We start from the raw sequence: 72,089 nt of genomic DNA, 5'->3' as shown, positions 1-72,089 counted from the left end.
GCCTGCTTTCCTCAGCCTCCTAGGATCTTGGTAGGCCCTGCTGTCTGACTCCCAATCTCTTTTCCAGCTTCCTGTAGCTGCTACAATGTCTCCAGCACTGACTTTTGGGACTTGGATGTTTCCTTCTGCTTTCTTTCCTCCTCCCCAGAGTCTCCACCACTGTTCCCTGTTGAGTCCTGCTCCTTCCACATGGAATCACCAGCTCCTTTCAAACCCACTGCCTCTCTCTACTGAAATCACCCCTATTCCCTGTATCTGTTGAGTTTGTCAGTTGCTCGGAGCTTTTCTGCTTCCAAATAACATGGTTTAGATCCTTTTCTCCCTGGTGAGCTGAGAACTCAGAAGGGGGACATCACACCTGCTATGAGAACGTGATCTTCTCCTAGATGTGGGCTGTGGGAGCATTTGGAAGATTGAGCAGAAGAGCACATGTGACCGACTGCAGTGACACCATGCAGGCATTAGTGAAGCACTAGAGCATGTTTCTCCTCAACTTCAAGTCACCCTGGGGCCCTCCAGCCCCTAAGAAGGAGTCTGAGGTTCCACCATCCTGAAGGAGATGCCCTGCCTCGTTCCTCACCATTCCTGAGCTCCAGCTTCTGCGCAGCAGGCTCTGCTCACACCTGGTTCTCCTTGCTAACATCAGAATCTCAACTTTCCCCCTCTTTCTGACTCCACGGAAATATTTCACTTCCGTGTCTATTGCCTAGTTTCTATGTAGCATTCCCATGAAGCCTTCTCTGGTTGCTTCACAGCAAATCAACCCCCCTCTCTTTTCCTCCCTCCCTCCTTCTTTCCCTCCAGGCCTCCCTTTCCCCATATGCATGTTTGTGTTTCCTTCCCATTGACTGCTTCCTACATTAACAGCAGACTCTCCAAGGACTGAGTCCCTGTAAGGTATCACTGCACTGGCTGGTATTAATGGTATTAATGACTAATCTCTCACTGTCTGCTAAGCCCTGTGTTCATATCCGTGTGTATGAGTCCACAGAACCTTCTGAGCCAGACGCCTAGTGTGGTGGTGTGCACATACTCTCTCATGCACAACAGGCAGCCTGCACAAAGCATGTCTTGGAAAGCAGTAGTGCATGAGGTGCCACCCTCGGGCTGTGTGGCCACATGGCCTGTGTTGACCTGTGCTGCATTACATAGCCTGTCTTTTGGCTCCTCTTCATACTACCTGCCACACATCTGTGCAGTGGACATCAGGGATGAAAAACCAACCACCTTTCCCTTGTCCTTGTTCTCAGAGCCTCACATCCCCTGACTCAAACTTCAGAACCAAGGGAAGAGCTGTTCCTACTCTCCGTGTAGAGATGGGGAAACTGGTGTTCAAGGGAAGGCTGATTACAGCAGCCACTGTCCCTCAGCAGTAAGTGTAAGTGAAAAGGGCAGATCCAAACTTTACCTTTCGGGCTTTAGATCTTAGATTTGCCTGGACCATCAGACAAATAGACTGTGGGGATATATGTGTCTGAGTAGATAAGTGTGTGTCTGCATGTGCGCAGGCATGTATCTCTGTGTGTATCATACATACACACACACAGAGAGAGAGAGAGAGAGAGAGAGAGAGGTAGAGAGAGAGAAAGAGAGAGGAAAAATACTGAATCCCTGAATACTCTGGAAGTTTTATGACTTGGCTTCAAAACAGGTTCCAGAGGCATCCCCAGTCCACCTACCAGCAGTGAGGCACCATGACCCCCCACTTGAGCACCCAACCCCATCATTAAGTAAGAGGGCTCTCTCCCAGTAGGAGAAGGTTTGTTCATCTGTGCCTATCCCTAAACAGAGATCAGGACCACTCTCTGCTTGGTGTCAACGGGAACCTTCAAGGTGAAGCTGTTTGGTTTCCTCTTGTTGTAGCAGTGCTAACAAGCCTGATTTTATAAAGGTGTGCAAACATCAGCCATGCCAGACGGGGAGAGATTTTGAATTGTCAAATTTGAAAATGTTCCATTTTTTTTTTCTGGTCAAAGTTTGTTTCAAGTTACAGAAGGACCATGTTCCCAAATATTCATCTCTCAGAAGTCATTGCCTCCCCCGCAGCAGTCTTCATGGGTTAAGACTGTTCTAGCATCAGAGACCAAGAGCTCCAAGTCTTTGGTGTGTGAAGATGACACCAAGCACTGGGAGACCAGGGCTAGTATGGGGAGGACACTTGCTAAAAGAACGACTGGGGCCGAGGAGGACAGGCATCTTCAACCCTGTGAGGACTAGAATATGACTGACCAACTCTGGAAGACATTGCAGGATTGGTCTCAGCAGCCACAGAACAAATCTGGAGTCAGTGGACTTCTCTGGGGCACTGGCGGAGGGAAGACAAACAGAGGGTTGGTGATCAGAGCTGTGGCTGGGACGGGGGCGGGGGCAAGATGGTGTCCAGCAGAAAAAAATTAGTGGTGAGGTGATGGAAGCCTTAGATCTTTACTTGTGTGTTGGAAGCAGGGCCAACTGTACTTCCTTTTCTTACACCCAGCCTAATTAACTCTCTCTGGAAAAGCAGAGCTTAAAGGATTATTACCTCCTCTAGTAAAGTAGAGGAGAGGCCTCTTGTCCCCAGCGGACTCATTTGAGGGCACCAATAACTTCATTATGTATTGTTAGATCTCAGACTCATGCTGTGGAGAGGGCATGGAGATCGAGTTTCTAATGTTCTCGTTTGCTCCTCAGACATGTAAAGCCAAGTTCTCGGGGAAGAGCAGAGACCAGTCTCATCAGGCATTCTTGCTGCTCCCAACTCCGTCTTTGAGGCTGTCGGAGGGAAACGGACACTGGGGCCCGTGCATACCACGAGACTGCGCTCTGATTACAATGTATGCATCAGTCACTCACCCAACACAGACAGCGCGTCCTACAGTAAACATACCAGGTCTGTAGCCTGTACGCTCACGGGCCTAGTGCCTCCCACATTGAGTGCTCCGGGGGAGCCCGTCATGTGATCGAACAATGGGATTCTGGATAGGGCTATGTAAACTCTGGTGTCATGGGAAGGGAAAGACAACACGTGGTAAGATGCAGAGGAGCACCTCTTCTCTCCAGTACCTGGCAATTCCTTCTAAACCTTGACCTAGCCACTGCTGGAAGAAACAAAACAAAGCAGGAATGAATGGCGTTGTGGGTGGTGGCGGTATAAAACGATTCTGGAAGATTTTATCTCACCCCTGGGTGGCAGGTTGAGGAACCCCATGGAGTGGATTGCAAGGATCCCAGCTTTGAGACCATAAGGGTGACCAAAGGAGTGCAAGAAAGAGGCGAGGAAGGAATGGGGAGGGGCAAGGCATGGGAACACAGAGCCGCCAAGAAAGCTACATCCACTGCAGAGTGCACTGCTCATGAGACAGGGGAAGAAAGGTAATTTGAGAGCTTCAGCCTCCATCTGCTCAGACTCACTCCCGGGGATAAAAGCAAGGAAGGATTAGGTGACCTGAGGGGCCGTGGCGGGGCCTCCTGCCCCCACAAGTGCACACAGAAAAAGAAGAATGTCGGTTATTAGCCAAACCCACGGTAATTATATTTAATACTGACCCCGACTCCTTTGTCCTAGGAAGTTATAAAAAGCCACTCTGTCTGAGTTTAGGGGCTTTTAGTGACCCGTGAGTGAAGCCTGCTCTGTCTATGCCTGGCTAGCGATCAAAAGGGGGCAATGGAGAGTTGTGGGATGAATTGCTACCCTCAGGGAGAAGGTTCTAGAATGGTATCATGGAGAAAACAAGTCTAGAGTAAGACCCAGACCCTGCCTGGCTAAGCCCTTCAATATCTGAGTTGTTCTGAACAAAATAATCTCAGATTTATAAGCCTTCATTTCTCTCTCACACGCTTCTATCCCAACACACTGTAGAAGCATGGAAAGGAAAACACATTCCTGGGACCTGGGAGTCCCTCTGCCTGGGCCGCTTACTCAAATGGCTGGATGTGTGTTCAGGGGTTCCTGGGCTTTAGGAAAGGGTAATGGTGTGGGTACAGTTGCGTAAGGTTCTAGAGGACCCTCATTCCTAGCATCCTTTTCACGTTCTCTTTCTCCTGGCTCTTTTGTAAATCACCCAATGGCATGGCTTCAAGCTTTTGTTGTTGATTTTCCTCCTACTTCCTTATGTTCATGAAAGGGACCCATGTACCATGATGTTCTGTTAGTTCACGCATCTGAATTAACTACCCTCACATCCTGAGGCACTGGGGAGCTGGAGATCAATCGGACTGACTGGATCTGTTAGCATCAATACCAGCTCATGTGCTCTGAGATCTAACCACAGGCCAGCGGGAAGCTAAGCACGTTTCATGGATAGCGCTTATTCTTACCCACCAACAGCCTTTTTCTGTGGCTGTGATGTCTGTCCCCCATCTTACAAAGCTGTAAAGAAGAAGCTTGCTCAAGGTGGTTCTGAAACCAGTGCAGCCTCTCCAAATCTTGGTCTCCTGCCTGCACCTGAGCTTCTCCAGAGTCCAACCAATACACAAAGAAGTTAAGTGAACAGATAAGGAAGATGCCCGACAGGAGGCAAATGGCTGGTGGTTCTTGTTGAACAAGAGACCAGAATACTCACCATTAACAGTAGACCAATGATCACATTGCCAGGCTCCACCAGGCCACCAAGCTAAAGGCAACTAAAATGGCTGAGTTAATCAGCCCAGATATTACAATAAAATTGGATGCCTCTCCCTGGGGTCTGACAATGGCTCAGCCTTCACAGCCAACGTTTTCCAATATCTGGCAACTGGAAACTGCATTGTACCTTAAGGTCACAAAACTCAAGATGGGTAAACTAAATATTCTTGAGACCAGTAAAAGTTGAGCCAACCTCCTACCTTTGTACTCCTACAGGCCAGGTACACCTCCATATGGAGATGTTTATAAGACAAAATGAGTGACCATTTCTACCCCAGGTCCATGTATTAGCTCTGCAACAGACACAGAGGACCATTCAAAGACAGTTCAAGAGGCTGCATCCTTGCCTGCATCTGAGTCTGCCCACTAGTTCTGGTCTAGTGACTTAAAACTTGCAAAGAAAATCCTGATCCGAAACCTGGAGCCAATGTGAAAAGACCCTCCACTGTGATGCTAACCACCACCGCAGTGCTGAAGGTTTCCAATGCTCCCCCGTGGACACTCCCCACCCCCAGCTGAAGGAGGCTACAGAAGACAATAGCAGATAAGTTGTCACCAGGTCCTCTGGACCCCGAAAGATGAGACTGACATGAACCCTATGATTACAGTTTTTCTATTTTGTCTGCTTTTGCCTCCCCATGGGAAAGGGCTCAAGCTCTCATAGCCAGGACTTTGGATATAGAAATTTTAAACCAAAACTGGGGAGCTCATAGCCATAGAGACTAAACCTTCATTCCAGGTAGATTTCTGCAAATCAGAGGCTAGTGGAGGATAACTGACTTGCTCGTAGGAAGAAGCATACCCCCGGGACTGTGAGCCCACTAGTGAAGAGAAGGGGCTCTGTCTACATGGTACTATGCATGACCAGCTGATGCCCCCGAGCTGCCAGAAGCCAAGGGAATGCCATTGTGCTTGGTGAGGTCACAACCTGAGTCCTGGGGGTAGGCTGTTCTCTTCACATTACTAGAAAGGATACCATCATCTCTCATCTGTGATGATGAGCAATGTGACCTCATATCCACAAAGGCTGGGACCTGGCAGAAAGCTAAAGAAAATCATCATTCTATGGAAAAGATAAAACCAGAGGTTGAAGTTAAAAGAATCAATGCGTTGACACATAGGACTAGTGCTTCTATCTTTTTCTCTCATTTGAACATTGTTTTGAACTCAGATGACACCATGTTGTAGATAAATGTGAAGCCTACTTCTGTCACCCAAACCAAAATATTTTATATTTTAAGATGTTTTTATATCTTACTCTTCTTTATTTGTATCTATTGGCATAATCCAAGATAGGAATGAGCGTTGCAACCTCTTCAAAATGAAAATTTCTCTTAATTTTGGAAAATTTATTGAGGGCATATAGGCAACTTTATCACTGCCAGATACAAAAGGAAGAAAATTATTTCGAGGTTTCTGATAATACTCGAAAAGCTTTAAAAAGTCGCTGTGTGGCCGCCTTCATCACAGTGAGAATGTATCCATACTACCTCATTTAATCTCTCTTCGGGGTGGGCAGTATCCTTGTGTTCCTGTTAAATGCAAAGACACTAAGACTTAGGGTAGTCGTGGAACCACCAGTAACACAGCCCTCAACTTGTCAGAGCTGGAACCTGGAGCCTGCTGGATCCCTCAAGTCAGACACTCCTACCACTTTCCCACACAGGACTGCATGGGAATTACCAGGGCTACTTAAGAGCCTTTCCCATTGGTTCCCTTAGAAGTTTTAGGGTTAGAAACTTCTATATGATAACATATTTTTATCAGCCTTTCTTCATGTCTGGTCAAAAGAAAATTCTAGGCATATTCCTAAATGCAATCCTGAGGTCAATGTACTTTCCTATTGGTTTCTAAGTAAGAAGATTTTTATGCAAAACCTCTAATTCTATCTGCCAGTTTTGTAGGCGGAATGACCAGCTTCATTTTTCAGACTTGCCTTTGACTGTTCAAGCAGGGCTTGACCCACGTTACCTACTTTAATTCCTTCCAACCAGGCACAAGCAAAGATAGTTAGGAGGGCTAAGCCGATGGCTCAGTCAGTAAGGTGCTTGCCTTGTAAACATGAGGAACCAAGTTGAATTCCCAGAACCCACACCAAAAAGTCAAGCAGAGCAAAATGTATTTATAGTCCCGGCCCTGAAGAGGTGGAGATGGCTGAGTCTCGGGGGCTCTCTAGCAAGGCAACTTAGTTATATTTCAAGCTTCTGGCCAATAATAGCTCAGAAAACAAGGTGGACAGCGCCTGAGGAATGATACCCAAGGCTGACCTCTGGCCTATAGCACACACACATGAATACCTCCACATGCAGAGATGTACATATATGTACCTCTTCACACACATACAAACACGCAGTAGAAGTCACTAGAATTGAAAAACCTGTGTCCCCACAAACCCCGAACAGGAACATTCGCAGCACCTTTATAATTGCCCCAAGTTTGAAGCGATCCAGATCAACCCAGATCACCTTTCCACGGGTGGATGGTGAAGCAAACTCTAACACATCCACAGTGTGAAATATTTCTCTCGTGTGGAAGGGAAACAAACTACCACACACAGTGGGGGAGTCTCAAGGGAACTGATTAAAGGAACTTAAAAACAGAAACATCGGTACTGTATTTACATAGCATTCTGGAAACAGCACAAGTAGTGAGTCTCAAGCTGGATGATGGGGCCACGAGGCAGAAGGGAAGATGCTGGTTCTGAAGGTCTGTGAGAGGCTCCATAGGATAACAGGACGCTATATTGTCCTGACTGTAGTAGCCACCATGAATTCGCACAGGTGATAGCACTGTATAGAATCTGGGGCGTACAGGAGTGTGAACGAGGGCAGGAGAAAAGGGTTAGAGGGTAAGGAGGTAATGAGGTTGAGCAGGCAGCTTAGCCCCACGGCCGTTCATTGAACTGTGCTCATTCTGTGTTCTCCAGGACTGTGAGTTACAAGAGGAAGGCAAGGATCTGGTTTCAGGTCCTAAGAACTACCTAGAACTTGGCAGGACCCTAGTATCTGCAGTGTCCACCTTCAGCGGTGAGTCACATCTAATCAGAGCCACAGAGAACTCCTAACTATAGCTCTCAGTGCCATGGGTTAAATGTTATAAAGATGCTAGGCCCCCCGAAAGGGAAAGAAGAGGAAGGGCAGGTAAGGAGAAGCCTGGTGAAGAGGAGGAGAGGGAGACAAGAGGGGAGGAGACTGGAAAGGGAGGGGAGAGAAGAGGAAATAGGGAGGGGGGACAAGAGGGGATGGGTAGGCTGGCCCTTCTGCCTTGTAGGCAAGCCTTTGTTCTCTCAGCCAATCCTGAGAGCCCTCTCTATTCCGGGGCGAAAGTCCTACAGAGAGCGGGGTCCAGTACCAGATGCTCCTCCACTTCAAGGAGTTCGAGTGCCTTCCGAGTCCAGTGTGAAGTCTCAGGACAGCACTTGAGAGCAGGCAGTGTCTGCTTCCCTGTGGTAACAAATGAGGTGAATAATCCAGAAGGCCTCGGGGTATCAAACAGCAGACCTAGAATGGAGTCCATTCTGTCTACTGTGCAAAATGCCTTCAGACACAGAGGTCATTGAAAATCAAGTCCTCGGGCAGAGTTGAGAGCCTGGGGAGAGCCCGGTAGTGGTGGCAACAGGAGATGGCTGGAAATGCAAAACCCCAAGTAGCATTTACCCAGGACTTACTTGTGCTTTGCTGTGCCATCCATCCACATCCTCCCTGGACAGCTCAGAGACACCAGGAGTAGCATCCTCATTTAGAGGTGACCGGATCCGCAGCTGGTAGGAACCCCACGTCTTGACTCAGAACCACCAATACAAAAACCCACGACCCACCCACTTCGGTTACGTCACAACGGACACTGGAGACTCATTGAACTCTCCCAATCCTGCGTCCATGAACACATTTGCTCATTCAGTTTTCTTCTCTCAAACAGATGGGTACCAGCTGAGGACTTGAGACACTGACAGCCAGGAGGTAATGCCAGGTAGAGTGCCTCCCGGCACGTGGACACTAAGGTGGCACTATCCAGTTTCAAGTCTCTAAGTCTGTGGAACAGGCTGGATGAGACTCTCAGCCTTGCAGATGGAGTCAGGCACCTGCTGAGCTGCCTCTGGAGCTAGTGTGATGTCCGGTCTCCGTAGGAATCACACGGGGCACAGGTGCCATCTCTGCTGTGCCATCCGTTAACCTCTGCTCAGCACAAAGGCCTGCCAGCCCTGTGGACATCAAGCAGACCCAGCTTCCTTCTGATTTCTCATCTTCTGCACCCATCCCTACCCACCAGCTGCACGGCAGGAGATCCAGCTGGCCTTTCCTCCTACGCCCCAGTCCCACACATCTGCCCACACATCTGACCCATCGCAGCAGCTGAGAAGTTTGTATAGGTCAAGATGTCGCTGTGGCCATGAGAGACTGCCAGGGATACCCTGCCCCCCAAGCTGGTGTCTCTGTTTCTCTCACAGCCCACATTGCTCTCTCTTCTCCTATTCAGGGCATGCCACTTTTGTTTTCTCTGCCCACCATCCATTATTCTTCACCCCACTCCTCCCTGGCTTCCCTCTGCCACCCCCCTTGAACTATGTTTTTTTTCCCTCTGTCTCTAGCTTTTCATGGCTGCCCCCTCCTTAGATTCTCAGCCCTGTCTCACAGTGGCTCTATCCTGGACATACACCCTCCTCCCCAGCAGCTCTTTCTCACAGCACAAGGCAGGGCCTTTCATGGGCAGAAGCCTGACCTTGCACAATGTTTGCTTTGTCCTGGGGGTTCAGAGCCAAACAGAAACAGGGGCAGGAGTGTTCCTCGTGGCCTTGGCTTGCCTTCACCAAGCCTCACATTGTTCTGTGCGTCTGAGGGTACAACCCTGCCACAGCAGGCTAAACCCACCAGCAGCAAACCCTGCGGACTTCCAGACAGAACCAGAAACCACAAAGCAGGAGTCCCATGGACGGTCTTCAAAGGGATGCCATCTTCTTTGAGAGGAATCTCAGAGTGGAGGAAAAGCTAGGCTGCCCACTTACCCAGTCCTCAGGCAGCAAGCATCGTGGTAACCAGTCGTCAGCTGCTGATGGGCTCGACTCTATCAAAGGGGAGAGCTACAGCCCTAGACCAAGGATTCACAGACAACTGCACTCAAGCCATTCACCAGGAGGAAGTAACAGGTTCTGCCCTAGGGCCTGGCAATAGGAGTGAGAAAACCATGAAGCTGAGGATGCAGAAGCCAGCATCCAGTTCTGTGTCTGCAAGATCTGCTGCCATGCCTTTCATGGCCAATTCTCTTGCTTTTAACAGGTCTGTCTGTGTGTTTAATTCAAAACAAAGATGGATTGGAGACTTGACAGTCCAGAGTCCATTAGCTCTGTGCCCTGTGCTGCCTGCATCCTATACACCCTTTCCGTTTCAGCCTCAAAGTGCGGTCAAATTCCTGCTCTAGCAAGTGTGTTCCAGAGTGAGGTCAGGTGACATGATGCTAGCCAACTCCTTCCTACCGTGCAAGCACAGCAGGGCTCCCAAGCCGTCGGCTGGGGACCTCATGGTAGCTATCCACCTAGCCAGGTGCCCCCACATAGATGAGGCTGTTTTGGCTCCGGCTCACATCCCACCACTGAGGGGCCTGGCGTTCCTGTCCCGAGGGACATTCCCTTTCCCCTTCTCAAGTTGAGTTTTTTTCCTCTTCAGTTATCAAAACATCAAACCTTTGATCCTCTGCCCCATCAGACAAATCCAGCTTAATTGCCTCAGTGGGCCCAGGCATGGAAATCAAAGACCTGTTTAGGGAGGGTGGCTGCCACCTGGCAGACTCTCCTCCCCAGACCTGGAACACACAAAATCCTTCAGCCATAGGATTAGGGAGAGCCTTGCACCACAGAGAGCAAAACCTGGCGCCCTGCCTGGTGGAAGGAGGGGCCAGAGGGGCAGGAGGGATGCAATTTGGGGAACAGTCTGTCATGTCTTTGAGAGGCAACTCGATAAAGGCGAAAGGGACCAATTCTGTCTCCTTCTGTCATTTTACTGAGGCAGCCCATCAGGAAAGTACAGAAAATTTTCTCGTGACCGTGGAGTTAAGTTGGAAATGAACAAGAGAAAACAATAATCTGGAGACCGTAGTGCCAAGAAGAATAAGCATAAACTACCAATAAATTTATAAAAGACAATGGCTTCTGATAGCAAGCACAGTGGAAATTTAAAAGTTGACGTACATGTTTCGCTCCTGAATAGGTGTCACTTTTTTTAATGTTTGCTGCTTCTTTTTGTTTGTTTTGTTTTGTTTCTCAAGACAGGGTTTCTGTGTGTAGCACGGGTTGTCCTGGAACCAGGTGCGTAGACCAGGCTGGCTTCAAACTCAGAAATCTGCCTGCCTCTGCTTCCCAAGTGCTGGGATTAAAGGTGAGAAGCCCCACCATCTGACTGACTAGTCACGTTTTTAAAATATGATCTGCAAACAGGTCAAAGAGATATTTTTGAAGTTTATTAGAATTAAAGGCCATTTGGATTTTGCATGAGTCTTAAAGGGTGAAGTTTTCCCCTGGAAATTGCATATTCTTTACATTGAGAAAATGTGTATAGAATAATACAAAGTTTGCTACGCAATGATGTGACGTGTGAGAGCCAGAGAGGTGGCTCAGTGGGTAGAGTGGTTGCTGCAAATGCATGAGACTGAATTTTTTGTCCCCCAAAGTCACAGATCCACTGGCAGTCACTGCTGAAGCGGAGGCTGTAGGATCCGGGGGTGCCCCGGCCTGACAGTCTACCATTTGGTGACTTCCAGGTGTACTGAAAGACCCTGCACCAAAGAACAAGGAAGGGGTTGTAGAGATGGCCCAGCAGAAAAGAAATCTTGTTATTCATGCAGAGGACCCAGGTTCGATTCTCAGCACTCACACGGCAGCAGCTCACATTCCTCTGTAACTTCAGGTCCGAGAGCTCCAGTGCCCTTTTCTTGTCTCTGAATGCACTAGGCATGCAGGCTGTGCACAGGCATGCACAAGCAAAATACTCATACACATAAGGTAATAATATGAATAAGGAGATCCATAGAGGAAAACATCCAATGCCAATCTCTGACTTCCATACACACACACACACACACACACACACACACGTATTCAGTCCTACAAACCTGCACACACACACACACACACACACACACACACACATGGATTCAGTCCTACAAACCTGCACACACACACACACACACACACACACACAGAGTGATGATTTTACTAACATTTGCCAAAAATTAGCAAGTAGGAGAACAGTTCTTTTTTTAAGTATTTAATTTTATTTGTGTGTGTAACATGTATATGTGAGCATACAGGCAAGGGTATGTGCACCTGTGTCTCGTCCCCGTGCAGGCCAGAAGTCGACGTCAGGACTTACTGGCCAACAACCCCTCAGAAGTCTGTTTCTGTCCTCCTAGGAACTGGGGCCGCAGGCCATGACATCACATTCAGCTCCAATCCAGGTGGTAGGATCTGAACTCAGGTCTTCAGGCTTGCACAGAAGACAGCTCACTGGCAGATCCACCTCCTCAGGCCCCAGAGAATAGTTAACCCTTAACACTTGATTATCAGTAAAGAATTCCACTTAGGGAACCTCTTGCCACCGTTATATGAATTGTGGTCGCCCACATGGAAAGACACCTGTGTTGTATTTTAAGTGGAAAAAAAGCAATGTAACAAAAAAAATAAGCACTTGTGAGAAAAATAATTTCAAGGCAAATAGAAAATATACATAACACTCTCTCATCAACATATATTGGCAAGGGCGCATCCATGCATGCATTGATAATTGCCACTCATGCATTCACTGTACATAACATTAAAATGCAGGCACATAGCTGTGCAATTGAAACAGATAAATAAATGCTAATTTATTTATAATAAATATATGACAGTTTGGATAGCAAAGTGTTTTACATTTTGGTTTCCGTAGAAGTGTACAGAATTACAGATGGGGGAAGTGCAAATGGGAAGGGAAAGGGTTTAAGGAGGTTTTATTCTGCGTGGATCTCCTCCTGTTTCATTTGTGTAGTAATAGTTAACTTCAGTGCTGCTTTTGAAGGTTAGCAGTTCGTGTGTCTCTGTGAAGAGGTCTTGCACACCCATCCCATTCCTGATACACACAGCAGGGCTCGTTCTGTTTTCTCAAAGGTCTTCAAGGGTGGATGACACCTCATCATAAGTCATCTTTCTGTCCATGCCCAACCTACCCAGTGTGCAAGAAAGCCTTTTCTTTCCTAGAGGTCCCAGGTCCCCTACCCAGAGTGTGACATGTCACATCAGTAGTCAACGGGGCAGGGAACCCAGGCCTTCCCTTGAGTAGGGCAGGGGAGTGCAGGGGAGTGAAGGTACAGGTGCAGACCCTTAACCCGGGACAGCCTTCTCTCAGTGAGTCAAACCATGGCCATCTAAGGAAATGCGCTTCTCAGGTGAACCCAAACTTTTCTGGGGAGGTAAGAGTCAAAAGCTAGTGCTTCCTGCTTCTAGAACACACCTTGAAAATTCCAAACTCACTCCAGACCCTGCCCTGGGAAGATCTCTGTGAAGCCCTTGGTTTGCTGTTCCCCTGATTGCAACCCTGACTATGTGAGCAAGCAAGTCTTTCCAGTGTGCATAGGGAGGGAGACTCAGGCATCAAGATTAACGTAGACCGAAAACAGTTGACAGAGGGAAACAGAAAGCCTTTCCACACCAGTCCAGGGTTCTACTAAAGAACGCAGCATGTGGTGGGGGGAACCCAAGATACACAAAAGGGGATGCCACATGATTGAATGTCATGTGACATTTCCTCATCTTTCCAGCTCACCCCCCTCTCTTGGGAGTCATTTCCTTTCTTAGCAAACTGTCTGTCTTTCTGGTCACGCTCATATGTTTAGTGCCATCTTTTTCCTGGGGTCTAAAAGCCTGTAGCTAGGTGCCCTCTGATCTAAGATCCGGAGCTCAGGATTCTATGGCAGGCTTCTCCTCACACCCCACAGACTCCATTCTTCCTGCTTCTTGTCTTCTAGATCTAAACCAAATGGTCTCACTTTTTCCTCTGTCTCCCCTCTTAGAGGCTGCTGGGATTTTCAGTTTGTCTGTGCTGTTCTTTTTCTTTGAAACACTAATAAAATGACCCTTGAATTCCCTTCTAGAAAAGATCAGTTTTAAATTCTTTTATTAAGGCGACTAAGAACCCAGACGGGGAGTCTCAGTTTGTCCACTAACACAAGAACCTGACCACTCCATGTCACCGCCACAAAAGCCCTTTCCCACGTATTCACCTAATAATTTCAAGGCAAATGTAAAATATTCAAAGGTACACCCATGCGTGCTTTGATAATTACCACTCAGGCATAAATTATATAATATTAAAATGTATTTTATTATTTTTAAATATAATTTTTATTATATTTATTAAAATTAAATAAAAATGCACCTTTACATAGCCATGCAATTAAAACACAGATAAATAAGTGCTGGTTTATTTATAATAAATAATGTCAGTTTGGCCCACAGAACAAAGTGCCTGCCCCTCTGTCCTGCTTTCCAGGTGCCCATCATGGCTCTTCTGCCTGTCTGTCCAACCCGCCTGCCACTACTGCAGACCCTGCTCCACACCAGGTGAGCCAGCGGCAGGCAGGCTCCTGGCCGCCTTCAGCCCATCTCTGCAGTTCTCCCACAATGCCCTCCTCTGAAGTCATCTCCATTTGGCTTCACCCTGCCTGATCTCAGGGATTCAGCTTAAATGTCGTCTCCTCTGGTCCTCCCCTCCCCAGGGTGGATTAGAGGTTCTCGTCTGTCCTCCGAACCCTCTGTCATACCATCTGTCACCCTGTCAGTTTCAAACACAGGACCAGGAGCTGTGTGAGGAGAAGGCCCCACCTGGCTCTTCCCAAGTCACCTAGGCAGCCTTCCTACCTTGTCTGACTCACCTTCATGGAAGATGTGAATAAATGGAAAAGCGAAAGGACAAGAAAGAAACATGGGGGGAGAGACATGTCCTCAAAGGTGAGCAGCAGACACCAAAGGACACCGTTGCATACCAGAAAAGGCAAACTTGTACAGGGTGGGGGCCCAGGAAGTCTCAGGGGGAAGCTGTCACGGGGAAGAAATGATCGAATTACTCTCCTCCCCTTGCACCCTGCCCCGCACCTGTCACCTTTACTCTTTCTTAGGTGTAGTATTTTAGTCTCCACTTGAGCCAAGTGTTGGCCCCAACATGTCGTAGCAGCCACATGAAGGTACGGGCCCTCGCCACTCACCCTCACTCTTGTCTCAATCAATCTTGAGTTCAGCTAGGTACCCTCCAGGCACAGTATTGACTGCCTGTAACCCTTATTTGTTCTTACCTTCAGCCCCAGGCCCTGAGGTCAACTGGGTCCATGTGCCTGGGTCTTCTCAACTGCAGGGGGTTCTTCCTGACAAGAGAAAACAACAGAGAGAGACAGGAAAGTATCTTTATGAAGTTCACAGTCTGTGGGCATCAGAGAGGAGTAAACAGAACTGGGGTAGAAACGAGATAATACGGACAAGAAGTCGGAGAAACTAGGACTCACAGCAACGGGGGAAGTCAGGACTCCTCGTGGAGGAAGTGACACTAGACTTCAGGGGAAAGGCGAAGGACTGCACAGTCAGAGCAGTGACAAAGACCTTGGAGCACAGAAAACGTGCAAGGCTCCCAGGTAGATTTAAAGCATGAATGCAGAGACAATAGGGAAATGTGGGCAGCATCTAGAACAAGTCTTAGAAGGGCCAGACGGAGAAGGGCAATTGGTGTCGCTGTCTGGAAATGGAGTTGATCCCCTGTTAGAACAAAATGGAAGAATTCAATGATTAGTCAGCCTAAAGCCAATATGAGAATATCCAGGAGCCCACAGTGTCTTGACAAGTCATCAGGAAGGCTTTCCCCCCTGACAAGTCATCGGAATTCTGGGAAGGCTTTCCATGGCCAAGAGCATCAAAGCTGGAAGCAGAGTGGGAGGGTGGCATTTGTCATGAACCAGGACCTGGCTCATATTTCCTGAAGGCTCAAGCCTTGCTAGAGAAATGTCTTTCAACATTGGGGCGGTGTGGATTGTAACTCTGGGTTTGTGATGTTTATAAACTGCCTGCATTATCCTGTAGCTTGGGTTATTTCCCATCCTTACCCCATGAATAAAACAGACACACAGTACAAAACTATCCTCATATCATGACTGACTCTGATAGTTTGAGTTCACGTAGCATGATGTAAAAAGACTTTACAACTTCAAGTTCTCCAACTCCAAATCTTCTGTTATACTTTTTTTTTTTTTCATTTTGCTACGGTGCCTCTGTAAGGGTTTTACAATCTAACTTAAAGAAGAGTCAGCAACATCATCTTTAGCAACTATCTAGTTACTGTCTTGTAACGATCTCTTTTCAATTCATGGATTCTTTTGTTTTCTCTCTCTTCTAAATTCATTCCCTGCTTCGGTGATGAGCCCAGGCCACTTTCCTCCCTGCTAGAATCAGACGTGATAGTAATACGATCAAGGGCAGCCACACTCAGTAGGAAACCCACAGATTACTCCTGTACCTTCCAGGGAAGGAATGATGACACTACTGTACAAGTCGAACAGATTTAACATAAATTATTCTGACAATCAAGATTCAACACGCACAAAAATGCATCTTGTTAAGCATTTTGAACTTCATGAACTTAAGCACACATTCCAGAACATTCAGCCCAATGCAGGATTTAACTGAACATAACATGATTTTGAAGAATTCCTTGAGCCTAAAGGATTCAAAAAAATAACTTTCCTGGAGGTCTGTTTGGCCAGCTGCAAACAGAGCACACCCAGAAAGAGAGAGCTTTACTTAGAAGATGTTAATTCCAACAGCGTCTGGGTGAGCCTTGTGTCTGTCTGCTCTCTGTCAAGCGTCTCTCAAGAGGAGGCCGTGGGATGTCCCTGGGGTCAAGAAAGCACTTCTGAGATGGCCTCAGAGGATGAAATACAGTTGATTATCAGTTTCCTCAAATGCTTGAGATCTGGAGTGGTTTATGTTTCAGAGCACTTGCTTATAGGCAAGTCTTGGAGATGGAACCCAAGTCCAGACAGGAAATACGTCTATATTTTTAAATATACCTCTGATGGCCATTTTACGTGCTTGTTTTCTGGATTTATTTCCTCTTATTTTATAATTTCAAAATGTACTCTTTTGCAATTTCACACGTATTTATAAATAAGTAATACCCAAGCCCCCAGTCTCTTCCATTACATCCTCCCAAGCCTGAACCCCACACTCCTTCCCAAAGTCATGTCCTTAAATATCTACCCTACCCATTGAATCCAACAAGTGCTGCCTGTAAGTTCATGGGTGTGAGTGTGGGGTCTTCCAGGACCTCTCCAGCCATGGATTCTTTGCTAGGTTTTTCAGTCTCAGGCATATATTTCCTCCTAAGAAGTGGCCCTTAAATCCAATTAGAAAGCTGTTGGTTACCCCGTAACATTTGTACCACTGTGGCGTCAATGGGCATATCGTACAAGGCCAGTCATTACTGTACAATGCAGGGTTCACAGCTAGGGAAGAGTTTTCTCCCCCAGTAGCCCACAGTATTGGAGTCCTTGGTATGATAGAAACTCACCTCAAGGAGGACACTGCCAGGACTATACCAGTTTGACTTTCAGTGTCCCACAAGGAAAGTGCTACACATTATTTTTAACAACCATGTGCTTACAAAGACAACAAAGTTTCATGGGGAGAGGACTCTTCCCCTTGTGACATCATGTCAATACTAGGGAAAAAATTTGATTTGAGTAATTTTTATTCTGTCCTTTGGGTATGGGGATGCTGAATCTGAATCTGATCGTTTGAGATGGGCAGTGCATTGAAGAACCTGTGTAGGAAAAATACAAAGAGGAACTTCACCATCAATACCCTAGAGGAAGCCAGATCTGGATGGGATGAAGACGCTGATGAGAGAGGATACCCTGACACCAGATGCCCAGAATCTGAGACAGCACAAGTGTCCTGCAGCAGATAACTTCTACCTGATTCTTTGCTTCTAAAATTAGGCCAAGGTCCCGCTCAGCTTTTGGAGTATCTCCATCTTCAACATTAAGGAGAAGAATTCAATGGCAAGCTTGCTGAAGGACCAAAAACAGGACACTCTGTAAAAAAGTCTTCTCTCCCACTCCCACTTGGTTTCCAGAATGCATGGTGGAGGGACAGACATGTCTGAAGGAGCTGGAATTACAGAATGACAAAGACCGGCCCCTTACCATAGAGAATACTAGATACCTGTGTGACCACGCACACAGCATTTTCCTGAGCTTCGGTTTCCTCCTCTGTCCACCAGGAATCATATGACTTCCAAGAGTTCTGATGAGAAGCTAATGAGAACAAATGTGGGCAAGGGTCCATCAATTATAAAACACCCACTGAGAGGGGAGGTATCAGGATGGTTTATTTATAAGGACCGAAGGGTTGTCCCAAGATGTATTTTTCTGCATCTCGATTCTTCCATCTTTTCTTTGGGACAGCTCATCTCCCCTTAATACCTCCCTTTGCTGGTACAGCCTCTCCTGCTGATCTCTAAATTAGCGCAACCCTCCTTCCGCTCCCCCCCTGGAGAATTCCAATTCCTTTAATCCAATGAAATGAGGAGTTCAGGCCATCATCTTCAAAGAATAAGAATAAAATTTGGGGACCAAAATTACACCCATCGGGATTGCCTCTGTAGAAACACTTTGGAATTCTTTTTCATGCCCTATTAAATAATTAAAATGTTTCTTTTCTGAATCTAATGTTAGTTATTTAAACCCTGGTCCTAAACTCCGTTAGCAACCTGATTAGCACAAAACTTTAGATGCCAGTTGGATTAGTTTTATAGATTTTTTTTCATTGAAAGGCAACACATGAGCAAAGATAAGTGCATGGTTATGGTTTAGATGCTATGCTCTCAGGAAGCAGGTTAAATTTAAGCTGACATGATTAATCTTGCTCTATTTACTAGCTTGTTAGTGTAATCAATGCCCTCCATTTGTGCTAGGGACTGCTAGTACATCAAAGTCGCTTCTGTGGACTCAATATATTGTCCTATTCTCCGATGGCATTCCTAATGGTTACTCAACACTAGTGATCTTATGTGTCATAAAGGAGATATTCTGTGTTTGGGCTGGGTAAAGTTGAGACAAAAAACAGAGAGAGAGAGAGAGAGAGAGAGAGAGAGAGAGAGAGAGAGAGAGAGATGAAATTACAATTTGGGCCGTTTCCATTTGCCTCTCTCTCCAGTCCTATTCACCTGGACCACACTGCCCAATGTTTATCCTTTTCAACATGAACTTGAAGATGGAAAAAGCTACTGGGGAAAGCCAGATGCCCAAAAAGGATCTGGAGGGAAGAGAAAGCAGGAGGGGTTCAGGAACACAGCCATGGCTAAGCCTGCCTGTCAGGCAGAGGCTTCAGAAAGGGGCTGAGTGAGGTGCCTGGAGAGGGGGTGCAGCCTAGTTGGCAAGAAGAGCAAGTCCAGGGGAGGCCCCTTTGAGTCCTAACTCCAAGGTTAATAAAACCCCAGGCCAAAGTCAGAGGCAAGAAAAACGCTATGCACTCTTAGACAAGTCCTGGAGAAAATGACCAAACAAAACCAGTGACCACTGAGATTTAACACAGTTTGTACAGCCGCTTAGCTCAGCTTACAACTTGTGCAGAAGCAAGTCCTGGCTGCCCGCGTCCCCAGAATCCTGGGTCCTGCTCCTTCCAGACTTTGTTTTCTACCCTAGGGGACCTGCCAAGGAAGCTCCCATCCCTATCTCCTGCTGGGTTCTATCCCTGTCACAGAAATGTCTCTCCCTTCAGGGCATCATTGTGGAAAAACCGCGCTATAAGCTTTTCATTTCAAGTAACATTAGCTTCTGTGTTTGCTAAGAGGATGCAGTGTTCTTTCAATGCCATGTACTTCTATAGAGGCCATCTGTGCGGGGCATTGAGGAGCGCAGTGCCTGGATTAGGATAAAAGATTGCAATTGGTGCACAAGCCACCCTAGGAGCTAGAAAGATCCTCTTCCAGGAATCGCTTGATCTGAAAAGGACAACTCCCCGGACCCTCCAAGTTGGGTCTGGGACTCCATGAAATCATGAAGACAAGGACCAAGCAAGGAAATGTGGTCATTCCATGGATAACCACACAACAGTAGGTTTGGGGAGTGCAGAGGTCAGACACATATAATCCATGGAGGAGCGAATAGCCATAAAGACGTCTTGAGAGGCCCAGGACACATGTATTTCTTCTGAAATCCATGGAAGCCTACATGGGGTTTTGGGGGTGGGGAGCTAGAGCTAAGCTGTGACTGAGGATACAAAAACAGGGTGGGATATAATAAAACTAAGATCAGAAAAAACCTAAGGCCACCCCGAGATGCAAGGGAGCAGGGACTGGTACCACGAGGTCAACTATGGAAGACACTATCTAGATGCTGTTCCTTCTTAAGTTTCCTTTGGCCTGTTTCTGAGAGTTCTGTGGATGCTTCCAGAACTTTCTCTGCTGCCTAGTATTGTCCGGCATCCAGTCTAAGGTTTTACAAAGCCATTCCTTGCCTCAACCACTGATCGGTCACCACATGAATATGAGCAAAACCACCTTGGACTGTCCTGGTACCAGAGCAAGACTGTGCCGTGTCCTATCACAGCTGGGCATTTTCTGAATCCAGCCCTACTTCAACCCTTCCTCCCTACAAGTGTTCCATGATCCCCACTAAATGTCCACACCCGCTAACTCTCTGGAGACCTACATTGGCAGGTAAAGAGAGGAGCCACACTTGGATGTCCTACGAAGAAAGTGCTACGTGCCTCTCCCAACAGCAGCAACTTTGTGGAGATACTTGGGAGCCCATGCGTGACCCCAGCGCTCAAACTCCCAGCAAGGGACAGAGCCAAAGGGCAGAGAAACCTATGCAGTAAGTCGGTCACCAATGACAACAGCGAGTAGTCTTGGATAATTTGTCTGTCCCTGTAGCTTTGTCAAGCATTTGGTTTGTTCTTGGTTCTTTTTTTTTTCATTCAGTTCTCCAGAATCTCTGGAAGTATATAGTCTTCTCACTTGAGAGAGAGGGACTAGACCTCACAGGGGTTGAGTGACAGTTCATGGCCCCAGACAGTCTCAGTACGTAATAATTTAGCCTCCTAAACCATCCACCCTACTTGGTCAAACCACAGTTACGAACTCGGTGTGGTGAGCACCAACTTGTAGCTTTACCCCTTTAATTTTAACCCAATTTAGCTCTTCCTTCCTTCCCTCTCTTCTTCTCCTCTTTTCCCCTTCCTTTCCTCCATCCCTCCCCCTCCCTAGTCCCTCTTCCTCCCTCTCTCTTTCCCTCCTCTCTCCTTTCCATCTCCACACTCTGTTTCATTAGAACAAGGAGCTACTACATTACAGGGAATGCATGAGGCCTCCGCTACCATGGGGGGGGCTGAACTGCTGTCTTTGTCTGTGCCGTGGGCTATAATAACCTAAATAGATTGCAGTTTAATATAAGTGCCCCAAAATTACAGTACAAAGCTGTTTGCTGAGGTTTATCATTAAACAAAGATCAGAAGTCTCCTCTGTGCTCCCGTGGGTGTTACGCAAAGGATGACTGATGACTTTAAGCCCACGAAGCATTCTGTAGCACTTAGGATCGTGGCCATGCCGTGATGATGGTGGTTTTCTTGGGGTTATGGAAGCCTGAGAGGTTTGTTTTCTCTCCAAATGTTTGGTTTTCAAATTTGATCTGAAACACATGCATTAATTCTGTAATGAAGACTAAAAAGAAGTCAAATGCAGGGCCCAGGTGGAGACTCGGGAAAGCGGGCCGTTTGTAGAGGAAATTGCTGGGAAATGGAGCCAAATGTGGTCAGATGAGGAGGACCCGTGGTCATTCAGGGGTGAACGCACAGAAGACTGACGTCAGCCACAGGGGACAGACACAGCCCCGGGGTGACTGGAGAGATGTGTGGTCAAAGAAGAAGCTGTGATAAGGTCAGTGGACTGAGGTGCCATCTGAAAACATCACGCCATGACGAAAATGTCCCTTCCGCAAATTCTGAGCGGTTCTCACTCATCGTATTGGGTCTTCCAGCATCATCCGGCAGCTGCATGCTCTCCTGGGTAAACATGGCAGGCCTTTGCAGACATTCTGGGACGTTTTATCCTGGATTTCAGAGTATAGCAACTAAAATTGTCTGTAGGTATTGGTGTGTGTGTGTGTGTGTGTGTGTGTGTGTATGCATGTGTGTGTATGTGCATGTGTGCACACATACCCATGCACACGTGACTGTATACATGCATGTGTGAAGGGCAGAGGTCAGCCTTGGGTGTTGATCCCCAGGAATCACTCCCCTTGCTTTTGAGACAGGGACTCTCGCCACCTTGGAGGGACTGAGTGACTAGTTTCGGCCGGCCAGTGAACCCTGGAGACCCACCTATCTCCGTCTTCACAGACACGGACTACAGATGTCTTCCACCATCTCCAACCTTTCCTGCAGCCTCTGGGGATTTAATTCAGATTCTCACGCTTGCCTGGCAAGCACTTTACCCACCATAGCAGTCTCCCAGCTACAAAGTAGGTAATTTCTGCAAAATGCCTCCCTGAACTAATGCTGTCATGCCTGGTTTCAAGAATGGGCCGCATCACATAACAGTAGTGACCTCCTGGGGCCTTTGAGGGAAGCAGGCAAGTGTGGGCAGCAGTTCTCTCCTAGGGTCCCCTGGTTACTCCCAGTGGCTCTTTGCAGGAGCCTTGCAAGGCTCTCCCATACCCTCTCCCTCTCTGGATTCGGCCATGTGTGCCTTTCTGTGCCCATTTCACCTTAAGGTACCCTTTCAAAGGGAAACATTTGGTGTCCTGTGTGTACTCACAATTGCTTCCTCTCTGCCTGTCACAGCCCTTGTCACACAGCACCACAGAGCTGACAGAGCTACTAAGTGGGCTCATAAGTCTCCTTCCCTCAAGCACCCAACAAACGCCTTGGCACGGTGTACGATGTACAAACACCATGAACAAAGGAGCGAGGAGTGAATAGGTCAGTTGGTGGGTGGATGGGTGAGTGAGTGGCTGGGTGGATGGGTAGGTGTGTAAGTGAGTAGGTGAGGGGGTAAGTGGGTGGGTGAGTGAGTGGGTGGGTGAGGGAGTAAGTGGGTGAGTGAGTGAGGGAGTTGGTGAATGAATGGGTGGGTGTGTAGGTGTGTGAGTGGGCAGGTGAGGGAGTAAATGGGTGGGTGAGGGAGTGGGTGGGTGAGTGAGTTAGTGGGTGGGTGGATGAGTGAGGGAGGGAGGGAAGGAGGGAGTGGGTGGTGGGTGATTGAGTGAGTGGGTGAGTGGGTGGGTGAGTGGGTGGGTGGGTGGATGAGTGAGGGAGTGAGGGAGGGAGGGAGTGGGTGGTGGGTGATTGAGTGAGTGGGTGAGTGAGTGGGTGAGTGGGTGGGTGGGTGAAGGCTTTCTGCATCTTTGGATTGAAACAGTATTATCAATTTTGGAATGGAATTTTGTTTGGGGATATTTGTGAAAGAAAGGACACCTCTTTGGTTGATGCTAGGGGGCTTCATTTTGCTCTGCTCCCTCTTACAAGCCTCGGCTCATGGGCCTGAGTTGGTTCTCCCCTTACAGTTGCCTCATCCCATGTCTAAGATCTCACTGCATTGCTTCTCCTGGGGCATGAATGCATGAACTGATGATTGTGTGAATCTCACTCTTCTCCAGTTCCCCCTGCAAAGGCTGGGGTTCTGAGGATCTTAGAAATAGCACAAGATACTTTCAACGAGCTGCAAACAACTTGAAACAAATCACTACATGTGGACCCAGAAATCCCTCCTAGCGCCACAAGGCACCACTGAAATCTGTGTGTCTAAACCAATGTGCCAGGGTGAATCCAAAAGCTGCAGGACAGAACCAGACTGCACCCAAGCCCAGCACTGGAAGTTAACTCTGAAACCTCAAGGTCCTTAGCAAATACCTTTGTTTCTGAAGGGAAAGTATCTGTAATGTGAAAGCAATATTTGATCCAAACCTTCTTAAGGTTCAGCTTCATCTGACTCCCAAGGACAATGTTTAGCCTTGGACTGTTTTGGACTGTTTACTTAAAGCTCTGAGGCTCCTCTCCCACATCTGTAATGATCTTCAAAATAAAGATTAATATAGTCAACTTGATAAGATCTAGAATCACACAGGAGACAGAACTCTGGGTGTGACTATGAAGGAGTTTCTAGATAGGGAAGATCCACTCTAAATGTGAGCAGCATCTTTTTAGGGGTTTGGGTCCTGGACCAAAGGAAGCAGAGAGGGAGGAAGGAGAGAGGGAAGGAGGAAGGGATGGAGGGAGGGAGGGAAGAGGGAGGAAGGGAGGGAAGGAGGAAGAGAGGGAATCAGCAGCCTGCATGTTTCCCTGACAGCTGATGCAGGAGGCCAGCTGGTTCAAGCTCCTGCGGCATTCTCTTTCCCATCCTAATGGACTGTACCTTACAACTGTGAGCTCAAACAATCCCCCCCCCCCCGCCCCTGATTTCCTTAAGCTGCTATGCTCAGTTATTTGGTCGCAGCAATGAGAAGGGTTACTGATACATCGAGAATAACAGGGTCCATTCTTGTAGCAGTGTGTGTTAAGGAGTGAACAATTCCAGAGCACACTCAAGGCTGGGTATTAAGAATAAGTCATATTCAAACGGTTTGTGGTTTTCACAGCAAAGCAATTCTGAGGGTTAGTGTCATGTCTCAGTTTTGCACTCACAGGGTCTTGAGTTCTATTTTCAGTACCACACACGCACACAAAGTAAAAATAAAACAGCAGTACATGCCACACTTTCACTAGCCGCTTCACTTAGTGTAAAAGCTTGCACGGATCCACAGAGTAGCATCATTCCTACTTTCAGGGAAGGGAAACCGGAGATAGGTTTGGCCATCCAGAATCCACACACTTGGGAGTTTACCTGGCAGCCAAGCTCCAGTTAAGCCACCACTTTATGTTCCCAGAGCTAGTGACAGAGCAGAGACATGAATGGGGGTTTAGCTGGAGCAAACACTCAGAGACCATACTGAACAGTTCAGATCTCATTGTTGCACTAGAAAAACATAGACAGTAATTGTCACAAAATGATCAGTAATTGTAGCTTGCAATGTACATATTCAACAGCAATCAATGAACTAGAACACAAATATAAATAAGTCTGTATGAAGCTCCCAGCTTAGCATGGAAGGCGGAGCATGGTAATAAATGGCTGTGTGAGAGAAGGTGAAAGGTCATGTTCAGAACCCAGTGGGGCAGGCAGTGAGTGATGAGCTCAGATGGGCTGTCCAGAGCAGACACGGGAGCTGCAGCTAGAGGAAAGCAGGGTGTCAGTGAGGACAGAGTGCAGGAAAAGACAATGGGAGGCTGGTGGGTGATTGGGTGGTGGGGGAGGAGATGCTAAAAGGGGAAGAGTCAGCTAGCAGAGGACTTTGAGCAGCCACACCTGAGCTCCACATTAAAGGTGTGGAGATGGGCCCAGAACTGGGAAGGCGCAGGGTATGTGTGTGGCAAGCTGGGACAGCAGATCTTATCACACCCTACAGAGGTGCACACATAGACTAAGCCTCCTGCTGAGGTAAAACCCAGGGAGGAAGGAAGCCAAGGGCCTGTTGAAAGTCAGGAGCTGTAAGAGAGACAACAGTTAGTGCTGAGATCTGTCTGCTGATTATAATGAGGCTCTGAAGAGCCCCTTGTCTACCTGGAGTGGACTCAGCCACCCGGTGTTTCTCCACGGCAGTGTGATCTCAGAGCTATTCTGGGAAATTGGATTTGCAGCAGCTGGAGCCTGTAAGCAGCCTACAGTGGAGTGGTACCAAGAGCAAGGCTGGAGGGGCCTGACAACCAGAGCTGCAGAGGCCACCCGGTAGGAAACACTCCCTGCAGGGATATCTACGCACGGACCAAGTCAAGTATCTGCCTACTGACTCATTCACCTGTGCATCCAAACATTCAGCATTTCTTTAGTAAGGGGTATTCATTTCATTTATCCATCCATCCATCCACTCATCCATCATCCATCCATCCATCCACTCATCCATGCATCTCTAAACATCCTTCCTCCACCCACTAGTCATCTATCTCTCTATCCCTCCACCCACTTACCCATCCACCCATCCACTCATCTACCCGTACATGTATAAATATATCCATCTAATCATTCATCCATTCACCCGCCCCAGAGGTCACAGGAGCAAGCCAGTCCTCATTCAGCACCTCAGCTGCTCACATGTAGCATGAATTTTCCCTTCATTTACTAGCTCTATTATGTGCCCATAGAGCTTAGTAGTTCCTGAGTCAACTGTTTGCCCTTCAACCCTCACTTACTACTCTCTATGGGTAACTTGGTTGCCAATACAATTCCACTGTCCTTGGGTTTTTGGTTTATCAAGAGAGACGGTTCTTATGCCTGACTCAGCTGTTGGCATCGAGCAATGTGCTTTACTAGATGTGAAGTCCATGGTGAGTTACAGCAAAAGCCAGGTCATTACCTAAAGGTCCATCCACATGTCCCTTCCTCCCCATCACGCATCAGGTGTAAATTTCTCCCTGATCTCAAGGGCCAGAGGCATGAGACTGAATTATCACAGTGAGCCTGGGTGGGGTTGGGGAAGGTGATGGCAGAGGCAGTGGTAAGGAGGGACAGAAGAGAAAACAGAGACCTGCTTGAACATCGAGGAAGCAGGACTGGCTGTAGGTAGCTCACGGGTTAGAAATTAGGTCAGCTGGCTGAAGCCAGTACCCGTGCCTAGAGAAAGGATCAGCTGGATGAAGTCAGAACCCATGCCAGGAGATGGGGTCAGATGGATAAAGTCAGAACCCATGCCCAGAGATGGAGTCAGCTGGATAAAGTCAGAACCCATGCCCAGAGATGGAGTCAGCTGAATAAAGTCAGAACCCATGCCCAGAGATGGAGTCAGCTGGATGAAGTCAGAACTCATGCCTAGAGATGGAGTCAGCTGCTGAAGTCAGAAACCATGCCTGAAGTCAGCACCCATGCCTGAAGATGGGATCAGATGGATGAAGTCAGAACCCATGCCTGGAGATGGGGTCAGCTGCTGAAGTCAGAACCCATGCCTGGAGATGAGGTCAGGAGTGCCAGTTCTGATGTCAGTGAGGTTCATCTGACTTCAAATTATGAGAATGGATATGGAGCCTGGGATCCATTGGCTATTGTTATGCAGCAAATACCCACCTTAAACTAGATTTGTCTTAAAACAACAATCCACTTCTTCTATTAATGCTGCAAGAACCTCTGCCAAACTGGTCCAGGCTCAGATACCCTCTCCAGGCTTGCCCATGTGGTAGTGGTCATATGACAGCCAGGACTGAGTGGAACTGGTACAGAATACTCGTCACATATACCTGAGGTAGTTTATCTGTGGAGGGCATCTACCACTCACTGTGCAAAGGGCTAGTTTGGGCTTTTTACAAAATAGAACTTGGAGACATGCAAGGCAAGCATCCAACGGGCATTTAGTCCCAGTAGAGTATGCACTGACATGGTCTCTGAAGTATTGCAAGTCCCAAGCAGGGAAAGGACAAATACTTTCCTGCTTGGTTTACTGGCTTAACACATACATAGCCCCACGCTGGGGAAAAGGTTTAAATGTCAAAGTACTTGCCTTAGAAGCGAAAGGACCCCTGAGTTCAGATCCTTAGCATGAATTAAAAACTGGACATGTTGCTGGGTGGTTGTTGTGCACACGACTTGAATCCCAGCACTTGGGAGACAGAGGCAGGCTAATCTCTATGAGATTGAGACCAGCCCGGTTTACAAGAGCTAGTGCCAGCACAGGCTCCAAAGCTACACTGAGAAACCCTGTCTCGAAAAACAAAACAACAACAACAACAACAAAAAAAAACTGGACATGGCATGGCATGCATCTGTAACCGCAGTGCTGAAGGCAGAGATGGGGATCCCTGGAGCAACTTATCAGCAACGTATCCAAGTGTTCCAGGAAAGGCACTGGCTTAAAAAATAGAGTGTAAAGTGTTTGATGAAGATACTTGACATTGACCACTTGCCTCCACATGTATGCACACACAAGTATATGCTCACGTGCAGGCACGCACACACACACCACATGCGCACACATACACACACATAATGTATAACCCCAAATAACCCTCCTCACCACTGCAGCGACAACTCAATGACATGAAGCGTTGATGCAGACTTTGCCACCTCTCTCCACCCCAGTTGCTTCTGTTGTTTTTTTCTCAGGCGGAACTGAGTTTGTGCAGAATCTATGCCGGGTATGTCGGAATCCTGATTGCCATAGAAGAACCATTGACTGAATGTGTGAAGAGGTGAAAGAGCAGGCTAGCTCGGGGCATGGGGTACCTTAATAGTTACCCACAGACACCCATCTTCCCAACACCCTGGGAGAGGGAGAGCCTTGGGGGTCAAAGCTCTATGCATGTATGAATTGGAAGCACTAAAATAATGAACTCCAAGTATCTCCTAGTGTACAGAAGCAATGTGGCACCAAGCTGCACATACAGTAAAGACCGAATAAACCAGAGCATGGTGCTCACACAGGCCCTATGGAAAGACAGGATTCACACAGTGCCGTGTGAAAGCAGCCTCAGAGGAATCACCATCACCATGGCCTGGATATCACAGAGGGAGGTACAACTTCCAACAGCAGACAGCAACCCCTCAAGGCCAAGGGGATTAAAGAAGCAGGTCACAGCACTGGGCCCAGCCATCAAAACAATACCCCACGCAGCCTCAGCTTCAGGAGCCATGGGAGCCTGCGTTCACACTCCACAACCACCCTCCTGCACACACTGGGTCTTACCTTGTAGGGCTCAGAGCTGGCTGCACTGTAAGACCTTGGGGTGTGCATGCAGGGCTGCAGGAACTATGTAAGCTGTTTAGGGGAGTTGGTGCCAATAGGAAGCCACAGCCAAGTGGTTTAGGAAGCCAGGAGGCTCAGAACCCCTCAGGAGGAAGTCCTCTAGCTTCTTGAGGTCAGGAGTGGAGGTCATGGCTGTGGAGAGCTCTGAGCTGTTCTGGAAATTCAATGAGATCCGAAGGCTGTGGTTCAGACACCACACACATTCCATAATATGGGCTGTTGGGGGCTAGCAGCAGACATCTTAGATGTTGGATTAGCTACGTTTCTCATTATTTTGACAAAATATCTAATAAGACGTCATTTAAGGGGGGAAGGACTGATTTGGGGCTACAGAGAGAGGGTACAATCCATCATTGGAGATGTGGGAGAAAGCAAGGAACAGAATCAGAAGGGTGGATAGTCACATTGCAACCACAGGAAACAGGTAAAAGGAAGTGAGGCGGGGCTACAAAATCCCCAAGGCCTGACCCAGAGGACCTACTTCCTTCAAGAAGACTCCACCTCCTTGAAGTGGAGCCCCACCAACTGGGGCTCAAGTGCTTCAACACATGAGGCTAAGAAACTCACTCCCCAGGCAAACCACAACAGCCCTGCATCTGTGAGGAGTGTTTCTGTGGAAGATTCGGCTCCTCAGCTGCTATTGCAGGCTGTGTCAGAGGTGAGCATTCTCCATAATACCGGCTTCCCTTGTCTGTAATTTATCTAAGTATTTTAATTTTAAGTGTAAAATAGGGAAAATATTGTTTAAATCACAGTGCTGTCCCAGGAATCAAGTGAAACAGCGCATTGGAAAATAACAATTATTGTTTGTATGGACTTATCACTGAACCCTTTTAGCGATTATTGCAATTATTAATATTACCATTATTAATTCATAATCTCTCATGCAGCAGTTGTCCTCTGAAAGATGTTTGTGATGGTTCCCATAATTGAGGACAGAATGATATTCCAGGAATTAGAAGGTGCTTTGAGATCCTCTGGTAAATGAAGCCCTTTAGTAATTGGAACTCAGTCAGGTTTACATGGCTGGGAATATTGGAGTGCATTAAATTCCATAATGTTTCTGGTGTTGTTGCTTAACATTCTCGTGCTTGATCATAAAGCATTAAAACTCCTGGCCATTAGACGCAGGCACACTCTCCCATTACATGCCTTGCGAAACCTTCCTCTTCCGAACAAAGTTCCCTTGGAAAGACACATACTATTTCATTCGGAGTTTGGAGTTTTCCATTATGTCCGTGCTCCTATTCTTCTGACAGCCCTGGGGGCGGAGCCTAGGATCTCACAGATTCTAGCAAGCCATCTAGCACGGAGCTGTAGCCCCTGCTTTACCTACCTGGATCCGTCCTTGACAAGTGCCTATTATAAACACAGCAGAGGTGGCGAAAATAAATCTGCATTAATCTGTGTTGCAACAGCCTGGAGTCAACAGTAGGGAAGAGCTGGGGTGGCCAGTGAGTGTTCCCACACAGGTGTACGTATTGAACAGTGAGGACTGTACTGTCATTTCTTACGTCTCCTTGGACTTCCTGAGTCATCTCTCTCCCCCTCTCTCTCTCTCTTGTTTCAAGTTTGCATACAGATGGCCTGCTTAAAGTCCAGGCAGCCTTCGTTGGGCATGGGCGGCCCCATGCTAGTCTCTGTGGGGAGTCAGGGGAAGAAAGTGTGGCAGAGAATGCACGTGCCTAGGAGCTGCCTGGCCTTTGAGGGAATTTCAGTGAACCACCTCAAATAAAGGAGCACAGCAACGAGAAACCCCTCTCTGCTTCTAACTATTGGTGATAGAGTAGGGAGCTCCCGGAGAGGGGCCTCGTGGTCAAGACGTATTATTCTGTGGCCCACAGCCCGCCCAATCCTGTCATTTGTGGGTGATTGTGAATGGCCTGCATGAGCCAGCTGGTGCGTCCTTCATTGCTGTGGTTTTATGATCTTCCTGAGGTCTGAACGGCTTCTGAGTCACACCCAACTCCTGAGTGACCCCGTCCTCCCTAGGGTCTTTTCTGGAATCACCACCTTCCTCTTGAGCTCCCGGCAGTGCTGTAACTCACTAGGTCGCTGGGCATAGAAAGCCGCCCACCACATGTCAAGGCTCCTGAGAGAATTGCCTTACAAAACTCATAGGATAACTGTCTGAGAAATCTGAGTTTGAGCTACAGTGGTCCATTCATGGCCAGCAGCATGAGGTGACCCTTATCATGTCTCAGCTTCTTCATTTGTCCACCAATGTTGTGGAGTAATCTTTTTTTGTGCACTGTGGAGATGCGTTGCTCTGATTGGTTTAATAGAAGGCTAAACAGCCAAGAGCTAGGCAAAATTTTCAGGGCAGAGAGAATGTTGAGAAGAAGGTGGAGTCACCAGCCAGAGATAGAGGAAGCAGAACATGCAGGAGGAGAGGTAACAGCCGTGAGCCATAAGGCAGGATATAGATAAATAGATATGGGTTAATTTAAGTAATAAGAACTAGTTTGAAACAAGTTTAAACTGTAGGCCAAGCTTTCATAATTAATAAGAAGTCTCTGTTTCATTATTTGGGAGCTGGCTGGTGGGACAGAGAAAGACTCACTACAAATGGCACCCAACAGACTCATTACACACTAATGGCAAAACCACCCAGGGGGCAGGACAACTGTGGGAGCCGGTGGGGTGAGACAAGCAGAGAGTCTGTCATACAGAAGGTTCTGGGAAATGTGAGTGGCTTCTTCTCATCCTCCTCATAGCAACGACCAGCTCAAGCCATGGAGAACTGCACGTGTCATTTCTTTCCGTGAGGTAGGAAAAATGTTGACTCCAATGTTCTTGGACCCTGAAGAGTCTTTTCCTCCATTACCTTCAGTATTCTTATTTGGACGTAAGATGTCTTTCTCAACCTCATATGCTTGAGTCCTTGGTCCCCAGCTGATGGTACTGTTTGGGGAGGTGGTTGGACCATTAGGAGGTGGGTTCCAGCTAGAGGAACCTCTTTGGAGGACAGTCCTTGAAGACTGTGGCCTAGCCTGCTTCTGACACAGTCACCCTCTTCCTGAGTGTAAGACAACGTGATCAGCTGCCTCTTGATCCGACGGCCATGGCAACAAACTGAATGTCCTCAGACTGGGAGCCAAAGCAGACCCTTTCTCCCTCAAGTTGTTTCTTGTCCAGTATTTGAGTGTGCAGAAGCAGTTAATACACCCACACAGTTTCTTACAGTTGAACATCTACAAGTTGCTGGGAATTGCCTGCTGCCTCTCTAGCCTGATTCCAGAATGTTCTCCCCATCATGCTCCACCCACATTCTACAGGCTCTTTCTGGTGAGCCCTTCTCAGTGTTCAAGGAAGGTACTGCACTTTGTCCACACACCCACACTGCAGGTCTCTGGACAGGCGAGAGGCCCCTCCTGGCTCCAAAGTTTATAAGACAGTTTGCTTTTGTGTTTGCCTCCCTTGGCAGTAGGTCCCTTGGGACTTTTTGCTGCATCCCACCCAGGTCTTTTATCTCCCCTGCATGTAGGATGCCTGTGACACATCACAGATAAACACCTTCATACGAAGGAGTTAGCAAAAATTGACTTTGCCTTTCTTAATAACAGTGTCTTGTGATTCCAATGACTACAATCTTTCTTTGTCTTTAATCTTATGAGCTATGACCTGGTGGGTCTATCAAATGACCATTCCTTGACTTTTCTTGTCCTTTTTTTTTATGAGAGTGTGTATGTTTGGGTGTGAATGGGTATATATTTAATTGTGTGTGAATGTATGTATGTATTAATAGGAGTATTATGTTTGTAAGGGTGTATGTTTGTGAGTGTGTACATGTGTGAGTGTGTGTATGTATGTGTGTTAGTGGGTATATATGCAATGTGTACATGTAATGTGTGTGAGTTTATATATATGTGTGTGTTGTGTGTGTGTTTGTAAATGCATATATGTATGTCAGTGTGTGTGTACATGTATTAGTTGTATGTATGTGTATGAGTATGTATATATGTGTGAGTGTGGATGTGTATGAATGTGAGTGTATGTGTGGATGTGTAAGTGTGTGTTATACTCACATAGGGGTGTGCATAAGCTCTATGTACATGTGTATAAATGACAGAGGAAGATGTTGGGTATCCTGCTCTACCCCTCTCCAATCCTCCCCTTGCCTTGAGCAGTAAGCTCTCTTACCCGTTACTATCTCTCCAGTCCTGCTCAGTCTTGTTCATTTCTTTACATTATAAACCCACGATTCCTCTATAAATGTGCACTATAATACCTGAGATAGAAGACTAAACCAATATGGGAACACTTAGAAAGCAAAAGAGAACAAGAGAGAGCAGAGGAAGAATCTGGAGCATTGATAAATGTGACAATACCAGTGATTACAATAAATGTGAATGGGTCAAATCCCTTAGGAAAGGGTGGCACTTTCCTGATTAGGTAATAGAAAGTAGAAATTTAATAGAAACCCAGCTATGCTGTTTTTGAGACCTGCCCCTAAAACAAAATGACAGAGCAAACTTGAAAACAGACAGATGGAAAGAGAGGAGCCAGCAAATGCTTAAATAAAAGAGGTGAAGAAAAATATATATCAGACAACAGAGAACCCAAGTCAAAAATATTAAATAGGACAAAATGGGATTTCAATATTATTAAATATTACAGCCCATCAAGAAGAATATTCACACATCTAGTAGCAAAATTCCCAAATACATAAAACAAAACCTGTTGGAGATGCAAAGAAAGACTAATAAATCTGCAATCATAATAGAAGATTTTTAACACATTCCTCCGAGATCAAATGTCACATCAAGTAAACAAAAAAACAAGTAAAAATGTAGGAAGAAAATGAATACACCGTTACAACACACTGTGCCTGTTAGAAAAGTAATGTATTTTCAAATTCTTTTGACACAGAGAATAAAACTGACCATGGTGGATGTGTCAAATGAAATATTAACATGTCCACCAAAGCAGGAAACAGAAAGAAAATATCTGTGTTTTCTCAAAAGTAGAACAACAGGAAATACAAGTTTTCATAAGGAATTCAAAAAATCATCCCTCTACATAGTTCATGAGTTAAAGTAAAATTTAAAATAGAAAATAGAATCATTTTATATATAAATAAAATGTAAAGAATATGAAACCAATAATTAGGGATATGTTCAAAGAGATAAATGAAAAAATATCAAGTTATAATAACATGCCTTAGAAACTATGGATGAGAAAAAGATGTAAATTTTAATTAAAAATCTTAAAAATAAGTAAATCTAATTAAATTGGAAGAAAATATAATCAATTTAAAGCAGAAATATCTTAGATAAGAAATAAAGAAATTAATATAATCAACAGACCCCAGAGCAGACCACATAAAAATATTAATAAAATAACCAAATGGTTTGTCAGAAAAAAAGGGACAAAAATAACATTGGGAATAGAGATGACATACAATCACAGAATCAAAGGACAGCTTAAAATGACATTATGTGCTTGTTGCCAAAATACTTGAAAAGCCGGCACTGTGACTTATTAATGAAAATATAAATTGCAAAGCTTATTAAAGAAGTGAGAGAAATTGTCAGTAAACTTAAAAGGAAGGAAAACTTTGCCTCTCAAAAAAAGTACTTGTCTTTCATTAAACTTGAGAAACCTTTCTGTCTTTGGAAGGCACAGACAAGGGAGTTAAAAAGGATGCCCAGCCACTGTGACAAGACATTCCTGCAGGAAAACCATTCTGTGTTTAAAACACCCATATGCAGAGAACTCTTACGGACAGACAGTAAGAAAACAGCCCAGGAAAGCAGGATGGCAGAAGAGAGGATGCAACGGTCATCAAAAGATGCTGAAGACTAAACCCATATGAAAACTCCATGCACCCATTCATCACTGTGGTTCTGCGACTTAACCCCGCATGGCTTCAGAGTGACACCAGAAACATCCATAGAAATCACTCATCAGCAAGAACATGGACACTTGAGACCTGTGCACATTCGATCATGATGTAAATGAAAAGCATGGAAATACTTTGGCGATTCAGTTTATAAGGAAAGGTAAGCATGTCTTTACCACGTGACCCTGCCATCTGACTCTTGGGTATTTGCCCAAAAGAAATGAAAACATATGTGCACATAAAAACTTGGTTGCAAATATTTATAGTAACTGACTTCTTAATAACGGGTAACTGGCAACAACCCAGATGCCCACGGACAGGTAAATAAATAAACTCTGATACATCCTTGCAGTGAAATAATATTCGGTAATGAAAACAAATGTCTCAGTGGGATAAACTGCGGTCTTGATGCATTTCAAAATAGACGGAGTGAGGAAAGGACAGACGCAAACAATATTAGCATTTATGATTTTATTTATATATGTTTGCAACATAAAACTCTACTCAATGAAACGAGAGTGGTAGGTGAGAATGACCATGTCTTATGAAATTCACTAACAGGGGCCTAGCAGAAAGACTACTTAGAGAGGTAAAGTTTTGCATTTATCTTGATTGTGAAGGTGTACTTAGAAGTGCATGCTGCTTTCCAATTCGTCAAATGAAACATCAGACATGGGTTCCTTGCATTGCCTGTAAATTTCATCTTACTTTTTTGTGGGAAGTAATTCTTGAGTTTGGATATCTACGCCAAAGCAGAGAGCAATACTGGAATTCAGCTCATTCACTGTGAGGCCGACAAAGAACGAATTGCCCTTAAGGACAGAAGATTCCCACACTGAGGATGGCAGGGTCAGACTGGTATCCATAACTAGGCCCAGTTGGGAATGCCTGGAACAGTGTATGCTGGAGGAAGAATTAATTCAAGCACTTCTGCAGAGACATGGGAGATGAACATGGAAGAATCCCTAGGAACTCACAGGCCAGCTGACCTGCTATACCTTCTCAAACATGAGATCCTGATAGGCAGAAAGTGAGAACCACAAGTCAAAATGTCCTAGGTACATGCCAGCAGTCAGTCTAAACACACACACACACACACACACACACACACACACACTAAAGTATAAAAAAACTCAAAGTTGGCACAGAATAAATCTCGTATAATACAGAACCCACTATGAGGGAGTGAAAGCCACAACAGACATAGAACAGAGAATGGGAAACCACAGCTCCGGGGAGCCTAGAGGGTGGACTGTGCCAGGCATCACAGTGAAGACTCTGGGATCCCTTCTAGAATGGTCGGGTCAGTCCACGTGGGAAAATGTTCTACCCGATAACTGCCTCACTCACATTTATAAGAAAGGGGTTCAGAGGAGAAACTTTACAGGGCCTTCCTTAGTAGACAGTCAGAGATGAGCAGAGCACCTCAAAAATACCTAGAGAAACTGTGACTAGTCTCCAGGAGCTTGTGGGAATAATCAGGAACATCTTCAAGTCAGGCGAGTCTCTCCTTAGAGCCCAAAAGCTAAAGTCACCACTGTCCATGCTACTTAATAACTCCTGTCTGCTAGGGTCTCACCAGAGTTCCTTAGTAGGACTCTTGACTCATCCAATGACCAAGGTCATTGCTGGCTGACTACGGTGGCAAAATGAGATGTGTTCAGACCCTGGTCCACTGATCAGAGTGCAAACCCTTTACATACTCCAGGATGGGACAGTAGGATTTGTACAAAATAAACATTAAAAAATTATTTAATTATTATTAAAAAAAATAAAGTTAAGCTTCCCACTAGCCGGTGAGTCTTTCCGTGGCTTGGCTCTGATGTTCTAGGAGAGGGGGCATCAGCAATGGCAGCTTTATGATCTACTTCCCCAAATTGGAAAACCTGCCAGAGGAACGCCTGGGTTAAGAACAGAAAGGAAAACGCATCAAAAGAGATTCAGTCAAGCCTCAGTGATTTGTGGTGAATGAAATAGTTTTAGTTGAGAATTTATTAGCAAAAATGCAAACTGCCTTTGAGACCCAATCCTATTCCTCCAACACGTGTTCACACATACGTCACTTACATGGAATCCCGTATTTATTTATTTTTTTTTTGTCTTCCCTCTGTCCTGCCCATCACAGTCACTGTGTTTCTCTTATGCACCCAGTTGCTCATCCACACAGTTCACATTCCTGGTGATTTCCAGGCACGCTAGGCAGCATCCAGGTGGGTCTTCCTACCTCACCACCGAGTCCCTGAGAAGGCAATATCTGATTCTACTCTGCGCCAACAAGTGTTCGCTAAGTTTAAAAATAACTTTCAATTTTCAATTTTCTTTTTATTTTAACTTGAAAAATGTTTACATCTGCAGGGTCCAGGACAATGTCTTAGGGTAACAAGCAAGTCAAGTTTACATACCCCACACCTGATGTGGTGGGGGGGCAGGCTGAGGGCTCAGCCAATAAAAGCACCAGCCTTACCAGTCTGATGGCCTCGGTTCTAGCCCCGGAACCCAGGTAAAAGGCCAAGTGCAGTGACGCACATCTGTGAGTCCGGCATTCATACAATGAGATGGGAGATGAAAATAGGTGAGCCATCCAGAAGCTGGTGGGCCAGCTAGCCTGCACAGTGACTTCTGAAACAGGAAAGACCTTACCTCAACAGGGTGAGAAGGAAGAGCCGGCCACCAAAACCCTACCCTCTGATCTGTACATACACACAAAAAAGTTTTAAAATTAAAAAAAAAACAATGTTAGAAAGAAAAACAGCACATCAACTGTGGGTCCTTCAACTGCTTCAGTAACAAACCCAAATCCGTAGAGACCACACTCTACCTCAAATACATAAGCTGATTCTGTCGACAGAACCTGGAAACTCAAACCAGATAAATCACACTGCAGCATGTCAGCTTAACCAACTGGTCACCAGACAGCTGTCAACACTGCGGCCACCTCTGAGTCCTGAGCGCTGAAGTCCAATGGGAAACATCTCTCTTTGCCGTTCTCCTTTGCAGCGTGATGAATGGGCCTCAAAGCAAAAGGAAGTCTAGTGTCTGCTTCTCGTCGCCTGTGTGATCTTCAACTAGCTGCATGCATTTGTAGCTCAGTTTTCTTACCACTTTTAAAAATAAAAGGAGTCAGACATTCAGTCTATCTGCTGTTTGAAGGAATGTTCACCAATGGTCTATGAGCAATTAGTATCTGTAACAAAACAAGTCAGAATAAATTTCAGCTACTCCATCACGTGTAAATCATGGACAAGAGGAATCCCATCTTACAATACATACAAGTAGTAACAATCGCACAGTTTGAAGGAGAGGAAAATAACGCTACGATTGTGGCATAGACGGTTGTAATACGAATAGGAGTAACTGGAAAACAACAAAGCTGGCCCATTGCACTGTCACTTCCTGTTCCCTCGTCTCCTATGCAGTATTAGAGAGGCTTGGTCAGTGTGACACACAGCCAAGAGGAAGACTGACTTCATCGCTGTGTGTCTGGGGGTGAGACAGGACATTATATCAGATGGGTGTGGTGAAATAGAGTAGGTCATTTCATAGCAACCAGGAAGTAGATCGGGGCCCGTGAAGGCTGGAGGAAGAGCATTCAGGACCAGGTACAGTCTTTAAGGAATGCTCTGGGGGCTCCCCTACACCAGCTCAGCCTATCACCTCTCAAAACAGCACCACCATTGGGAACCAAGCCTTCAGCACTTGACCCTCAAGGGGGGACTTCTCAGATTCAAACCATAGCATAGTAAGCAAGAAGTCTTCTTATGTTTCAAATATGGTTGAGATCCTGTTGTGTAGATATGTACAGTTATCATGTGTCAATAAAATAAAAAAAAAGAATAAAGAAACCTCAAAAGCATGGAAACTTAGACCTCAGCAAAATTTTTCCTCCTGCTTATCAAAAAATACCAGTAAGGAAATGAGGACCAAACTGTGCATGGCTCATCCAACTTCATTATCTGTATTTGAGAGCGATCTATTAACATCCTTAGGTACTAATTACACCAGCGTATAAAGAAATTCTACAGCCAACTATCTATAGGCAAGAGATTTAAATACACATTTCATCAATAAAAGAATGGGGGAACAGCCAATAGACACTTTAACATTCAGTATTAGGAGTCCTCAAAATACAACCCATAGCCATGGCCAGGAACCATGACATGCCCATTAGAATAATAGAGTTTTGGATAATCGACAATGTGCATTGGAGAGGATATTGAGCAAACAGATTGCTCATATACTGCTGGTGGGAGTGTAGAGCAATACATGGCTTTGGAAAGTTGTCTGTCAATTCTTATCAATGAGTCAAGTTGGGTAAGATGGGACACTAGTATGCCTTATCACAAACTGGGCGGGGTAAACAATGCTTCTTTCTGACAGTTATGGAGGTCGGGAAGTCTAAGACGAAGAGGCCAATACATTCTGCCTAGGGAGGGTCACTTTTTGGCTTACAGTTGGCTGATAAATTATTGCTGAATTCCCACATGGAGAAGGGAAAGCGACTATCCGTCTCATGTCTTTTCTCATTAAACCGTATCCCATTTTTCTTCTTAGCTGCCGTGATAAACACCACGGCCAAAGGCAAATTGGGGCAGAAAGGGTTTATTTCCGTTTACATCTTCTCATGGTGAAGGGAGGTCGGGGCAGGAGGTCAAGGGCTCCTTACAGGCTTGCTTCACATGGTTTGCAAGGTTTGCTTTCAGATACACCTAGGACCACATGCCCAGGGGTGGCACTGCCTGCAATGGGCCAGGCCCTCCCATATCCATCGACAATCAAGAAATTGCCCCACCGCCATGGCCACCGGCCAATCTGATTGAAGCGGTTCCCCGAGTTGAAACTCCCTGAGATGCCTCTGGACTGTGACATGTTGACAGCTGAAGCTAACTGTGACAGCTCCCTAATCCTACCCTTGAGGTTTCGGCTCTCTTAACCTGATGACCTTCACATACAGACGCCATCACGGTAGGGATTAGAGTGTTACTCCACAAATGTTGGGCAGACGCAGCATTCAATTGGGCACTACCCAGTAACCTAGCAGCGCTAGTCCAAGGCATTTACCCAGCAGAAGCTGACAGCATATCTTGTGCTTCTATTTGTTCACTATCGCCCAGAAGTAACCAGTGTGGGAAATACCTGTCAAAAGATGCTATAGACAAATCTATAGACCCTGGAGGAACAAACTGAGATTCAGCAATGAATAGATGAAGTATTGGCACACAGGATAATCAATCTTCAAATGATTGGGCAGAGTGAAGAAATCCTGGCATGAAGGAGCAGATGAATATCAGCCGCTCCATTCATTCAAGATTCACCACCCAGAAAGGTGACCAATGAATGGGGAGAGAAATCCAAGTGGCGGTCGATGGAGAGGAGGACGCTGTAGAATTTGACTGTGAAGGATTTCACGTACAAAGATGTTTTCGGAGCTTGAACACAGTGTGAGTGACAACGGGTGTGTCAGGACGTATGTCATTGTGGGAATTTACACTTAAGACTTGGACCTTTTTGCACATGTCATTAGGAAACTCCCCAGTCAACAGCAACAATAGCAAAAACACCTCTTTCACTCGCCACATCTCAGTATGATTGAGGAACTGACAAGAGACTGCCTGTCATCTCCTCACGGTCAGGGTGCAGAGTGAGTGTGTAACACGTTCTTAATGAATCAGGCCTTTTATACACCAAAATGCTAATTAATAAATAGACACACGCAACTGGCAGCTACGTGCCAAAAGCATCATTTTTAGCAAGGTTTATTCTACCTCCTTCGCTGGAGAAAGTCAGAACCCAACTGTTTCTAGATACATGCCCAGACTGGGGCTCACAAACTCCTTCCTGATGACCTCTGATTCCTAAGGTGGGGGGCGGGGATGAGCAGCCTGGAGGCCTGACTCAGACCCGCTGCCCCACCCGCTCCTCATTTGGTTATATGTACCTGGTTAGGAGTGTACACATAATATTTCCCCATTTCCCAGTATCCGAGGTCCAGGGATATTTTAATTACTCCTCTGCCTGCATGTCTGAAATCGAAAATACATTTCAATGAGAAGCCAAGAGCAAGAAAAAGGGAAAAGTCAATAATAAAATAAAAATAAATAAATAAGACCGGTGGGTCCCAGAAGCAGTCCCACAGATGGAAACATTCAGCTCAATGAAATAAAAGATGAATTTATTTGACGAACATAAATAGAGAGAAAATGAGACACTTCCTTGGAGCGCGGGCTGACTGTGGATAGATGGGCTGCGGCAGAGTGGCAGACCTGCGGTCGCAATCTCCCGGCGCCAACAACGGTCATGCCCGATTTAATGAAAAAACAAATGAAATGTTACATATTGCTGTTTGCTTCCCCCGTCAAATGAGGTGCCTGAATATTTTATTCAGTGAGGAGTGTTGTATATATAAAAGATAATTAAGTGGCTCATAGAGGAAGTGGGCTCCACAATGTTGTATTGGGGCCAGTGCTCGACAGGACCGGGGAGCGGCTCATCACCACAGGGCTTTCCACAGTGGGGCTCCAGATAGGAGTGGAGGCATAGAAGAGGTCTGGGGCTGGCCCGGTCAGTACAGAACTTGCTGCATGGGAATGTGGACCTGAGATCGATCCCCAGAACCCCCAGATAGACAGGCATGCGGCTTAAGCTTGTGATCCCAGCACGAAGGGAAATCCCTGACGATTGGAGTTACTGGCTACCCGACTTAGCCAAATCAGCAAGCCCCAGGCCGATAATAGCCCCTGTCTCCAAACAAACTGAAATAAAACAGAAGGTGGGTGACACCCGAAGAACAGCCCCGAGGCTGTCCTCTGGGCTCTGCAAGCACGGGCAGTGTACATGCACGCCCCCACACAGGCAGACATGTACACACAGACATAGCGCACACAAAGGGACCTTTGACCAATATACAAGAAAAAGAAAAGGCACCAGTGTTTGCTCCCAGCATTGCTCTGACTGAGCCCCCAGGGTGAAGCATGGGTGTGACTGTGAGGCAAGCACTGACAGACACAGGAAAAGGGTCAGATACAAGGACTGGGCACGTTACAGAATCGGTGGGAAAATAAACCAACGTGAGGACTCGTGCCGTACAGCTGCTTGAAGCACATGCTAGACATGCTGTCTACATGCTACACGAATGTATTATTGAACGTAACTAAGTCATGAATTAAATACCTCGCGTATAGGATGAGAATATCAAACCTCTCCATGCCACAGGATTATTGTGGGTATTTGGGTCAGAAAGCAAGCTAAGACAACCAGAACCCAAACTTGCTGAGACAACATTAAAGTAAAACATGCATGAGAGTCAACATCTGGCCAGGAGCTGGACCTCGGGAAGCTAAGAACTACCTGTCCCTTATTATATCCCATCTCCTGACTTGCTTCATGACATCAGCAAGCTGCTTTTGATAGTATGTATGGGCTGGACAACCCCTGGAAACAAATGAGCCCCCAGATCCTGCAGCCTTGAACAGAGTGTCACAGGTATTAAGGTGCTCCCTGGGGGAGGGGGACACCTAAGGAGTTTCAAAGAGTGAAAAGACATCTTGCCAACGAAATACATGTCATGTGCAAAGTCCCCTCCTGTCTCTGGCACCCACCAGAATGAAAGCAGTTCCCTTGGCACAACTCCACTTTCATACCATTAACGGCCTCACTCTGAGGGTCTTTGGGAGGAACTGTGTTTGTCACTGACGAGCCGCGAGGACGGCAGGGCAGAGTGCAATTGAGCTCTGGCCAGCTTCTGAAAGTCCCCATTGTGTCTGAAGCCACACACCCCACTGGACATTTCCATTCCAACAGTGCCAGCCCCTGTGCATGGCTCCAGGTCGGCGGGAACTGTCACTGGAATCTGCCAGAGTCGCTGTAATTTTTTTTTTTTTAAAAAAAATCTGGACTTGACAAAAGAATGCCAGCCTGACAGAGGCCGCAGGAACCAGGTTTGTAACTTAATGCTGCTTTTGCCCTGAAGTAATTATTTTGTTAGCTGGGCGCACACAAGCTCATTCTAGAGGAAGGAGGATGTGAGTCAGTGGTCCATGATAGTCCATCAAGACAGAGACGGAGCTGAAAATGGCTACTCAAGCCTCCTACCTAATGCTATTACTAAGCAGAGGGTGTGTGCTAGGTTAGGGGGTCCCTGAAAGTTAGCATTCTTCAATGACCCAGTGATATTGCTAGGGACAGGAGGGGAAGAGGGAGTAGGGAGACACCCTGTGGGGCTACTTGCAGACAGCTGACCACAACGTGCATTCTTTCTGAATCTAACAGAATGTCTATAGTAGTGATTTAAAGGTACTTTTTTATTTGGAAATACGTGCTCCGAGAGTGTTTGCTGGCTTGCCAGTCTCAGTAGATATGGAGACCTCCAGATCTGTAGGGGAGCTTTATGAGAAAACAGTCAATGCATACATAAATTTGTATGTATGTATGTACTTGTATATATTATGTATGTGATTATGTGCATGTGTGTATATAATTTTAATGAAAAGTGCTTAATGTGAATGCATAAGAATCTGAGTTGGGATCCCCAGAACTCATGTGAAAATCCGGGTGTGGTGGTACACACCCGATCCCAGTGCAGGGGAAGCAGCAACGGGAGGACCCCTGTGACACACGGCCAACCAGTCCAGCCAATCAGTGAGCTCCAGAGATCCTGTCTCACATAACGGAGTGGAGAGTGATAGACTCACACAACTAACATAGACCTCTGCCCTTCACACCCCCATGAACTGACTCACATAGCCAGATGCTAACACACATCCATACACCACACACGCACACACGCAAGCACATACACAAGATTTTGAATTTTGTTTATAGAGATCTATGGGATGCAGTATGGCCATTTTATTTACGCATATAGCAAATTCTGATCAAACCAGAATAGCTAACATTTCTGTCTTTTTAAGCTTCTTAAGCAGTTTTAATTGGAGTGTAGTATTGGTTTTCTGACTGGGGAGGCAGAGTGTCATTTTAATCCATGCATATGGTATGGGGAAATCAGGCGGACATAATCTATATCTCGCCTTCAGTCTCCTCTCTAGCAGCCACTCACAGAACACAGACTAGATTGCCGTGAACTCTTGTCTCCCCGTTGCCCCGTAGACTGCTGGAGCTCAGTGCCTCCTTCTGACTGGACACCCCTCACCCAAACATCAACTTGCAGTACCCCCTTCCCAACCTCCGAACCTCCATTCATCATTAATGGACCCAAATTCACTTCTCCCTGGTCCCTTCTCCTCAAATCTCAGAGCACATTTGGAAGCATTTCCTGGGCACTGCTGTATTGAGCTGCAGTTTGCAAAAGTTTGTTTACAGAGGATTAATTAACTTTGCTATTTGCGAGCGCTGAACTAGGAGGAAATTGGCTTTATCTCTGGGTAGGTGTGGTGGCATTCCAATGGTCGCCATCGCCACACTCAAAATGTCAAAATTCTTCCAGGCCAAACTCTGAGGGAAAAAAAAAAAAGACTTCATGTTATGATGAATAAAGAGAGTGGCTTGGTGGGCACGGAATGTAAGAAGGTTTCACAAGCCTTGAGCAAGACTCAGAGTTCTCGGTCTAAGACTAAAGCAAATAGGATTCCTACTGCCTGATCTGGTCCCGAGAATTTGGAAAGAGTTGAGGATGAGACCGAATTTGTTGCTCACACTGTAAGTCCCAGGGAGAAGAATTCGGTGTGGGAGATGATGGGTAAAGGCAAGAAGAGGTCATGAAAAAAGCCCATAGCCCTGGCCAATATACATACACTAGGCTCAGAGGAGATACCCTGAAGGAAGTAGGGGACAGACCTGTCCTTCAGAGAGATAAAGAGAATTTTGCTGGTTTCATTACAGGATGGCACAGAGGTGACAGGTGAGCTTAAGGGATGGGAGACCCCATCTACAATGGGACGGGGTCGTCTCTCAGTTCCCAGGAGTATGTAACAAATAGTATGGGTTAGCAGAGGGACAGAAAGACAGGGTTCCAGTGTCGATCACAGGCAAGAATACACTTGGCGGCATACAGCACAGACGGAGTAGGACACCATTCCTCCCTTCCCTCACGCACATATTCTCATCCATCCCTCTGTCCACCTGCCCACACCCTCATTCAACGCCTGACATACAGAGAAGTCTGTGTTGGGTTCTTCCTGTGCAATGGTAGGTGAGAAATAAGCAAGGCTCTGTCATCCTAGACAGCACAGCTTGATGGATGCAGCAATCTCCTTGGAGATCACCAGCCACAAGAGTGAAACCTGAAGGATCAGTGCTGCTGGTATCAGGCCCTTTAATCCCAAAGTGAATGGTGTTCTTGTGTTCGTGTGTGTGTACACAGAGGCCATAGGATAACCTCAGGCACCATTCCTATGGCACTGGTCACTCTTTGGTTGGGGACAGAGTCTCTCAATGCTCTGGACTTTATCAAGAAACCTAAGCTGGATGACCAGCAGCCCCAGGGATTGACCTGTCTTCACACACATATTCCTACACCTTGGATTCTTTTCTTCATGGGTTCTAGAGATGAACACGTGGCCTCGTGCTTATAAGGCAAGTATGGTGCTGACTCAGCATGTCCCTAGTCCCAAAGTCTGATCCCCTCAGCTCCTGGCTCAGGTACACTGAATAACCATGGGTTACAGAACTGAAACCCAAGGGCTTGACTTCACCTTTTCTTCAGTGAATATCTGTGAAAGCTCCTTGAACTTGGAATGTGAGTGGCAGACTTGCCTGGCCTCTGCACAGAGTATGAGAAAAAAAAATGATGAAAAGGTTGGTAGATGCTTGCAAACTGTTTGTCTGTGAACCGTTCTAAATCCCCAGTGTGCCTGCCCAGGGAAAAGTGCCTGGTAGAATCTCTAGGAGCTGTTGGACGCAACCGGATGCTCATTCCTGGTCAGGACCCCAGATTCCTGTTCCATTTGCCAGGTGTTGGCCAAGCAGCTGGAGACAGGTGCTGTGCAGGGAGACACCCAGGCTGAGCCTGCCTAGGGAAGCCCCTGTATCCATTTGGGAAGAGGAACAGGAGACATCAGATCTGCAGACATAAGAGAGGCCAGCTCCACTGTCTGGGCAGAGGGCCAGGAGCTGGCAGTCCTAGCAACAGGTGAGACAGCATGGTGCAATGTGGGGAAAGGTGACAAGGGGCCCCAGATTGCCGAGGACAGATTGGCTAGATGGTAGGAAGGCTCCTCTGTTGGGGAGTTGAAGCCATGGCTTCACAGATCCAGGTCTGGGCCAGGGAGCATGGGATCCTCTCATCAAACATGGATGGCGTGTGAACTGATTCTGGCTTGATGCATGTTAGTAGGTCAGCAACTGGGCAGTTGTAGCCAGTGAGATCTGCTTGTTTGGATTTTAGACGCTCAGTCCATGTGATGATCAGGGTTATACAGCCATGAGCAAGCGGGGTAACCTGTGATGGTTGCCTGGGAAGCTGCGTGTTCTGTAGACAAAACTCCGAATGGCATCCTGGGAAAGAGGACTTCCCACAGGGACAAGCCTTGCCCATGTTTTCCCAGGCTCTGTTTCGGCTGCCCTCCTGCTTGCTGGTCCATAGCTGATGTATGAGAGTGATTGTACAGCCCGAGACACAGGAATGAAGGAAGCGGTGTTGGCCATTCCTCCTCACACCCCATTACCTCCAAGGAGCCGGAGAAGAGTCCTGTCTTTACTTTCCAGCCATGGTCAGTGCAAAAGCAAAGAGGAGCCATCCTTTGGGATGGCGGGCTAAATTATTTACAAAACATGGCTGGAGCCTCAGGTTGAGAGTAGGGCTGGGCCAAGTGTGAGCGAGTCTTTTGTTCTCACAGCTGGCCTTCCGAATCGCATGGAGCCAGCACCGTAAATAATACTGCTATTGTCTGCCGGTGTCAGAGACAGACAGAAGGTACATTTGGCCCACGTCCAAACACCGCAAGGGCCACTCATAGTCACAGTGTCCAATTACTGCTGGCTTGACTATAAAATGCAACTCCTTTTTTTTTTCAGAGCTAATTTAAGAATGGGTGGCCTTAATGGCTCCTGCACAAAGAGAGGGTGTGCTGAAATGAGGGGTGGGGGGGATAAAGTTATGTTCAGACTAGACACCAAACTGGTGTGCAGAATAGACACTGTCCAAACAGCAAGCCATTGAGACAAGAAAAACCTGCACTCCCAAGTCCCTTAAAAAAGAAATGGAAGCTAGTATTTGCAGTATTTGCATTGTGTGTGTGTGTGTGTGTGTGTGTGTGTGTGTGTGTATGTGAGTGTGTGTTGTAAAAATTTATCTGCTCGATTGTGAATTTTCTTGGAAACTAGATTCAAGCTGTCAGAGAAGCCTTTCCCTTGACAGCTCTGCCTGCCTAGGGAGCCACAGGGACAGCGTGACCTCCATCTCTAGCCCCCAAATGCAGGAGGAGTGGGGCAGTGCTAGGAAGAGGTACAGCCTATGCATCATGTTCTGGGCACCAGGAAGAGCACTTTGTCTCTTTGAAAGCTGCCAATCAGCTCATGAGAGTTAACAACTCCTGGTTTACAGATGAAGGTAAACTGGGTTTTCCCTGAGTTCTAACGGCTTCCTCAGCATTACAAAGTCAGTGGCAGGTGAGCAGACCTGGAGAGTTGGTCCTTAGGGAACTTGGGGGTATCAGCACCAGTTGGAGCCCTCTAATGGTGACCTACTGATGGCCAGCCTATTGCAGGACCCTCTGTTTGGGTCAAGCTGTGGAAAGTCTAGGTGACATCTCCCAGAGGAGGTGAGATCTCCTAATGGGGAGATTCACCACAGCCTTTGTAGGCTCCACTCACTTGAACATCCTGCCTGTGCTTGGATTTTCTTCCTTTGTCCCTGGAAATCCTCAGGTTTAGCATAATCCATTTCCAGGGCCTCTAAGGTCAGTCATTTTCAATACCCACCCTTTGTCGACGGATTCCTGACAAGGACACATTAATTTGTGTTCCTGATACAGGGCAGATGGGAGAAATGCTGGAGCATTAAAAAGAAGAAAGGGAAAATAAGTTTCACATCCTCTTTTTCCAGTACCAACACGGTACCATATGTACCCTGAAAGGTCAGCAAATACCCCCCAGATTGACATTCAAGAACGCCAGAGGACGAACATCCTATGTCTCTTTTTGTGTCGCAGGAAAATCAGACGCACCTTTCAGATGTATCCGCTCCAAATTTCACAGGTTTTTCTAAGCACACATGCTCCTGACACAGCAGAGTGAGCAATCAAAATGTTAAACTCTTGATGGCTCTGTGACAGCGAGTTCCACCACTGTCCCTTTCATCTTGCAAAGTCTCACCGAGGGCTTCGTTGGGAGAAAGACCAAAAAGCCACGAAGAAAAGAAGAGGAAAAAAAAATCTGTTTCGATTTGCCGATCAGCAACCTGGAGAACACAGCACGCTGTCTGCCAAGGAAAATGAGGACATTTTTTTCCTGGCCTCTTTGAATCCTGAAAGATAACACCTTCTTTAGGAAGTGAAAAGTAATGTCTCATTTCTTAAGCAAACTTTTCAAAGAGCCGAAAGTTGGGTGATGCCAGCCCTGTTCCACGCACGCCACAGACCTGTGAGCTGGTTGAGATCTTAGAGAGCCTGGGGGAAGTGACATCTCAATGTTCCAGCCGATGACTGCAGGCTGCAAGGCTCTGCAGAGCAGAGATGCTGCATGGGTGATATGCTCGGCTGCACTGGAGCCTGACCTATTCCAAACTTGCCCCAAACACCGAAGTTATTTCCTTCCTCCCCTCCGGCTCCTTCTGAACTCAGGGGGATTGGCGTAAGTCTCCCCAAGGTGAACTCGAACTTGCGTTGTTTATTTCAGTTACTATGTCTAACCCACAGAGATGCCAGACAGGTTCTTAACTCTGCACAGATGAGTCAGCATTGATTCATGGTTGGCCACAAAATGACCCGCCCATTTGTTCACTTATTCATTCCTTCAACAAGAGGACTGGTCGTGAGGTAGGTACTTGGTCTTGCAGGCAGATTTGAGACAAAAAGGGTGGAGGAGACGTTGGGCATGGTGTGGAAAAAGAAGAGAAACCATATTTTAAGTGAACTATATGATAAGACCTCAGAAAAGCAAACAGAAGTCTTCTAGTACAAAGGTCATCAGAAGGGGTGGCTATTGTGTGGGTTGGGCTGCATGCATTAGATTGAGTTGGGCTGAGAGATTCACCCTGTATAATCCTTGCATATACATCTCTGCTCAGGTTATTGCCCATATGTTATTGCCTGTAATCTCACCATCTGGACTCCTCACGGGCCACTCTCCCTCTCAAGACCCTGCCCTGCTTCTTCAGCTCTCTACCCTCACTGCCAGGTACCTTCCTGTAGATGCTACAGCATGTTTTATTCATGCCAGGGGCTCCCAACATTTCCTATGCCCACTTTAACCTGTACTGTTAGTCACAGCTACCTCCTCTCCCTGCCCATATTTGTCCCAGCATCCATGAACTGGTCTTTCCTTTGAAATCTCCGCCAAGCTCTCACTGCAGATTGCATCCCTTGTGCATGTGGAGATGTAGCTGTAGACAGATTTACAGAGACTTCCAAAAGACAGCTCTGAGAGTTAGAGCCTTCACCCAATTCCTCCTCCAGCCAAGATCAGCCAGTGCCTATTGTCAGAGAGTGTGTGTCACAGCTAAGAAGCCCACACAGGCACAACACTGCCCACTAAACTCCACCCTACATGAAGATCATACGTTTCCCTACCCAGGCCCTTCTTCCATCCCAGAGTGCAGTGTTGCTTCTCAATGTCACCATGTTTCACCTTTTGCAACATCCCCTCCCATATGAGATATTCTATTTTATAAAGGTGAGTCACCACCTAGTACCCACCTATGGGAATGGAAGGCATTTAGTTCTCCAGGTGAGCAGAGTGACCCGTTTTGAGGAGTTACCTTTGAACTCACAACATCCTTGTGCGAAGATATAGGGTCCATGTCTCAAACGTTAACCAAGCATCTTCAATACTCCAGGAATTACAACAAAAACCTGTATACCAGGACTTGATGTGAACACTGTGCTGAGAGTGGATTATGAGAATTGGCTGGGACATTCGTTTTGTATTAAGATAACATAAACGTAAAATGATAAAAAAAATATTTGACACAGTGTGTTCTGAGTGACATCAGAGTTATAGCATCTAGAAATGGCAATTCATGAATATCTGGAGTTTGAACAGGCCCCAAGACCTTGGAAATTGTAGGTTAGCGACTGGCAGAGTCTGGATTACTCCGGTAGTAAATAGTCTCAGCTGTGTGGATCATATGGTCCTGTCACAGCTACTCCGTTCTGTCACTATAACCCAAGAGCAACCGTAGACGGCACCCAAGAGAGTGTGCATGTTCACAATAAAACTACATCATCCAATCTCACAGCCGTACTTCAGACCACTACCTTTCAACAGGTGTTCTAGTCTGTGAGCTACCTGTGACATTCAGGATTTGAACTCCTTGAGGGCAGGGCCAGGGTCTTATTTTGCCAAAGCGCCCCAACACCTGACAGAGCACATGCCTGAGCATCAGGGATCTGTGGTTAGTCACTGCCCAAATGAACAAATTAGTCTGGTACCTAAGATGCCGTGAGAAAGCAGAGTCCATATAGCAAACCAGCTTTGTTTGAAAGTTTTAAACTGCGCTTGATGTGTAAAATGCCTTTTGGACATCCAGGACATCCACAGCTCACTAACTCAGCTGCCAGAATCACCCTTACAACCCAAGGCTCTGCTAGGTACCACAGCCTGCTTCCAACAAAGACCTGTCGTGTCTAAATTATTGACACAATAGACCATTGTAACTCCTTTGGACTCATTAGGCTTAATTATGTCAAGGTCTCTTTGAGGACTCTTTAAATCTGAAGATTCGTGAGATAATAAAGTCTAATAGCTCCTTCGGAGCCATAAAGGTCTCTTTATGTCACGGGCTATTTGGAGCTTCAATATTCCCTAAGATTAATATCACAATATTGTAAAAATGACAACAATTACCACACCCTCAATGTCTACTGCATGTGAGCTAATAATCGGGATTTAGATAGCCCACTCTTGCTCACTCCTGGGATCTCTGTGAAGGGGGAAAGGTGAAGAATTAACCAAGTTCACTCTCAGCCTCGTTCATGCAATGCCTCCTTCTTGGAACGCCAGCCCTCCATTTCTAGCCTGGGGAAACTTGGGTCAGGGAAGTGGCCGCCTTCACCATCCCTGATTCTGTGGGGTTTGGTATGAGGAACAGTAGTAGATTGAAGAAGTGACAGTGTTAAAAGGCAAGTGGCAAGCTGTGATCGTGCTCCAAGATGCCTGCCTATGATGTGCCACAGAGAGGACCACTGATGTGCAAAGACATCGCAAGGAGGGATATCAAGTTCAAGAGCAAATGTTGGGACGCATGAGATCTCTGCAAAGTTGGGATATGCACACTAGTGAATCTGTGGGAGAGTAGATTACGATTGCATTTGAAAATTAAAATACTTTAATGGATAACAGGCACGACATCTTTGAAATAAATGTAAAACCTAGCCACTGGAAGCTCAGCTGTCATGCTCCCATTCTACAGAATTATGGCTATGGAGTGTGTTGAACAAGCATTACCTGGGCCCCCATGACTTCCATTTTCTGTCATGTGCACTGTATAATACCCTCCTATTGTTGGTGGTGGACAGGGCCTTTGCCTTGGGTGAAACCAGAGGGTGATGGGAGGGTACCAGCAGATCACTCTCATGAGTACATTGTGTGCCATAGCAAAGGTGGCCACGCAGCATCACCTCTAAGGCCTTGGTGTGGAGTCCACATATGCTATGGTCTTGCTCTCCTTGCAGGTTGTGGGACGAGAGCTCTTGTAATCCTGCAGCAGCTTCAGAACGAATTTTGCCAACACCCTGAGTGAGAACGGAAGCAGACACTGCCCCAGGTGAGAATCCAGACCCTCACACCTAGATTGTGTTCTTGTCAAGGACCAAGTGAAGCCACATCAGGACTCCTGAGACACAGAGACTCCAGAGTGTCACACCTCAGTAACACTTTAATCCATTAACCTGTGGTAATCCACTGGGGGTGGGGGAGGGGAACAATACATTTGGCTTTAGCTATTTTTGTATGAAAAGTAAATCAGAGCAGAGGACTCTTTATATATGCCTTTGTAGGTTAGGTTAGATCTCCTGACATCACATGGTTGTGTCAGAACATTAGCCCCAAGGGGACAAAGACTGCCTTACATCTCACAGCATCCATAATGTCTAACTCAACCACAGGTACTTACTGAGCTTTAGATTTGTTTCCTATCCTATGTTCACCTTCAAAAAACTAAAATCTCATAGAATTGAAATTAGAAAAAACAAATCTGTGATGATGATAATGAAATATTTAGCAAGTATGCATCAATAATACACAAAAGAGCTAGAAGTTGATAAATCGATAACGGGCATGAAAACCCTACAGTTTGTTGACTTCATGGAAAACCGTCAGCATTTCACTCCCCAACAGAGCACACACTCTGCCCAGTACTGTGAAATACTAATAGAAAGCAGATTATGGGGCACAAAATAGGTCTTCAAAGTTTTATAATTACTTTGCAATTAAAATTTTCAATGAAATTTAAAACGTTAATCACCAAAATGATTTAAAATTGAGCAGAAAGGCTCTAAGTATAACATGGGCTAAAAGGCAAGCCTAGCATTGATCCAAAAAGCATTTTTTTAATTTTAAGATAAATGAAAGTATCAATAGGATGCATTCATAATTTGAGGATGTAGCTAAAAGAAAGTTCTGGAAGGAAATGTTGAGCATTAACTGTTCAGATTTAAAAAGAAGGAATAGTTCAAGCCAGTGCTCTAAGACTCCACATTAAAAAGGTGCCTAAGTAGAAAAGTACCAAGAAAACAAGGAAGGTGGAGAGGAGGCATAAAGGGGACAGTGAAAAGAGGAAGCTACCAAAGCATGGAAAATCTCCACGACAAGGCGCCAATGTCAGAAAAAGGAAAGACCTGGACACAGACCCCCCAGACATTTTACTACAATGAAAGGATGACAGGGACAGAGATGTGCAGACAAATCTTTTTATCTAACAAGAAATTTAAATTTTAAATAGAACCTTCTTTGTGCTGGTTTGAATGAGAATGGCCCCGGGGACTCAAATGCCTGAGTCCTGGGTTCCCAGATGGTGGAACTGTTTGGAAAAGATTAGGAGGTGTGGCCTTGTTAGAGGAAGGGTGCAACTGAGGAGGGCTTGAAGGGTTCAAAAGTCTCTACGGTTCCCAATATGTTACCTCCCCATCCTACCCCTGCCTTGTGCCTACAGATCAGCTGTGTGCTCTCAGCCGTTGCCCAGTGCCAGGCCTCTGCTGCCGTGCTCCTCATCCTGACAGCCATGGACTCACCATCTGTAACTACGTGCCCTAATAAACTCTCTTCTAAGCTGCCTGGGCAGTGGTGTCTTATCACAACAGCCGAAAAGTGTCTAGAAGGTTGACTCTTCAGCCTGCATTAGGGATGACACTGAGCCTATCATACATGAGCCTCCCAAGAGCTCAAAAAAATGCTCTCAAGTTAACATAATGAGGTTGAATTAATGTTGCTGTTACTACCAGACATAAAGATGCAGAAACAAAATAAAGCCACAGACTGTGAATTAAAAATCTATAACAAAATCCTAACAAATTGGCTCATATGGGAATGTATGTGCATACGCAAGCCTTTATAAGTATATACACAGATACATGCAGAATAATTCACAAAATGATACATAGTACATACATAAGAATATAAAAATATGACAAAATTCAGCAAATCAAGATGACAGTGTTACATTAATATTAAAATCAGTGGAATTCACTGCACTAAAAGTTTATAAACACTTATCTTTACTTGCATACAGAGACATATTTGCAAAATTCAAACTGACTTCAGGATAAAGTTCTCAGCAAACCAGGGACAGAAAAGAACATTCTTGGCTTCATAAAAAGTCCCACAAAGCTAAGATCATACATGGTGGGAGAGAATACATCTTTCCCTCTGTGACAGGAAGTCATGAAAACACATCTCCTAATGATCATTTGCTAGCGGCATGTTAGATTTGGTGTCCAGTGCAATAGGACAAGCACAGGGAATAAAAGGCAATGTAGGGGCTGGAGTGGCACCTCATGCTGAGGGGTGCTTACTGCTCTTACAGAGCCCCTGGGTTCAGTTTCTACCACCTGCATGCTGGCTCACAACCATGTGGCTCTGTTTCCAGAGCACCTGATATACAAGTAGGACACATATCTAGACCATAGAATAAATAAACAGATATTTAAAAGATGATTTATAGGGGGCAGAAGTATGCTTTCACTTGCTGACAATACCATAGTATACACAGAAAAGCCTGAATGAGATTTAGAGGGGCAAAGATAGAAAAGGAAAGCAACCGTGAGCTTGCTGAAACAAAGACTTCTTGTTCCCAAGAGACACTGCCATCAAAAATGTCAGGAAGACCTGGGGATGGGCATCTAAACAGGATCAACAGGGGAAGGGAAGGACCCCAGAGCCCTATGGAATACTCAAGCCACTGTCTGATTAGCAGACTAACAGCTTCAGGTGTCTCTCATCCCTAATACGAAGCCAGTTCCCTTTTTCTGTGGCTTGGTCTTCTGTTCTTCCCAGACATTCAATTCTTTGTTCACACCAGGGGGAATGAACTACGCAATTGTCTAGATAGCCACCAGCCACTTGTGCAAGGGTGTGCATGCCTGCACATGAGCATGCACATACACAGACACTTATACAAACACACACACACACACACACACAAACTCACCATTACAAACCTATGGGCTGAAAGCAGATGCCAAGTTGATAAAGAAATTCAATGTTGACATATTATACACAAAATCTATTTATTTTCATAAGTGAATATTAAAAAACTACAAATTGGAGGCTCTTCCACAGATATTGATAAACTAATTTTAAGAATTGTGGCAGTATATAAAGGACTTAGATTAGCCAAGTACATACCAAAAATGGAGCGAAAAAATTTAGCTAAATGGGTGACTGATTAAAGGCATGTGCCACCTTGGCATGCTGTTCATTAGTACATACTTTAATCCTGGGATAGAGGAGACAGAGGCAGCACAATCTGTAAATAATAAATAAAAACAAATGTAATCCTTATTATAATTAAGTATTTGTAGTGGGGACTGATGGTTCAATGGTTAAGAGCACTGGCTGCTCTTCCAAAGGACCTAGGTTCAATTCCCAGCACCCACATGGCAGCTCACAACTGTCTGTATTGCCAGTTCTAAGAGATCTGACTCCTTCACACCAATGTACATAAAATAATTTTTAAAAAAAAAATTCCTTGAAGCGTTCAAACAAAAGCACAGAAAATGAAAAGGAGAAAACCATGAATAAGGAGAAACTACATTCAACCAAGCAGCTTGATTTACAGTTTGCATGACATCTCCAAAGAATGCCTAAAATAAGAAAGCAAACAGCCTGGTTTCAATTTCACTGGTGCATACATGTGCCCATCTATGTACGCGCATGTGAGCACAGGTTCCTATGGAGGCCAGAAGAGGGTATCAGAGCTTTCTAGACATGGAATTGCAGGTGTGAGCCACCCAACACTGGCACTGAGAACTGAACTCAGGCCCTTGGGAAAAGTGGGCAGAGCTCTTAACCACTGAGCCATCTCTCCAGCCCCAAGCCAAGTCCAGTTTTAAAAGCCAAATAGCCGAACAAACATACTACTACTAAGGGCAAACAAGTGACAAATATGTACATTCAAAAGATGTCCCATATTATTAGCTGAAAATCAAAATGACTATGGGACAACCCCAGAATGTTGGGATTAAGATGGCAGTCAATCAGGAACGTGGTGAGAAGGCGGTACATTTGACAAGGTGAGAGAATGCTGTTGCCGCAATATCCAGTAACGCTTACTGTAGTAATTTACCCAAAAAGGCATGTTTACACAAAAGTGTGTGCAGAGGGGATCATGGCAGAATCATTCTTAGCTCGGACTTGGAGTCCACCCCGGCGCTCATAGCAAGATGGTGGCTAAGCGCATTGTGCTGCATTGGCAGTGGAACTCAACAACATGCAGTGACGGATTGCAAGGGCCTGCCTCCTCGCCTTGAGTGCATCTTAAAACTGTTTGGCTGAGCACAGTGAATTATGTGACTCTAGACTAAGGACCTTTGCTTTATTCACCAAGGGACTCAGTTCCAGTAGGAAAGATCAGTTTGTAAGCCTCTGGAATAATCACTCAACACAGTTATTAAAAATTAATTCCAGTTGTACTTTTAATCAAAAAAATCTGCTAGAATGTTTTAAATCATGCATGTAGTTCTCAATACATTTTGACTGGACAGTACCACCCTAGAGGTCAGTTAGGAAAGATCACATGATCCCTCTTGAGTTTATCCCATGTATCTTCTGTTGATGTCCACCTACCTTTCTGATACTTAAGGAAATAATTAATGTATTTTTATGTCCTCATGTATCAGCATGTCTGTGGCCATGTGGGCTGTTGGAGGGCAGGGGTACAGGCTCGAAGATGAGTGTGCTTGGAAGCCTGTAGTTTCCATGGGACTTACTGGGGTGATAGGCTCTTTTTGCCACTGTCATGCATTCTGGCTCAGAAAGAAGATGCCAGTAAGAGAATTGGTTCCAGAATGTCAGCATGTTCAAACTGCTTCTTACAATCTACTTAGTTCTGAACTGTTATTGGTGTTGCAAAGAAATTAGAAGAAAATATGGGTTGCTAAAGTACTCTCTGTATCCTGTGTCTGTCTCGAATATTTTTTATTCTTTAAAAAAATCTTTTAACTATTTCACAATTAAAGTACCATCTAGACAGATATGTAATGATAAAAAGACAGATGGTGATGATGATAGGTAGATAGATACAGAGATAGATGATAGATAGATAGATAGATAGATAGATAGATAGATGACAAAATGCATATGCAGACAATACATAAATAAATACATATGTACATAGAAGCAGACAGACAGATGACAGATAGGAAACTACAGACACTGTTTGGAAAAGCTGACTCTCTATGAAATCATTGCCCTATTATCATAAGTTCTCCTACTTAATACATTAGATCACATTGATTTTTTTCATGGACTCTTCCTGGGGCTACTCATAAGTGTAGAAATAATACAAGTCTTTAAAATATGTAAAATTATGCCTGGGTGACATGCTCCAACTCTCATTCCCCACATTGGGGCCCCAATAAATTACACGATCCTTTTCAGTCCCGGGAAAAGTGCACCCCAATCACTGACGAATTGACCCAAATTTTTCTGATCAAATTTGTCCTCTTGTGGACTAGGTAGAAAGAAAACCAGCACCCTGGGTGTCTGCAGCTTGCTAACCTCCTCTCACACCTCACAGGGCATTCACACACCACACATCAAGACAGCATGCTCAACACACACCAGCTATTGGAAACCCCAGAATTACATGATTGATTGCTTGACTGCTTCTTCAGTGTTGCGTTCAAATCTTCCACTCCCTGTGTCCTATAAAGGAAGTGGTTGGAAGCTACCACACCTAAGTGCGAATGTCATTCATTGGCCATCCCCAACCTGACTAGAAACATAATGCATTACTTGCCTTTTGCTCTCCTAGCCAAGAGACACTTTTAAGAGCCATTATTAAAGTGCCATGATATGCCCTAGGTGCAGCTGAAGCCCTGTTCAGTGGGCAGCTCTCAGCATCGATGAGATGTGCAGCAGAAATTGTCTCTATCAGAAGAGAACTCTTTAGGCTTCCTAGTGTGTGGCTGTCCAGATCTCATGGGATGCTGCCAGGTTTCTGGAGTTACATGCCAGTTACTGGTAGCAGGCTCCATGGGATATGATAGTATATATTTGTAATTCCAGAGCTAGGGAGATGGAGGCAAAAGGACAAAACGTAGCCAAAGCCAACCAGTGCTACATGAGACTCTTTTCCAAGAAACCCCATGGGCCAAAACAAGTTTTGTATACAATATTCCGTATCATCTCCATTAATAAAAAATGTCATTCCTATGCCTCTGTCTCCTCCTTCCCTAAGAGCAATTTCATACTCAAGATGACTTATCAAATTTTCTGAGTCCACGTGGTGGTTTGAAAGAGAAGGTCCCTACCCCTACCCTCACTCCTTGAATCTTTGGTCCTTAATTGGTGATGCTGTTTGGGACTATCATGGAACCTCTAGGAAGTAGCGCCTTGCTGGAAGAATTCACTGATGATGGGCTTTGAATGTTTATAGTCTCACCCACTTGGTGTTCTTTCTCTGTGCGTCCTGCTCGCATTTGAAGGCATGAGCTCTCAGATTCCTATTCCTGCTGCCATGTCCGCCGTTGACTGCTATGCCTTCTTGCCATGATGGACTCTTATTCCTCTGGAACCAAAAGCTCAAATAAACTCTTGTCTCTCTTATGTTATCTTTGTCTATGGTGCTTATCACGGCAGCAGAGAAGGGATACCTTTGCCCATACCTAGAACTAGGTCAAAAAGCACAGTTGATGTTCATTAAAATAGAAGATCATTTCTCTTAAAATAAACAAGACATATTAAAATGGGAGCCATCATTTTCTGTAATGACTGCTGAACGTCCCAAATCAAGGAGACATATTACAACTTTTTGAGTCAATACTAGCATGACACCATTTACCTTCTCTCATGTTTGCACCCTTCTATTCCAAAGAGTTGAGGCTGGCCTTTAGGATGAGAGGCCATATCAAAGCCCTGGAGACTACCATGAACCTCTCCCTACCCACGCCTCAGTCCCTATCCCAAGGTGACAGCCTGTAACCATTTAACAAGGGACAGAGACTCCCTTGAGCAAGCCACCAAAACCTTGTCAGCATTCCAGGGCTTCATAAGAAAATTAGCAAGCCACTCCAGATGGGAGTTGGGAATTGCATAAAATGGTGGTATTTTTGTTTGTTTGTTTATTATATTTGTGTGTTTATGTTTTATTTGTTTTGGGTTTTGTTTTTCAAGACAGGGTCTCTGAAATGGATATTATTTTAAGCCACTACGTTTGGGAATAAATTTGTTACACAGCAAAAGCTAGCAGACCTATCTGTGAATACTTTGTTCTACTCATAACATTACTAAAACAGTATCCATGGTGTTATAAATATTCAAAACCATTAGCATGGAAGACCGCATGACTTGCATCAGCAACTTCTTGGCTCAGGACGATGGCCTTGGTTTCCTCGTCTAATCACATTGCTTCAAAACTGAACTCAGACTTAACTGAGTTCACAACAACTCAGCGGTTGGTGGGCAGCGCAGCACACAGTGAGTCCTCAGCAGAAACCTCCTTGACTGTACGGCACTTATCTTTTTATTGAAAGGGAGCTTGTTTTGACGATGATGACCTAGGTAAAGCTAACACAACATCACAAACACTATCGGACATCACTACGCCCCAAGCTCGAACCTCTCTTGGGTGTTTTGTTGTTGTTGTTGTTATTGTTGCCTTGTTGGGTTTTATCTACTACCATAGCTGAACTGGAGAGCCCTCTGAGATAGCCTTTCCCCTCTTTTGGCCATTCACAACTCCTGCAGAGATAAACACAGGTTTACACTTCGCTCTAAAGGAGTGACAGGTCACCTGTGTGGCCTAAGCTGTGCAAAGCTCACCTTAGTGCCCTCCACAAAAAAACAACTGAATGCCTACCTGTTGACTTGGAATATTCATTCCCCCATCCTGGAGGGGGCAGGGAATCCTAGGGAGCGACCCCCACTTCTTTTGTTGTAGCCTGACCATTCTGACTGGGTTGTAAAGTATCTTTTTTTTTCCTTTAATCATCCTTGCGCTTTTAGTTTCTTCTTGCAAAATAAATAAATAAATAAATGAATAAATAAATGTTCTAAGCTCATTTGTGTGTGAAACGAGCGGTAAATGAGCCCTGTCTACTTCTCAGGCTATTGGGTTATCCACTTTGCTCCCTCAGAGGTGGCAGGCTGGCCGGGCTTGCCTTCTCACTGCCTAGGTGTGATTGTGACTGAGGTCCTGGAAGACACAGTTCTAGAAAGGATTAGCTGTTGCATCTTTTATTCCAAAATGTCCCAATTCCTGACTTAATAAACCTGGGGACTCCCCAGAGAGGTAAGCTGAGAAATTTGAGCGCCATTTGTTTGTTCTGTGTATACTTTGTAAAGCTGAGATCTAACTAACAGTACAAATGAACTGCTGCTATTGCTACCTATGCAAATGCATGCAAATTTGTGTAAATTTTCAGAGGGCCCCTAGGCCATGGCCTCAAAACTTTCACGCTGTGGGCAAGTGGAGCATGAATAGTAATGGAAACTTGACTGAGGTGCTCAGTAAGGACCCAAGGTCTCTGGGGAACTATGCGCCCCCACACTGCTCTCTCACAACCAATCAGAATGCCATCACACACCACCCCTCCCCACCCCCACCCCCACCCTCACCCCGGAAGTCATTCTTTCCCCTTTTTTAAACTCCAAACTGAGGCCCAGGGAGCTTAACTAACTTGACCAAGGTCACCTAGCTGGAACTCAAGCCCTGTACACTGTCTTTCTAGGATATTTCCTCCAGAAAGATATGACCTTCATGCCAATCAACAGGCATAGAACCCAGAGGAGTGTGCTTGCCATAATAGGAATCCATTAAGGAATTCATTCAATAAATATTACTTGACTATTTACCATATCCCAGGAAAATCAAAATTAAAGGAAAAAAAATCAACCTGCAAATACATTTGTAAATGAGAATTTCTGTGTCGGTGTTATTTATAGTAATGAGAATGAAAAGGCTAGGTTTGGTAGGTAAACCTTTTGCTGTACAAGCATCAGGACATGAGTTCGAATCTCCAAAACCCATGGAAAGCCAAGCACAGTAGCTCATGTCTGTGATTCTGATACCTCTGTGGCTAGAGGGGTGTTGGAGACAGGATGATCTCCGGAAACTCATACTTCCCCATCCTGGACTACACAAGTAAATCAACAAGAAACCCATCTCAAAAAGGGAAGGATCATATCCAAGGCTGTCCTCAGACCCCATGCATCCATCATGACATGTGTGAGCATGCGCGCGCTCACACACACACACACACACACACGAAAACAATAGAGAACCAGTTAAATAAATTGTGAACTAGAAACAGACTGAAGCATCCATAAGCCGTTCTTGAAGAGGTCCTATTGGCAATAGAGCCGCACATTTTCATGTACAGTCCAGCAAGGAGGCAGCAGTATTTCACTTATGACTGTTGTTTTCCTATGCATGGGAAAGTTGAGCCTATGAACATTTGGTGAAGCAGTACCCAGTATCTGAAATGGTTATTCTCTGATCCTTTGTGTGAAAAGTTTGCCCCATCTGAGATAGAAAAATGTCTTTCCACAACAGACAAAGCAGCAGCGAGGAGGAGGTGGGGGGCAATTCCAGATATTTTGGTAGCAGCTTGGTTCTAGCTCATTTAGACTATTCACTGGTCCATCAGTAGAGATGTTGGAACATGTCCTGGGTGCCAGGCAGTGCCCTAGAGAAGCAAAGACACTTTAGGCACCTGCCCTCATCATGCTTGTGGTCTATACAGTTTGTAAAAATGTTAGTTGGGGGTGAACGGAATTCATTTATTCCAAGATCATTCCAAACCAAGAATTAAGACTAGGGAATTATGATGATCACACTTGATTGTGGTGGCCTATAAAATAAACACAGTGACAATTATAAAGAGAAATTACCAAATCCAAGTTGGAGCAGGATATTTTATGGGTCTCTATTGGAAAATAATAACACAAAATGACAACACAGTCATTAAAAGAAAATACGATCCGTTTAAATGAGTATATAGGTACATAATGTGAAATATCAAAAAATAAATAAATCTATGCAATGAGAAAGCATACACTCTTCCAAATTATATGAAGTATTAATGCATTGGGCTACAAAAGGGTAATGGAATGCTTTTTAAAGATTCAACATAATTCTGTGAGTCCAGTGCAATTAAATTTTAATAATCAATAACAATATCCCTCTCATAATATGCCAGGAAAATAGTGGAATTAAAGTAAAGCCACGGTGAGGTGATTTTATGAATATTGGATATGTGTGTGTGTGTGTGTGTGTGAATGCAAATTTATATGCATGTGTTTATAATTAATTATAGATAAGCATGCTTGATATCGTAATTTTTAAAAAGTAAAAAAACATTTTTAGAAAAAAGCATAGTTTTGAATGATGTGTTATTAAACAATAACAAGTTAAATAACAGTCATTAAAAATCTATAAATAATATACTGGAATTAGTAAGATAAAGAAGAAAAGCAGTGGAAAATAAAACCATGTCCAAGAAAGCATAGTTCTTGCTTGCCAGTAGCAATCAGTCTGCAGAAAGTCTAACCAAGGGCCTACGCACAAAGCACAATTGTACTAAGTATAGCAATTATTGTCTTGTGAAGGACGTGTCATGTAGCTGTGTCAGTGACAAAAATACCATTGATTGAGTTAAAAGATGACCCGAATAGAACAGGCTCTTAGAAAACTATAGTAAAAACATCTTTTCCAAAACCCCAAGTTCTTGTAAACCCAACTCACAACCCAACTCTTGGTGTGTCTGGGAATTTATCTTGTCATAAAATTAGCATGAAAGTGCAAAAAGTCCATAAAAACTGAGACCGTTGGAGGGAATATTGAAATCGGGTGCCTGTCCTGGGAGGTGCTAAGACGTGTAACAACTTCTGGTAATTCAAACCATGTGGTCCTCAGAGACCACGGAAAATAGATCCCTTGATCTTGAGTTCACAGACTGACCTTTGCTGGTGGAGAAACCTGAACCACACTGAGTGGCGGTGGTAGGAATATGGGGGCCAGGGCATGTGGCACAATGGGGAAAAGAAGTCACATGCCAGGTTTGTAGGATTCTGGGGAATGAAATGCCTCACGTTGTGAAGGCTTGGAAAAGAAAATCCCCGAGACTGCAGAGAACACGCAAGGCTCGTGTGGGGCTCGCGGAGAATCTCATGCCTGAGAAACTCTTTAAAGAACATGTGCACAACAAGAAGTCGGATCCATTGGAATGAACTAAAAAGTTGGAGGGCATTAGACTGAAATTTTGAGGGCATTAAAAATAAGCATTTCCAGGGGGAAGGGGAGAGAAATGGCTTAGGAGTTCGGGGCACTGATCACTCTTCCAGAGGTCCTGAGTTTGATTCCCAGCATCTCACAGGGTAACTCACAACAGTCTGTAAGTACAATTCCAGGGCACTGGGCACCACAATCAGCATGTGTGATGCACATACACTACACACATCCAGGTAGAACACCCCCCAAAGTATATGTCTGTATATGTATATGCATTCATACACACACACACACACACACACACACACACACACATACACAGTGGATTTTGGAAAAGGTGTTTCCCAAGCCTACACATAACAAAGACAAAGCATGTAGAACACATAATAAAATTGTGCAAGTTTACAAAGTAATGAGAAAAATGGCCTGAAAGTAAGGGGGAAACTATTGGAAGATAATTTATAATGGTGAATGGATAAACATAAACATCTTCAGCCCTATTAGCAATCTGAAATATTCCAGTAAGAACAGTGATGTGGTGTTATTTCACACCCATCAGATTTTTAAATACAGTCATCTGAAGACTCCTGAGTGTGGATTTCCAGGGAAGGAAGAAGTCTGTGCCCTATTGGGGCAACATGAAGTTGATGAAATAAAATTTGAAAATACAGCACTATGCAGAAGATTTTCATGCATCAGTGCTCTGGGCGCATATCTGAGAAAAGCCGACTACTTGCAAAAGAATGTTTATTTAAACATTTTCTTACATAGAGAAAATTTAGAATATTAAATATTTATCAAGTAGAAATTAACTTAAGGTGTACTTTGAGGAAATATTAACAATGAAAAGATTCATAGCTACACAAGCAAACTTGGATATTTTTAAGTAACACTGATTTTTGTGTAAAAGCCATGTTTTAGAGTCTGTTACTGGAAATGGAATGACTTCATATCGGTGGGGTGACATCACAACAGACTCCTAGGGAATGTGCCTGTGGTTGTATAGCAGTTATCTGAAGTCACTAGCTACCGAAACAGATAGACTCGGGTGCACTGCTTCCATTCACATATTTTGCATGAGGAGGTGTAACATTCATTGTAAATGAGCAGTGAAAATGCTACATAAATACAAATATAAATATAAATACTATTTTTAAGTTTAAATTTAAAAACTGTGTAATTATGTATATGTGGGTGCGTTTGTGGATGGGTTTTTGCACATGGTTTCAGATGCTCACAGAGGTCAGATGGAGACGTGGGATGCATCAGAGTTGGAGATGCAGGCATCGATGAGCTGCCTGATAAGTACGGGGAACTAAACTCTCATCCTCCATAAGAACAGTAAATATTCTAACCCGAGTCATCTCTCCACTCCTTAACGGTATGTTTAAAGTCCTATAATCAGTTATCTGGGCTCCCACCTCAGAAGGAAAGTGGGAAGTAATTAAACACCAAAAGGAAAAAATATTAGGATAGAGAAAAACTTAATGAAATAGAAAATTCGTATTAAAGTTTAGTTTTGAAAAAACTTCAATAACATAAGTAAGACCATTGAATCAAGCATGTCCAGCCTGTGGACACACTCTGTATGTGGGAAAGACAAAATTGTAAGCATTTAAAACATGAAAATTGTGACTTTTTGTAACACAGGTATAGGAGTCTTGACTATGCTGTAGATGACAACATTGTGTTTTAATGGTCAAAGACTGGTCTTTCCTCCATCTGGACAGACTGACATACACACACAAGGAAGAAAGAAAAAAGGAAAGAAAGAAAGAAAGAAAGGAAGGAAGAAAGGAAGGAAGGAAGGAAGGAAGGAAGGAAGAGAAAGAGAAAGAAAGAAAGAACTTTATCCAATGCGAATTAAAAAACTTAAATTGCTCAATATGTGTGAAACTTCACAATTCCTTTTCCCCTAAAGAAAAGCTGCGTAGGCAGGCTGCTAAACTGGGGAATCATACATACGCAAACATACGTGAACGTGGGACAGAAAGCCTCATGACTATTCTAAGAAGCCAGGGTTAGTAATCCGTAAGTCAGTGAAGATGTCACAGAGAAAGAAGCTGTGCACCAATATCGATTCTTGAAGCCAGATGCAAAACTCCTTTTCATCATTCGGATCCATAGATGACTAAAATCAATAGCACATGATGATAACATGGATCTTAACCCCAGTAATTCAGAAGAGGTTTAAAAAAAGATATTAATCATTATGATTGAGCAGATAAAAGGATGCAAAATTGAAAACAAATCTTATGGCCTTTCAATAGATATAAAATTGTCTTTGACAAAATCCTCTGCATGGATATAATGAAAACTCCCAACAATCTAGGAACTGAAGAGAATATCTTCAACATGACTCAGTCCTACAGCCAGCAAGAGTCACAACTCCGCATGTCCCTGATAGAAATGAGACAGAAAGATGGCTCAGTTCATCACTCCTGGAGGTTCCAGAGAGTACAGTGAGGTATTCGGGAGACAGAGAAGAGAGAAGGAGAAGAGGGAGGGAGAAACAGAAGATGGGGAGGGGAGGGGAGGGAGAAGGACAAGAGGGATGAAGAAGGAAGGGGAAGAGATGAAGGAAAAGGAAGGAGGAAGAAGAATGCAAAGTGTAGGAGAGAAAAAGGAAAGAAGGGAGAAAGGAAGGAAGGAGGAAAGGAAGACTCAGAAAGTCAAAGTAAAGTTGTCAATTGCAACTTTACCAATCTTGACCACAGATAAAGTCAGAGCTAAAAAAAAAAAAAAAAAAAAAAAAAACAACAACAACAACCAAACACCCAGACTGATAAGTAACTTCAGGAATGTGAGTGAGTATTGAGTCAAGATGAAAATCAGCTGGTGCCCTTCCACCTACCAGGACTGAAGCCCTGAGAAGTGTGACGCTGTAAGGAGAAATGGAAAGGGCTCAAAGGTTCCCAGCCAAGTCTAGAATGCATGCGAAAAAGCAGAGTGCCCAGAATGCCCTAATGATGCAGTTGTGAATGGTGTGTGAAGTTCTTGGTTTACGTTTCCCAATTTCCCATATCCCATAAATGCACCGTAACAGATTAGTGTGGTATTGGCATAAGAATAAGCATATAAACAAATCAAGTACAAGGTGAGTCACACACACACACATACACTAAATAAAGCCACACTTGTGTTGCTAGCTTTGGTCTAGAATGCTTGTTGTGCTGACACCTCCAGCTACGACACACACACACACATATCTACTCACTCCAGATGGAGACCCATAACAGACTGTAATGATGAACCAGAATCCAGCATGGAAAAACCAAAGAGTATATTGGAGTTCCTTCCTTTCCGGAGTGTGGGTGAGGTGTTACCTCCAGAAACGGAAATGGCTCAAAGGCAGCTATATCGTGGAAGTCTCACCACAGATGATCACTCAGGAAAGCTGCCTGGAGCCCTCTGCTCAACTCACAGACAGTTCCCCAGGTCTGAGAATCTCCTCTCGGAGATTGACATGCCTGAGTCCCCTCCCCTCCAGCTGTGGTCTACCATGAATATTGCTTCTGCTTTCCCAGATGTGAGAAGTGTATTCCATGAGTCTCCCTGCTCCTTCCATTCTGCTCTGGGGAGGCTGCTATACAACCGTGCTGCAAAGCCTGTCTCCTCATCCTTCTCTTACATTTTTACATTTCAGCCCTGAGTATGATCCTTGAAATTGACCTCACACCCCTAGATATATTTAGTTTCCAAGGATCCTGGACGCAAGCATGAAACTATGCCGTGTTGTGAGGATTCTAATTGGTCTTAAAAAGAAAAATCTGGAGTCAGATATCTGGGTAAAAGCTGAAAGATCAGAGAAGTAAAGGAGCCAGCCACTAGAGAGACCTTTCTCTCTCAGATCCTTTAAAAGGCTCAGTTGAGAGCATCAGAAGTCTCAGAAATGATTGGAAGGAGGGCTGCAAGTTGAGAACCCAAAGAGAAGTCCAAAGAGGGACAGTGTGTGGTGTCTTCGTTTCTCAGTTACAAGAAAATACATTTACAATAATAGATCTGCAGCTACTTCATGAAGGTAGAGAAAGAAATGACCATGAGCCCATGACAATCTTGACATTGACGGCCCCTAGTGAGAAGTAAAATAGATTGCAGAGGGAATCTATTCACAACGTTCAAGAGCACTGCGTATAAGCACGTACGGAATCATAGCAGTACCTAAGTGGAGTACATCCACATAGATGTGGATGTTGAGATGCTGCACGTACTGCTATTTTTAAATGCCGATGGACGTTAAAATTAGCATACATCATTTAGTGCAAAACATGCAAGGGAATAACAGACACCGAAACTTAACATAGAGATCTAAGACGGAAGAAGTAGGACTACTAGAGAATAGACTGGAGAGATTTAAATGATTTTTTTAGTGTGTTTTCATTGGCCAACGCCCATTAGGATCTGATAGGGTATACAGGAGTATGTATTAATAAATAGATCAGACAGCTCTTTGCCTAAAACCCTAGGGGAGAATGGTTCCATATTTTAGAATATTTGTTTTACACTTTTATTGCTTGACAGTTTCATACATTCAGATAATGAATTTTAGTCGTTTTTACACAGCCCCACGTTTCTCTCTCACCCTGCTTCTTCTCTCCTGAAGCCCCCCCCCCTTCATGTCTTCTCACTGTGTAGGTTCCTCTGAGTTCAATTAGTGGTTCTGTCAAGCATGGATGGATCCTATCTACCGGAGGAAAGGACAACTTACCATTGATAAACCACTAAAGAAAATGATGGGTCCCTCCCCAAAACCCAGTAATTGTCAATTACTCCCCAACACATATGAAGTGTTGAGGGACCATCTTGCCTGTGTCTTACGTAGATAGCCACAGCTGAGGTGAGTACGTGCGTGCCATGGGCATGCCATGTCCAGATGATGTCTTTTTGCTGCACATCTCCTCATTTTTCTCTTACATTTTTGCGTTTTTTTCAGACCCCTCTTCCGTGACGTTCCCTGAGCCTCACAGGGAGTGATATGGCTGTCATACTTAGGGCCAAGCTCTCCCCCCACACACACACTTGTTCTCGGCATGTTGGCTAGTCATCAGCTGGTGCGTATTTTGAGTCATCCTGGGATTGTCCCTGGATCTGCTGCCACAGCCAAGGCAGTATCTGCAGCAGCAATCTGTAATTAAATGCACACAGGCATTTCCACTACAGACGACACAACTCTCCACACAAAGTCCAGGGAAACATCTGCGTATAGCCCCAGGTCAGCTCAGGTTAAGGACTGTCTCAAGTACGTCCGCCACAAACTTTCTAGAAAGTGAAGTTTACAGAAGTTTTCAGGTTTGGGCACAGTTTACGAGACATGGCAGCCCTACTGCAGGTGGACGTAGGTAATGTTTAATAAAACTGTAGGAAACATATAGGCCTCAATGCTGACTCTGTTGTTCTCTATACAATTGAATTAATCATAAAATAAAGGTTAGACAATATTTTACATTGTTGAAAATGGAGACTTTGGGGAAAGGAATGTAGAGTTAAGGCTTTAAAGCAATGTATTTGAGAGTTTGGTTGACAGGGGTGGAGTGTGATGGCTAGTTTTTGCTGTCAATTTGACAACCCAGAATACCTTGGGAAGATAATTTTGACGAGGAGTTATATACATTAGGTAGGCCCGTGGGTATGTCTGTGTACTTGTGTGTGGTGTGGGGGGTGGATCTTAGTTAAGTGGATTGATATGAGATGACCCAGCTCACCACGGGTGGCTCCATTCCCTAGGCAGGGGTCCAGAGCTGATCTTAAGTAGGCAAAATAAGTTGTGGATGCATTCATTTCGACCAGCTACTCACTTACTGCCACCTCGACTTTTCCAGTTATGGATTATAATCTGGAATTATAAACTGAAATAAGCCCTTTTCTGCTCTAAAAACATAAGAATAAAATAACAATAAACAAAATTGCTAGGGCATCTTATCTGAGCTTCTTGGCCATTTTCCCCATTACTTTACCAAAGCAACTGCCTGCAGCCCTCATCTGGATAATGCTTCTCCTTGCCTTTCCTTACTGGATTTGGATCAAGTTCAAAGGGGCTCTCTGAAAACCCCTCCCCACCTCTATTCTTACCCCAAGGTGCTCTGGGCTCTGGGGCTTTTTCTCCTTCGATAACCTGCATATCTGAGTTTTCGGTCTCTGTATCAGCACACATTCAAAGATAAATTTAATGTTCCCTCATTTGTTTCTTCCAGTGTGGTTGGCAAAGCACCATTGGGGTTTGATTGAAGTTACTTTTGTTTGATGCCTGCTCTGGCCAATTTCCCTCTAGCCAGATCATGCTCCTCTGATGACCCTCTCTTTCACCGTCCCCGTCCTCTGATCCCTATGGTGATGGAATAGGCATTGGAAAGCCCCTTCAGAGTAAGAGTCCCTTTCTGAATGGCTCTATCCACGATGCAAAACTCGTTGTTATTCCATGGGGTGATATTCCCTGTCTAATACCGTCAGCTATACCCCCATGCAGCCACAGAGACGCAAAGTCGTTTGCTCATTTCCAAACATATTATAGGACTCAGTTGTTCCTCACCCAGAAACTCCTCGTGTCTGTAAAATTTCACGAGGGGTTTTTGAAATGGCCATAGAACTGACGATTTTAGGCTTTATGAGAATGAAGTATTAACATCTGTGCAGCTTGCCACTTCTTATCAGCGGCATTCCTCAAGAGGAAAGAGCTCCAGCTCTTCAGGATGTGCTCTATGGTCATCCCAAACCGCTTCTTTAATCCCAGGCCAAGGTAAACATTTCTCATGGCGGGGCCTGGTACTCAGGCTGTGTTTATGGATGCTTGAACAAATGCCCCCAGTTATAGATAAGTGTGTACCTGTCCACAGGTTCTGAAATTGCCACCAGGCATTCTGCCGGTAGTGTGTGATCTGTTGACGAGCCAGGCAGAATGCCGCTGGAAGCAAACATTTATAGGCTGTTCATTGCCGCTTCCTTTGAGGCAAAGAGAAGAAACAGCATTCACACCAAGGATTCCTGTTTTAAATAGCTCTGATTTCACCCCTGTGTGTTCCTTTTTAGACACTCAAAATCACCTTTTAGTAACAGGAAATTATCTGAGACGCAAGAGTTACGTATGTATGGCTGCTCCTTGCAGTGCGCGTGCGTGCACAGACACACACACACACACACACACACACACACACACACACACACACACACGATTCCTCAGTTAACAAATTGAAAACAAGCATAAACCATTTTATCATGGGAAATTATGCAGCCATTAGACTTACACTTTCAGGAAATATTTGCTCATCTATGGACAAAGTTAAGAATGTTATTAAAACAGAAAAGCTAATCATTTCTTGGACACCTGCATATATAAGCTACACGTTTGCTCTGCTTATATGTGACTTATAATGTGATTTGGACCTGGAGTATCCCCCAAATCCCATGAGCTGATGGCTTAGACCTCTCCAGGATGTGACAGGAAGGAGGTAGGTAGCACCTTAAGTAGCAGACCCTTAGGCAACGGAACTGCCTGTGTTTTTCGTCACCAGTGTCATGTCCTGAAGCGGACTGTGAGATGCTCGTCTCTTTTCTCCTGGTTTCAAGGACATCAGTTGGCCTCCATCACCACCCATAGCACCTGCCGTGAGGTACCACATCATCACAGGCCCAGAGGAGCAGGACCAATTGGCCCTGGACTAAAACCTCCAAGACCGTGGGTCAAAATAAACTTGCTCTCATCAGTAGTTGACTTGTTAGGGTTATAAAAGCTGTCTTCATGTCATGAGTGGTGTGTGGTTGGTCACCGAGGCCGGTCTACATGTGCTTCCTACTATACCTCAGTTCTCACTCGTATGCCTGTTTGGTGTCCTTGCTTTGAAATGTGGCAGGAATTAGTGTGTGTGTGTGTGTGTGTGTGTGTGTGTGTGTGTGTGTGTGTGTGTGTGTGTGTTCATACCAGTGCCTGCACATGTAGGAGCCAAAAGACAGCCTCAGGCACTGTTATTTGGATGTCTTTCCCCTTGTCTTTAAGGCAGGGTCTATTACTAACCTATACTCACGAAGATGATTTCACCGATTAGCCAATGAGCCCAAGGGATCCACTTACACCCTCCCCAGCACTAAGGTTACACCAGCAGTCTCTTACTGGGGAAAGGATTCAGCAGTTACATCCATTTAGAATGCCGGCTCTAGGTCAACCCCAAAGACCCCACCTCCCACTCTGCCTCTGCCTTAACCATTATGCTTGTTGGCATCAGCATGCACTGTGCCATGTCACGTGGGAAGTTCATGCTGCTCCCTCTGCAATGTCCTCTGTTATTAACACATCTTGGATAATAACTATCCACCTATTGACATTTAACTTGGGCATCCCCTTAGCCACGGAAGCATTCCTGACTTTACCTACTAGGTGAATTTCCCATAATTCCATGTGCTTCCGATAATCCCTTGTATTTACATCTCACACAAAGCCTTTTACATTGCAGCTAAACTATATATATATCTGACCATGTATCTGTTTCTCCCGTGAAGCTGTAAGCATGGAACAGGCTTTCTTCATCTTTGGTTTTACCTAAGACAAAGTCATAAAAAAACAACTAGACAAACAAAAACAGTCCTTAAATGTTGGTTCAGTTAAGCTGCAAAGTCACCTTAATGATGTAGAGGTCACTGAGATCTGGGCCACATCAGCATCATTAAGTGAAAAGTATTCAGGAAGAATGGCCTCGGGCCTGTGTGCACCTCTGCTTTTCTCCCTAAATTAGGGCCAGGACCTGGATGAGGATTTTGCTGTACACACTGGTATTTCCAGAGGGATTTGTAGAAGTTTAGCTCCCAACAGAGCAGGAAGTTTTTTTGAACTTAAAATGAAAAAAAAAAATGTGGAAAGAACATTTTGAAAATCCAGTCTGTAATCCCAGCTTCTTGAGAGATTGGTGTAGGAGGTTTGCAAACTCAAGGCCAGCTGGAGTACCAGGTGAGTTCAAAGACAGCCCAGGCAACTCAGTAAGGTCCTATTTCAGGAGTAAAGAAAGGTGCAGGCCCTGGACTGGCATGCGTGTGCCCAGTCCGGGGTTTAGTCTCTGATATCACCAATCACGCTGAGTGAGTCACGTAGTTAAGAAGCTTGGCTCCCTGTGTTTCAGGACCCCTGCCCTCTTCTCTGGGGTTCTTCTCACAAGCCTTGTTCTTCTCGTACTTATCATTTTTGTTCCTCTACAGAGAGAACACACCCTCTGAACCTGGATAGGCAAACCGTTTCAATTCCATTCTCCTGGTCACTGACTTTCCTTTTTACTTTGTTCCTAGGCTTCTTAAATCAGCTTTATGAAACTCAAATTTATATGCAATAAAACTTGTCATTGGAGTGTGTCATTAGACATGTTTTGATATAGGAATATAGCCATAATTGTGATTTGGTGCTTTTCCATCATGCTTGGAAGATGCTTGATATTCATTAGCAGTTTTATTCTCCCCACCAATAGCCCTTAACAATCCCATCTTCAGGGCCTTACAGTTTTTAACTTTTTTCATAGAGGGGCGTCACACAGCATAGAGGGTCCAAATGTCTAATGTTTTTGAGATTCACCAGTGTTGCTGCTTATATTGAAGAACAATCATTTTCATTGTTGAGTAGCATTTCATTTCATAGACATACCATTGTTTGGGTCACAGATTGACAGAGATTTGGATTTTCAAGATTGTTTTTTTTTTCAATCATGAATAAAGTTACAAAGGGCACTCAACTACCAGTTCTGGGAGAAAAGAAATACCAGTTACATCCTATTAGGGTCCTCAATGGCTCTGAAAATTAAATTGACAAAAGACAGATTAAAAAGTAAGAGGCATCCACC

The 72,089-nt window shown here is 45.1% G+C and overlaps 1 long non-coding RNA gene across 1 annotated transcript; it reads left to right on the top strand.

Moving 5' to 3' along the window:
- Positions 1–42,091: 42,091 nt before the first annotated feature.
- On the top strand, positions 42,092–52,662 carry LOC125398589 (uncharacterized). Its single transcript, XR_007231461.3, has 3 exons — positions 42,092–42,214; positions 51,065–51,156; positions 52,543–52,662. It is a non-coding gene; the product is annotated as an uncharacterized LOC125398589 (long non-coding RNA).
- The last annotated feature ends 19,427 nt before the right edge of the window (positions 52,663–72,089 follow it).

This window comes from Myodes glareolus, chromosome 11, assembly GCF_982192425.1.
Source record: "Myodes glareolus chromosome 11, mMyoGla1.1, whole genome shotgun sequence".
Classification (NCBI taxonomy): Eukaryota; Metazoa; Chordata; class Mammalia; order Rodentia; family Cricetidae; genus Myodes; species Myodes glareolus.
Note: the sequence above shows the minus strand (reverse complement) of the source record. Positions and strands in the feature narration are given on the sequence as shown.